Genomic DNA, 72089 nt, shown 5'->3' on the forward strand with positions numbered 1-72089 from the left:
TAAGTTTAAGGCACATAGCATAATGGTTTGATTTATATATATTGTGAAATAATTACCACAGTAGATTCAAATAACATTTATCTTCTCATATACATACAATAGAAATAAAAGAAAGAATAAAATAATAAAGAAAAACATTTCTTTCCATGATGAGAACATTTGGTACTCACTGTCTTCACAACTTTCCTATATATCATACAGTAGTATTCACGGTAGTCATCATGTTTTATAGTACATTCATGGTACTTATTTATCTTATAACTGAAAGTTTGTACTTTTGATCCTACAATTTCCCCTTTCCTTACTGCCTCCTAGGGTAACCATAAGCCCAATCCTCTTTTCTAAGTGTTGTTTTTTCTTCATCAAGATTCTATAGTTAAGTGAGATGATACGGTACCTGTCTTTCTCTCTCTGGCTTATTTCACTTAGCATAATACATTCAAGGTCCATTCATGTTGTCACAAATAATAGGATTTCATTTTTTAAAAAATGAATAACATTCCATTGTGTGCATGTGTTCCTTATCCATTACCATCATTAGTGGACACTTAGATTGTTTTCAGATCTGGATATTGTACATAATGCTGTCATGATACGTGGGTGCACATTAATGTTGATTAATGTTTCCTTTGGATAAATACTCAGAAGTGGAATTGCTGGATCATACGGTAGTTATATTTTCTATGTTTAAAAGGAGTGGTGAGAGTGGGTACCCTTGTCTTGTTCCTGATCTTAGAAGAAAAGTTTTCATTCTTTCACCACTGAGTATGATGTTGGCTATGTATTTGTCATTTAAGGCTTTATTATACTGTGATATGTTCCTTCTATAACTAATTTGTTAAAACTTTTAATCATGAATAAATGTTGAATTTTGTGAAATGCTTTCCCTCCATTTATTAAGATGATTATACAATTCCATTCTATTAGTGTGATAAATCACATTGATTTACATATGATGCACCATCCTTACATCCCAGGAATGAATTCTACTTGATCATGGTGAATGGTTCTTTTAATGAGATGCTGAAATTGCCTTGCTAGTATTTTATCAAGAATTTTTGCATGTATATTTATTGGGATATTGGCCTGTAGTTTTCTTTTCTAGTAGTTTACTTTTCTGGTTTTGTTATCAGGTAAATCTGGCCTCATAAAATGAGTTTGGTAGTGTTCTGTCCTCTTTGACTTTTTAGGAGAGTTTAGGAATGATTGGTATTAATTCTTATTTAAATGTTTGGTAAAATTTACCAGTGAAGCCATATGGTTTTGGGGTTTTCTTCATTGGGAGGTTTTTCATTACTGATTTGATATCCTTATAGTAACTGATCTGTTCAGAGTTTCTTTTTCTTTCTTAATTAGTCTTCTTAAATTGTATGTTTCTAATAATTTTTTCAAGGTTGTCCAATTTGTTGTATAGTTATTCATAGATTTCTATGATCCTTTTTATTTTATTTTATCCTATTTTATTTGTGTTATCTGTTGTAATGTCTCATTTTTCACTTATATTTTTGTTGATTTGGGTCTTCCCTGTTTTTTCCTTTCCTCTTTTTTAGTCTATCTAAAAGTTTGTCATTTTTTTTTACCTTTTAAAAGAACCAACTCTTATCTTGGTTAATTTTTTCTACTGGTTTTCTGTTCTCATCTAACTTAATTTTATTTAATTAATTATTTATTTTATTTTATTTATGGTCTAATCTTTATCATTTCTTTTCTTGTGCTAACTTTGGACTCAGTTAATTCTTCTTTTTCTAGTTCCTTAAGGTATAGAATTAGCTTGTTTATTTGGGATCTTTATTGCTTCTTAATGTAGGTGTTTACTGTTATGAACTTCCCTCTTAGAACTGCTTTTAATGCATCCCCTAATTTCTCATATGTTGTGTTTCCATTTTCATTTATCTAAAAAGTCTTTTTAATTTCCCCTTTAAATTTCTTCTTTGATCAATTTGTTGTTGAGAAGAGTGTTACTTAAGTTCTGTGTGAATTTCAAGTTTTCCTCATGTTATTTATTTCTGGTTTTATACTATTGTGTTCAGAGATGATACTTGGTATAATTTAATCTTGAATATTGTTTTTACCTGTTTTGTGGCATAACATATGGCCTATTCTACAAATGTTCCAAATGTGCTTGAAAATGTGTATTTTGCTGTTGTTGGATAGAATGTTCTGCATATGTTTGTTAGGTCCATTTGAGCCAGATAGTGTTATTCAAATCTGCTGCTTCCTGATTGATTTTCTGGATAACCTATTCGTTGTTGAGAGTTGTGTATTAAAGTCCCCAACTACTATTGTATTATTGTTTATTTCTCCATGTGTTTTTCCTTTATATAGTTGAGTGTTAAAAGCTTGGCAAACAAATGTTCACAATTGTTATATCTTCTTGATTTATTGACCCTTTTATCATATATAATGACCTGTGTCCCTTTACCATTTTATTTTAAAGTCTTTTTTTTCTGCCATGAGTATAGCTACACTTACTTTTTTGGGGGAGCGGTTTACCATTTACTTAAAATGTCCTTTTATATAGAGAATAAACTGAGAGTTGATGGAGGGAAGTAGGTAGGAAATGGGCTAAATGGGTGATGCATATTAAGGAGGGCACTTGTTATGATGAGAACTGGTGTTGTATGTAAGTGATGAATCACTGAATTCTACTCCTGAAACCAGTATTGCACTATGTTAATTAACTAGAATTTAAATAAAAATTTTAAAAAGTTCCTCAGAATTTGTTGGATCTTGTTTTGTATTTATTCGCTCAGCCATTCTATTTCTTTTGATTGAAGAATTTAATTCTTTTATGTTTAAAGTAACTACTGGTAGCTAAGGACTTACTATTTCCATTTTGTTAATTGTTTTCTGGTTATTTTGTAGGTCCATTTTCTTTATTATCCTACTGTCTTATTTCGGGTTTTCTTTTTTTCTTTTTTTAATGTTTATTTATTTTTAAGATGGATAGAGCGTGAGTAGGGGAAGGACAGAGAGAGAGGGAGACACAGAATCCAAAGCAGGCTCCAGGCTCTGAGCTATCAGCACAGAGGTTAACACAGGGCTCAAGCCCATGAACCATGGGATCATGACCTGAGCTGAAGTCGGGTGCTCAACCAACTGAGCCACTCAGGCACCCCAATTTTTTTGGGGGGGAAGTTTCAATGTCTTTTGGTGTCAGTATGTTTTAACTTTTTTATCATGTTGTTTTGTGTAATTACTGCAAGATTTTCCCTTGTGGTTACCATAAGCCTTACATTAAATATTTTAAACTTATATAATACCTTATTTTAAACTGATAAAAACAACTTTAATAGAATTCACATGCTTTATACTTTTATTTCCTTACCCCCTCACATTTAGGTAATTACTGTTACAATTTATATATTTTTTATCTTGTGTAACTAGTAACAGATTGTTGTATTTATGGTTATTTTTGCTAACATTATTTTTTTAACTTTTACAATAAATTTAAGTGAATTATACACTACTATTACCATATTGCAGAATCTAACTATTACTATATATTTACCATTACCACTGAGATTTATGTTACCTTTTTATGTTTTCATTATGTTAATTAGTGTCCTTTAATTTCCTCTCAAAGAATTTCTTTTAACTTTTCCTGTAAGAAATGTTTAGTGGCAATGAATTTCTTTAGCTTTTGTTTGTTCAGGAAAATTTATTTCTCCTTCATTTTCAAGGGATATGTTCACTGTGTATAGAATTCTTGGTTGAAAGTTCTTTTCTTCCAATATTTTGAGTATGTTTTCCCATTCGTTCTTTGTCTGAAAAGTTTCTGTTAAGAAATATGCTGATCATCTAATGGGGTTTCCTTTGTATATTATTTCTCTCTTTTAGTTCTTTTAAAATGCTTTGTCTTTGGGGCGCCTGGGTGGCGCAGTCGTTAAGCGTCCGACTTCAGCCAGGTCATGATCTCGCGGTCTGTGAGTTCGAGCCCCGCATCAGGCTCTGGGCTGATGGCTCGGAGCCTGGAGCCTGTTTCCGATTCTGTGTCTCCCTCTCTCTCTGTCCCTCCCCTGTTCATGCTCTGTCTCTCTCTGTCCCAAAAATAAATAAAAAACGTTGAAAAAAAATTAAAAAAAAATGCTTTGTCTTTGACTTTTGATAATTTAATTATATTGTGTTTTAGTGTAGCCCTATTCAGTTCAATTTATTTGAAGTCCTTTGTGTCTCCTGGATCTTCAAATTCATGTCTATGCCTGGGCTCAGGAAGTTTTCAGCTGTTATTGCTTCAAATGTACCTTTTGTTCCCTTCTCTTTCTTCTCCTTCTGGAATTTCCATATGAATATTTCTTTTTATTATGTCTCATACTTCCTGTAGGCTTTTGTTGTTCTTTTCATTCTTTTTTTCTTTTTATTTTTCTGACTGAGTGACTCCTTCAGGTCACTGATTCTTCTGCATGGTCAAATCTATTTTTTAAACTCTCTATTGAATTCTTTAGTTCAGTTATTACATGTTTCAACTCTGTTTCTGATTTTTTTCTATTTCCTTGTCAAATTTCTTTTCTTCTTCAAGCATTGTTTTCTTAATTTTGTTTAGTTGTCTTTCTTGATTCCTCATAGTTTCCTAATTTCCTTAAGAGAATTATTCTGAATTTTTTGTCTGACAGTTCACAGAGCTCCATTTTTTTTTAACATCAGTTAGTTGAACTTTAATTAGTTCATTTGGTAGTGTCATATGGACCTGGTTTTTGTGATTTTAATTCCTTATGCTGGCATCTGTGCATTTGAATAATAGGTCCTTTTCCAGGCTTTGCAGGTTTCTTTGGAAGAAACAGTTCTTGACCAGTCAGCTCAGTTTGGGTTTCTGGGTATGTTTGATGGCAATTTCCTTAGACAGGTGAGGCCTATTATTATGGTCTATTTTGAGGTAAGGCAACTGTTTGAGCTCTTAGGATGGTGATGGGGGTGTGCCACTGGCTGAGAACTGTTGGATCAGACTAACTGATGTGGGTGTGCCACTGGCTTTGTTCTCTACCCAAATGAGACTGTAGGATGGACTCAGTGGTTGCCTAAATTCTCTCTGGTTAGGCTTACTAGGTATTCTGGACTGGGCATTATTTTTAGTAATAGATGAGGCTATTAGTTAGCTTCCTTGCCCTGACCAGGTGGCAGGCCAAAACCCAGGGAGTGGGCAGCTCATTGTTTGGGGGCCCAAATAAAGTCTGAGTGTGCACTAAATTCTTTGGTCAAGTAGGCCACCAGTTTTGCACTGTAGATGGGTGAAGCCATGGGATATGATCTTTGTTCAATAGCTATTGTACCTAGGACTGTTAAATGGGCTACACAGCTTCCTGTGTGCTCTGGTTAGGTTCTCTGGTCAGACAGGCTGAAGACTGCATTCAACAATGAGTAGGAATTACAAAATAGATTCCCTGCCCAGACAATGGGATAAACAGTTCTAAAACTAGTAAAGCCCTTTGTTGTCCTAAACTAACCCACACTCCAAGCTGCCTGGCTAACCAGAGTCATTGGCTTTGCTCTGAAAACTATCTGCTATGTCTGTTTTTTGCTGTGCTCAAATACTGCTGGTCGACACAGCTTTCAGGTATTTTTACCAGCTCTTGTAGTCAGATGGGGCTAGAAGATACTCTCCACAGCAGGTAGAGCTATATCTCAGCTCCCTTGCCTGAGATAAAGAAGGAATGACCACTCAAGGCTACTTTCAATTTCCCAAATAGGCTTTCCAGTTTGGAGGGGTTGGGAACTGCTCTTAGCTTTGTAAATTAGCTTAGCTCTGTAAATTAATCTTCCTGCCTCTACATAGCATGGAAAGCCTCCACACATAGTAATGACTTTACTCTGGAGACAATCAGCTCTGCCTTCCAACCTCTTAGCTCAAACACCACTCATCTGCATTGCTTCCAGGAGTTATTGCCAACCCTTCTGGTCAGATGGGGTTGGAGGGCATAGTGGGTGGATCTGTGACTCAGCATATTGCCTGGGCATGGACAAGCTGGTGTCTAGGGTCAGCATAAATTCTTGAGGATTTAAATCATGCAGATATGTGCCCCACTGAGTTCACTGGTCAGAGTGTTCTCCTGACTTCCTTCTGTAGAATGAAAGACACAGGTTGGGATTTATTACTTTGGTACTGTGGGTATAAAGTCAGTCTTTCAGGATCTGTGTGCTGGTTGTCACAAGTCCATCCCCACTTTTCTGTCACAGAAATATTTCCAGTGTCTGGGTCCTATAGATTTCTCTGTAGTACCTGTGGTACAAGATCAGAGGAGGGGCTCCCATAAAGCCAACACATTGTTAGGGGAGGCTGGTTTCCCCCTTTGGGTTTTCTTTTCCCACTGGGGAAATCAGAAGCTCAGGAGAGTTATAACCATTGGTGCTGTGCTGGCCTGGGGATAGGCAATGTGGTCAACATTTATCTGCTTCTCTTTTGTTCTTTGTTCTCCCTGATCCTAGTTCTTCTTGTTAGGAGAAATAAAGTTAGGAATAACCTATGTTGTCATTTTGGTGACATTACTCTATTTTTTGCATTTCTATTGCCACATTACACCTTGGATTATTAGTGCTCTCTTTACTACTGGAAAGAGATTAATCGATCTCTTTAAATCTAATTAAATTAGAAAACCAACTCTAGGAGCCCTAGAACCAATCAAAACAATTTAGCCTTAAGATTCTGTTCTTCCAGAACCACTCGCTGTTCTAAAATTTGTAGTAGTCAAGATTGTCTAAATAAACATAACCAACAGGGGATATATGTGTATGTATGTATGTATGTATGTATGTATGTATGTATGTATGTATTTATGTATCTATCTATCTATCTATCTATCTATCTATCTATAATCTAGTTAATCTTTTTTTGTTCCTTTCTCCCTCTGTCTCTCTGTTTCTGTCTCTATTTTAAGGAATTGGCTCATGCAGTTGTGGGAAACGTGAAATCTAAAATCTACAGAGCAGGCCCATGGGCTTGAGAATTAGGTGAAGTTGATGTTTCAGTCTTTAATCTAAATTCCACAGGGCAGGAACCTGGAAAATCATGAAGGGCTTCTATGTTATGGTCTTGAGGGGAATTCAGGAAGCCTCAGTCTTTGCTCTTAAGGCCTTCAAGACCCACCCACATTATAAAGGATAATCTGCTTTTCTCAAAGTTTACCAATATTAATGCTAATTGCATCTAAAAAATACCATTTTAGCAAGATCTGGACTGATGTTTGACCTGATAATTGGGCACCAGAGACTAGTCAAGTTGATACATAAAATTAACCACCACAGAGAGGAAACTGTATGTTTGTTATCTTTCCACTTGAAAAGTGTCTGGAAGTAGTACATATGAAAGAAATATTTGTTGTTAATTAAGAAATAATCTGTTGCTTATTAATTTAATGATAACCTTTCAAGGTTAAGTCCCTTGTTGTTTTTGTTTTGAGTGACCATTTTACTAGAACATCGTAAAAGAGATCATGTGTGTTCTGTTGCAATACTCAGTTTCTATAATTATGAAACGAGAGCTTGAGCACATTTTATCTTTAGAAAAAAGTTTGTGACCCCTGGAAACTAGATTATGAAGAACTTCAATTCTTTGTGGGATATGATAAGACTTCTTTCTCCCCTTCATTCCTTATGTGCCAAAAACTTAAAAATCTTTATTAGAAAAGAGTGTGAAGGAAGATGAAATAGAAAACAAATTTAGAAGCTAATGACAAGTTGATCTCAAACCCCTCACCTGTCTAACTTCTTTTCTTAAGCTATCATATGTTCCCTGTGGGAGCATATGCATGCAGTGTATGTCTTTTTCTCTCCCTGTACTTTATTTGAAAACCTGTCCAGAAGGGATGTTGGAATAGCAATGAGGAAGGAGCTGCCAAATGTGGTGATTCATTTCTATATAGCCTGAGGCCATTTGTATCTCCAGGAGCCCACATCATTTATGGCTGTTTCTTCATTTCTGTGCAGCCTTGCCTCCAGGAAACAGATCCAGGAAAAATTTGGTGGAAACATATGGAAAGGTAAGAGTATAAGGAATGCAAGTCTCCTTTTCTTTTCCTTCTCATCCTCCTCGAGGAAAACACACACACACACACACACACACACACACACACACACACAAAACACTGTATCCTGGTAAAGCAAATCAGTTATTACAGGTTTTGTGAAAACTCTTGTAATCCTGAAAATTTTGTAGCCAAATCCCCCCCACCCAAATACCGAAAGATGTTGGCAAGACAGTTTGTGACTGTGTGAGTGGAAGATGGAGAGAACTATAAGCACATGGATCAAAGACTTCCTTGGCTGGCTTGAAAAGAGGGGAAATTCTCTTGTGTGTGTGTGTGTGTGTTTTGGGGAAGAATGAATTGGCTACAGTCAAGGAGTTGAAATGGTGGGATTTAAGAGCTTATTAGCAGACAGAGAAGGCATAATAGTATATAAAAGTTGTAGCCTCTGGAATCATGTTTTCCAGACAGAAATGACACCTAATTACACACACACACAAAAAAAAGTTTATTTACTTTTGAGAGAGAGAGAGAGAGAGAGAGAAGGGGAGAAGCAGAGAGAGATTGAAACACAGAATCCAAACCAGGCTCCAGGCCCTGAGCTGTCAGCAGAGAGCCCGATGCAGGCTTGAACCCATGAACTCTGAGATCATGACCTGAGCCAAGTTGGGCATTTAACTGACTGAGCCACCCAGGGATCCCAAAATTACACCTAATTTTGAACCAGAGTTCCCTCTTCCATCTAACTTCTTGATCATGAAGTGGACTATGGGAAACATCCATGAGCTATAAATCCATGTTCCTGGTTTCTAATTTGAGTTCTAACAGGAAATCACTGTGAAACATGGCAAGGTGGTAAGAATAGGGGGGATGGGTTTTGGTTCTCTCTGGTCCTGGAGAAACTAGAGACCCTCTACCCCTCAGATTTTTCAGTTTCAAAGTTAGTCGCTGAGACCACATGAGTTTCCAGACCCCATGGAATAGATCTCATCTGTGTCTATGATTCAACATTTAGAAGAGTCAGGTGTCAGGATGCTAGACACTATGTGTTGGCCCTTCAGGATCCATTATTCACCCTTTTCTAGTCTTCACTTGGTTGGACAGAACTTTGAATGATCCTAAATAATTCCAACCTCCTGTGTCATTGTGTAATTTTCTCCACTTGCTTCTAACCAAAAAAAGTATGGCAAAGGTTATGGATGCTTCTTTCAATGAGTGTGTTATGTTGTATAAGACTCCACCTTATCAGAATGGAGCTAGAAACTCCCCCTTGCTGGCCTTGGAAAAATACATTGCCATGTGGCAGGAGGGCCTGTGAAATCCATATAGGAGAGAACTCTATTAGCTAAGACTTGACATTGGCCAACACCCAGCAAAATCTCAGGGATTTAAATCTTACACGATAGGAAAGTAATTCAGCCAACAACCTGAAGGAAGTAAATATTTCACCAGTTGAACCTTTGATGACAGCCTAGCCTTCACTGACAACTTGATGGCAGTGTGATGAGACTATGAACCAGAGGACTCAGCTAACCTATGCTTAGGCCTGTGACCTACAGAAAGTGTGAGGTAACAAGTGTGTATTAAGTTGTTGATGTTGTGTTAATTTCTTATACAGCAAAACATTCCAATACAATCAGTTTATGCCTCACTTGGAATGGGCTCCCTTATCTCTGGCTTCCAATTGGGTTCATTCAGTCAACGGGAGACACCAGGATATCAGAGGATATCAGGTGAGTGAAGTTGAGGTATTCAGCATTCTGACTCTCCACTTCATACAGAGCAAGCAGCCCTCATCATATGGCCACCCTCTTGGATTCAAGAACTGTTTGCACTGTCAGGCTCACCTGACTGTTATTACTGCCCACAGAGTACCTTATTATTCTTTGTGCTTTCCTTATACCATGACCATACCTTTGTAAATAGTCCCTTTACTAACATTCCTCCAAATAATCCAATAGATGAATCATCTTTCTGATAGGACTGGACTGGTATAAGACGCCTTCAAGACCAATCACTGCATGAGATTCTTCTCTGGCCCTCAACAAATTCAATGAGGAAAAATGAAATTAAAATATCTATAAAAGATAGTCTTTGTGCTTATATACTGGTGGATAATAAACTACTTTTTATGGACAACTCTGAAAAATTTACTTGGGATTTGAAAAGTAGAGGTCTGTGTCTTCCTAAAATGGAGACCAAATTGGGCCACTCCTGCAAGAGAATCAAAGACATAGAGACTTTTAAATTAAAGTGTCATTTATACTTGTGTAGTGAAAACTGGATACATGGGAAGTTTAGACAGCTTTAAGAAAAAGGGAAGAAGCTGACACTCATGGATTCTGCTTGGTAATTTGTGAGAAATGAGCTCATTCTATGCCTGCCATTGTGATACGATGTCTCATATTGTATTATCTTGGTTACAGCTGTCACTTATTGAACATCAGTAGTGCATACATAGCGTGACACTACAGTACCTATTTAGTCCTCACACAGGTCTGTAGAGATGAGGTGGCTGAAGTTCAGAGAGGTGATATAATATGTTCAAATTCACAAAGTGAGTATTTGACAAAACCTCAATTTGAATTGCTTGTCTGACTTATACTTTGTGCTCAGTACCCTGAACCAATTCACATTATTACAGATTTCATCCAAAGTGAGGGCTTAAATTAGGTCTTGCCTCATGAAATGGAAGGATATTATTTATTCATAAAGGCAATGGTTTTAAGCCCTGCAGAAGCAATTTGAAACAAATAATGTTCCTTTGATATAGAAGTATAAATAGAACCTTTCTTTATGAACATGCACACCCATCATTCTTTCCTGTTGCCTGAAATAAGCTGAGATATGTATGTCCTTTAGGCCTGTCATGTACATTAACAAAAAACATGCATTGAGCCCATTTTGTGTCCTTTTATCATGATGCTTATTGACTCAAGGAAGAAATGTTGCCTATTAAGTTTTACATTAATTAGAAACCAATAACATACTAAGAAATGATTTAGTTTTGCCACTGCTTTCAATGGCAGAGGGTGTTTTACTGTTATTTTTGCAAAGTTATTTTATTTTTCCCCCAATTGGATATTTACAATAAAATAAAGCCTCTGAACTCTTTCATATTGAGGCTGAGAAAGACACAGCCCATATTAACATCTCATCATGAGTACTCTGAGATTTTAGGATATATGCCTAATTGTGGTGGTAAACAGATTATCCTACACTCATTCTAAATCCAAGCAAGATTGTAAATGGAATGATTATGTTATTTCTGTTATTCTTCTCCCCTTCCTTTTTATATCTCCAAAGAATGAGGTCCAATGGCATTGGTGTCATTTTTGACATGGGTGACTAATGTTTACTCAGTGATGGGTGTTTGTCCCAACATGTATCAAGTGGATCCTGGGAGAATCTGTGGAATAACTCTCTGGAAAAGGGCATACTGACTCCTGGCTCCCAGGGGAGTTTCATCAAGGAATTTAGGGACTATGCTGTCCTAGAGCACTGAGGACAAAAACATGTATAGGGTTCCCTATGAGATTTACAATATGACTTTCTGTAAAAGGTAGACTAGTTTAAATTAGTTTATCAAAGTACATCCATCAACCTCCAGGGAAGATGGCAGAGTTGGAGGAGCCTAGGCTCACTTTTTCCCATTGATATAACTAGAGAACACTCAGAAAATGACCTGAAGACTGCCAAGATAAACTCCACAACTAAATGTAGAGAAGAGGCGAATCAAAAAGGGTAGGAGAGACAGAGACACTGTTGGGACATAAATGGAGTGGCAGGACTGTCTTCAGGTGAGAGGAACACCATGAGCATGGAAAATGGGGTGAAACAGATCCCCACACCAAGGAGCCCACAGGGGACCACAAATCCCCATAACATTTGGCTTTGAAAACCAGAGGGGCTTGATTTCATAAGTTCTTATAACCAGCAGGATTTAAAACCTGGAATTTATAAACATTAATGGGCTCAGCTCTGGGAGAGCCAGTGGGTGAGAGGAAACAGTCCCTACTTATAAAGAGGCAGTGTAAAAAAACAGCCCATGGAGATACAGTACATAAGCAGCAGTTTGAAAGGGTGCCAGGGGCATACTGGGAGGGAAAGTTATTTATTCATCTCAAGCCTGTCCCAGAGGGGCAGAAATCACTGGGAAACTCTTTGAAGAACAAAGGAACTGGCAAGCACCATTTCCCTCCCCAACCTCAGAGCATATACACAGTATCTGAGGGACTGTCTACCTAACTTGCTAGCACAGCTTCTCTGTCCCCACATGCTGTGCTTCCTGATCTATCCTTCTCAGTGGCCTGCCTCAGTCCCTTGTGGCAGGACCTCTCCTATAGAGGACAAACAGTGCACAAACCTTACTACAATGCCACCTACCACCCAACCCTCTCTCATGTATAACAACCCCCTCTTACTGTGTTTTTGCAGAGCCTGACTGTTCCAGTCCTGGTGCTACAAGACCCCTTCTAAATAGACCTGGGATGTGCAAAGCTTGCTTGCACTGTCACCCCAAGCCCCTGTACTGTGCTTCCAAAGATCCACCCCACTGAGAAGTTCCCTCAGTCCTGGTGCTGCAGGACCTCTCCCTTAGCACCCAAAGAATTCTAGCACAGCTGCCCCTCTGCACCACCCCTGCACCAAGTGCTTTGGGAAATCCACCATCTCAAATACACCTTTGGTCAGAGCCCATATAGCACAGTGCTATAGGACTGGCAGTATGATAGCAGCTCCCACAGTGGCCAGCAGCACTCCACTATCATAGAGAGGGAAAGATAACCACACACACCAGTCAGACAGAGACCCCAGCAATGAGTTGGAAGCAGACAACTGGTCTGACTACAGGCCACACCCACCAATGGAAATTTCTCAGGGGACAACACAGGGAAGTTACCCTACAGTTTGTTGCTACTCTATCTATGGCAAATGCCTGGTCTGATTCAACTCAAGCCCAGGCATTCCCAGACTGTCCCACTGATACCACAGGGACCAAACATTGCCTACAATAGGCAAAGAGAGCCATTGCAGACAAATGGATTTTGAAGGAAAAAGCAGTTCAGCCACAAAAGCAGGGCACATGCATCACACATGGGAGACACCCCTGAAGCACCAGATCTGGTGAACAGGGACACTACACCATAGGGCATTACAGGACCTCTTCTTCATAAGGTCACTACTTTCCAGTGCATGAGACATCACTGTCTTTCTTAACACAGAGAAACAGACAAAGAGGTAGATAAAATAAGGACACAAGGAATATGTACCAAATAAAAGAACAATAAAAACCAAAGCAAGAGACCTAAATGATATGGATATAAGAAGTATACCTGATAGAGAATATAAAGTAATGATCATAAAGATACTGGACTTGTGAAAAGAGTAGAGAGCAACAGTAGGACCCTTAACAAAGAGATGGAAAACATAAAAAATCAGAGATTAAGAACACAATAAATTAGATTAAAAATATACTTGATTGAATAAATAACAAGGTGGAGCAGGTAGAGGAACAAATTAATGACCTGGAAGACAGAGTAATGGAAATAAATCAAGCTGATCAAATGAGAGAAAAAAGGGTGTACAAAATGAGAATAGACTAGGGAGTCAGTGATTCTGTCAAACATAATAACATTCACTTTATAAGGATCCCAAAAGAAGAGATTGAGAGAAAAGGGGACAATTTATTTGAATAAACAATGGCTGAAAACTTCCCTAAACTGGAGAAGGAAATAGATATCCAGATCCAGGTGGCACAGAGATCCCTCAACAAAATCAGTCTAAGACCACACCAAGATAAATAGTGGTTAAAGTGGCAAAAAATAGTGATAAATTTTTTTAAAGCAGCAAGACAAAAAAAGACAGTTACATATGAAAGAAACCATAAGGCTATCAGCAGATTTTTCAGCAGAAACATTGCAAGCCAGAAGAGAGAGTCATGGAGCTAGAGAGTGTACTGCTAAGTGAAATAAGCCAGTTAGATAATGTAAAATATCATATGATTTCACTCAGATGGGTAATTTAAGAAACAATACAAACAAATAAAGGGGAAAAAGAGAGTGAGGAGCAAACCAAGAAACATACTCTTATCTATACAGAACAAATTGATGGTTACCAGAAAGACAGTGAGTGGGGTGCTGGGTGAAATAGACGTTGGGATTAAGAAGTCACTTGTGATGACACAGAGTGATGTATGGAATTGTTGAATCACTACATAGTATACCTGGAACAAATATGACACTGTTGACTATACCAGAATTAAAATAAAAATTTATAGAAAAAGGAGTTTCAGAAAATAAATGGAAAAAAAGACACAAAAGAAAACGAAGAAACAAAAAAAATCAATCCATTGAATAGGAAATTCATAACATTTACTAACTCTACCAATGTTCTAAAAACTTTTTTCTTTTAACTACTTATGATTTTCTTTATCCAGCAGGACTGTCATTTAAAATAGGTGAGATAAAGAGTTTCCCAGATAAATAAAACTAAAGGAGTTCATGACCACTAAAACAGCCCTGTCAGAAATTTTAAGGGGGACTCTATGAACGGAGAAACAACAAAACAAAACCAAAAAAAAGACCAAAAGCAACAAAGACTAGAAAGGACCAGAGAACATCACCAGAAACATCAACACTGCAGGTGGCACAGTGGCACTAAATTAATATCTTTCAATAATCACTATAAATGTAAATGGGCTAAATGCTCCAATCAAAAGACTTGGGGATCAGAATGAATAAGAAAACAAGACCCATCTATATGCTGCCTACAAGAGACTCATTTTAGACCTAAAGACACTTGCAGATTAAAAGTAAGGGGATGAAGAACCATCCACCATGCTAATGGATGTCAAAGGAAAGCTGGAGTAGCCATACTTATACTAGACAAACTAGATTAAAATTACTGTAACAAGATATGAAAAGGTGTATTATATATTAATTAAGGAGTCTATGCACCAAGAAGATCTAATCAATTAATCAGAAACATAAAGAAACTCACAGATAATAATATCATAATAGTAGGAGACTTCAACACTACACTTACAGCAATGCATAGATCATGTAAGCAGAAAATCAACAAGGAAACAATGGCTTTGAATGACACACTGGACTGGATGGACTTAACAGATATATTCAGAACATTAATCTTCTTGAGTACACATGGAACTTTCTCCAGAATAGATCACATACTGGGTAACAAATCAGCTCTCAACGAGTACAAAAAGATTGAGATCATACCATGCATATTTTCAGACCACAACACTATGAAACTTCAAATAAGCCACAAAATTTTTTTTGGAAAGACCATGGACACTTGGAGATTAAAGAACTTCCTATTAAAGAGTGAATGGATTAACCAAGAAAATAAAAAGGTAATTAAAAAGTACATGGAAACCAATAAAAATGAAAACATGACAGCCTAAAACCTGAGGGATGAGCAAGGTGGTCATAAGAGGGAAGTATATAGCAATTCAGGCCTTCCTAAAGAAGGAAGAAAGGTATCAAATACATAAACTAACTTTACACCTAAAGGAGTTGGGAAAAGAACAGCAAATAAAGCCAAAAACCAGCAGAAGAAGGGAAATAACAAAGAGTAGAGGAGAAATCAATGATATTGAAAAAAAAAAAAAAACAACACCAGTAGAACAGATAAACAAAACCAGGGGCTGGTTCTTTGAAAGAATTAACAAAATTGATAAACCCCTAGCCAGATTTATCAAAAAGAAAAAGGAAAGGGCCCAAGTAAATAAAATCACAAATGAAAGAGGAGAGATCACAATCAACAATAAGAAAATATTATGAGCAATAGTATTACCAGTAAACAGACCCATTACCAGTAAAGAACTTGAATTAGTAATAAAAATATCTCCCAACAAACAAGAGTCCAGGGCCAGAAGGCTTTTTAGGGGAATTCTACCAAACATCTAAAAAAGAGTCAACACCTATTCTTTTGAAGCTGTTCCAAAAAATAGAAATGGAAGAAAAACTTCCAAATTAATTCTATGAGGCCAGCATTACCTTGATTCCCAAACCAGATGACCCCATTAAAAGGAGAACTACAGACCAGTTTCCCTGATGAACCTGGATACAAAAATTCTCCACAAGATACTAGCAAGTCGAATCCAATATTACATTAAAAGAATTATTCACCACAATCAAGTGGGATTTATTTCTGGGCTGCCAGGTTGGTTCAATATCTGCAAATCAATGAATGTGATACGTCACATTAATAAAAGAAAGGATGAGAATCATATGATCCTCTCAATAAATGCAGAAAAGTCATTTCACAAAATACAAAATCCTTTCTTAATAAAAACAACCAAGAAAGTAGGGATAGAAAAAACAACCCCAAGATCATAACGGCCATATACAAAAGACCCATAGCTAATATCATCTTCAGTGAGGAAAAACAAAACTTTCCCCCCAAGGTCAGGAACACAAGGCTGTCCATGCTCACCATTGTTGTTCAACATAGTGTTGGAAGTGTTCTATAGTGTTCCATAGTGTTGGAAGTCCTAGCCTCAGCAATCAAACAACAGAAAAATAAATGAAAGACCTTCAAATTGACAAGGAAGAAGTAAAACTTTCATTCTTTGCACACTATATGATATTCTATGTGGAAAATCCAAAAGACTACCAAAAATCAGCTTGGACTAATTCATGAATTCAGAAAAATTTGTTGGATATAAAATCAATGTACAGAAATCTGTGGCATTTCTATATACCAATAATGAAACAGCAGAAAGAGAAATCAAGGAATCGATCCCATTTACAAATGCACTGAAAACCATAAAATACCTACGAATAAACTTAAGCAAAGAGGTTAAAACATCTATACGCTGAAAACCATAGAAGGCTTATGAAAGAAATTAAAGAAGACACAAAGAAATGGAAAAACATCTCATGCTCATGGATTGGAAGAAAAAACATTGTTAAAATGTCAATACTAACCAAAACAATCTACTTATTCAATGCAATCCCTCTCAAAATAACACCAGCATTCTTCACAGAGCTAGAGCAAACAACTCTGAAATTTGTATTGAACCACAAAAGACCATGAATAGCCAAACTGATGTTAAAAAAGAAAACCAAAGGTGGAGGCATCACAATTCCAGGCTTCAAACTGTATTACAAAGCTGTAATCATCAAGACAGAACGGTACTGGCACAAAAACAGACACATAAGTCAATGGAACAAAATAGACAAACCAGAAATGGACCCACAAAGGTGTGGCCAACTAATCTTTGACAAAGCAGGAAAGAGCATCCAATGGAAAAAAAAAAACCTGTATCTTCATCAAATGGTGTTGGGAAAACTGGACAGCGACATACAGAAGAATGAACCTGGAACACTTTCTTACACCATACACAAAAAGAAACTAAAATGGATAAAAGACCTAAATGTAAGACAGAAAGCCATGAAAATCCTAGAGGAGACAACAGGCAACAACCTCTTTGACCTTGGCTGCAGCAACTTCTTACTAGACATGTCTCTGGAGACAAGGGAAACAAACGCAAAAATGAACTATTGGGACTTCATCAAAATGAAAAGCTTGTGCACAGCAAAAGAAACAATCACAAAACTAAAACACAACCAACAGAATCGGAGAAGACATTTGCAAATGACATATCAGATAAAATGTTAGTATCCAAAATCTATAAAGAACTTGTCAAACTCAATAGCCCCCAAACAAATAATCCAGTGAAGAAATGTGCAAAAGACATGAAGAGACAACTTTCCAAAGAATATATCCAGATGGCTAACAGACACATGAAAAAAAGTCCAACATCACTCATCATCAGGGAAATACAAATCAAAACAAGGATATACCACCTCACACCTGTCAGAATGGGTAAAATTAACAACTCAGTAAACAACAGATGGTGGTGAGGATTTGGAGAAAGGGGATCAGTTTTGCAGTGCTTCTGGGAATAAACTGGAATAAACTAGCCCCTCTGGAAAACAGTATGGAGGTTCCTCAAAAAATTAAAAATAGGACTACCCTAGTTATGACTCAAAGGGGCACATATATCCCAATATTTATAGAAGTGTTATCAACAATAGCCAAATTATGAAAAGAGCCCAAATTTCCATTGACTGACGAATGTATAAAGAAGATGTGATACACACACACACACACACACACACACACACACACACACACACTGCAATATTACTCAGTGATCAAAAATAATGAAATCTTGCCATTTGGAAAAACGTGGAAGGAACTAGAATGTATTATGCTAAGCAAAATAAGTCAGAGAAAGATAAATATCATATGATTTCACTCATATGTGGAATTTAAGAAACACAACAGATGAACATAGAGGAAGTGCAGAAAAATAAGTTAAAAACAGAGAGCGAGGTAAACCATAAGACACTCTTAAATACAGAGAACAAACTGAGGGTTTCTGGAGGATTGTTGGGTGGGGGAATGGGCTCAATGGGTGATGGGCATTCAGGAGGGTACTTGTTGGGATGAGCATGGGGTGTTATATGTAAGTGATGAATCTCTAAATTCTACTCCTGAAAAAAAATGATATCCCTCAAAACTGTAAAAAAAACTACTTTTGAATTTAACATGAACTCACATTGGATGAATTGGTAAAATCCAATAGGGTGTGGGTTCTAGGGCTCCCAAGTGTGTGCACATACACAGTTTTCCCTTGACTCCTATTTTCACATTTCTGTCCCATGCCCTGACCCTAAGTTTCTCTTGTCTGGCTCTCAGTTCCCTTTTTTTAATACTTAAATTTCTTCTCTTTCTGTCATTTATACACCCCTCTCCCTATATGATTTCCAGGATCTGTTTCCACTATTCACTGATTTGCCAGAGTGGATTGTAGACTGGTATAGGTATCTTCTTAATAGTACATGGGAATCATTTTCACGACCTACTTTGGAAAATAGATTTGATTTAGCCTCTGTGCTAATTTCCAGGCAAGAGTCTTAATATAATTACAAAGTTCTCCTTATTGCATTTAAAATTATATTTAGAAGGGGATGCTTGACCAACAGTCTTGTTAAAAATCATGAATGATAAGCAAATGGAAAGACTAGAGTTGTTCTATTACCAGATATAATGATTTATAACAATTACAAAAAAAGACTTTTATCTTCTTAAAACATTTATTAGGTAGGATGCTTTGAGTTCCAAGGAATAGAAATGTGATTCATAAGGGTGCCTGGGTGGCTCAGTTAGTTAAGTGTCTGACTCTTGATTTTGGCTTAGGTCATGATCTCACAGTTGTGAGCTCAAGCCCCCCATCAGGCTCTGCACTGGGTGTGGAGCTTGCTTAAGGTTCTCTACCTCTGCCCATCCCCCCATGCACACATTCTCTCTGAAATAAATGTGGTTCCTGTTGGATTGATTAATAGGGGTTTCATTAGTTCATAGACCTAGAAATATAGTAATAGGTTGGAGTTTATGTACAACTTGATCATGGTAACTTTTTTAGTTCTGCTTTTCCCAGTTGGGATTCTTCCTTTTGTGGTTTTAGATGGCTGAAGCAGTATCCAAGAGGCCCAAACTTTCTGATCTATCCAAAAAATTCTGTCCTGAGAGTAAGGGAATTCCTCTCCTGAAGCCGCTGAAAACCTTTCCTTCCTTTCACTGAATCAAATTTGCATATGCGTTTCCATCTCTGTATCTAAATGGCAAGGCAGATGGGTAGAGTTACCTGCTGTAGGCTGATCAGGCTGATCACTTCTGGAGTTGGCATTCATTTCTTCAGACTTAGTTATTGCTATGCAATGGGGGTTAGTAAAATAGATTTGGGTGAGTCATACACAATATCCCTACAAATATTCCCTAGCAATGCCCCATATCCTACACGATTAAGTACAAACACTTATTATGTCATTCATAGCCATTCATGACATGACCCCAGATTCACCCTTTAGCTTTACCTCCCTCATCTCAACTCTTTTATCTCTTCCACAGTTATTGCTTTCCATTTGCCTACTATATGCATCCCTTTCTATGTTTGATGCCTCATTATTATTATTTTTTTTAATACGGATGACTTTATCGTAATGGTCAAAGAGAATGATTAGGTGATCATAAACAAGAAGATTCATTGATTATACACATTTTCTTTTGTGATAATACACATGTAAAATACAAGGTTTTTCTTTTGTGGTTAAGTTCAGACTTAGATGTTATGTTTTCTTTTATTTTTGCTTTTAAATATTTTTAATTTTTGGAATATAGTTTCATAGAAAATCTGAAAACAGAGAACAAAAGGATTCTATATATCTCATATCCAATTACTCTTTTTGTCATTATTATTGTTATTATTATTATTTTACATTTGTGTGGTACATTTGTCACAATTAATGAATCAATATCAATATATAATTATTTACTAATATCCATACTTTATTTAGATCTTAGTTTTTGCCAAGTGTCTTTTTTTTATGTTTCAAAATCCCTTTCAGGATAACACATTATATTTAATTGTCTGCTAAGGCTCCTTTTTCACTGTGACAGGTTCTTAGACTTTTCATAGTGTTTGATGATCTTGACCGTTTTAGGAAGTACTGGTCAGGTATTTTCTATAATGTCCTTCAACTGGGATTTGTCTGATGTGTGTGTGTGTGTGTGTGATTAGACTAGTGTTATAATTTTGGGGGAGGAAAACCACAGAGGTAAGTGTTAGTGTCAGGCGTCGGGCGGGGTAAAGATAGGAGTTACAGTCAAAAAGAATTTTTGCAGTTTAACGCTTTATTGGGAACTAAGGTTCCGGGCGAGGTTCTGTGACTCAAGGAGTGAAAGGAGTCAGGGAAGTCACGCCGGGGTATGGTGGGGTAGGGTTTTTAAGCTGCAGCAGTTCCGGGTTTAGGTTCGGGTGGATCTTTCTCTCTTGCCAGGTTGTGCTGTTGCTCGGTAATTGGTTGACCTTCAGTTTGTTCTGGAGAGCTGCTCGGGGCTCTCCGTTGGGTTGTGCTGGCGCTTGGTGATTGGTTGCCCTTCAGTTTCTTCCGTTGCGCTGGCGAGAGGGCCATCCCCTTCCAGGGACATCCTAACAGTAGGGCCATTTCATCACATTGTATAAAAGACACATGCTATCATGTGACTTATTACTGTGGATGTTAACCTTGATCATTTTACTGAGGTAGTGTTTGTTAGATTTCTCCACTTCCCCCTATCCACACTATACCTTTTGGAAGAAATTTGTTCTATGCAGCCTACACTTAAAGGAGGTTATACTCAATATCCTAGGGGACAGAGTATCATCATAAATTGTTTGGAATTCTGTTGTATAAGAAATTTTTTTATTGCCTCTATTTTATTCTATTGGACTGAATTGTGCTCCCCTATTCATATTTTGAAGCCCTAATATCTAATGTGGTAGTATTTAGAGATGGGGTCTTTGGGAGGTAATTAGGTTTAGATGGGTCATGAGGGTGGGGCTGTCATAATAACATTAGTTTTCTTGTGAGTAAGAACAACCTGAGAGATTCCTCTCTGCCATGTAACAACATAGCAAGAAGGTGGCCATTTGAAAACCAGGGCAAGACTTTACCAGAACCTGACTCTACTGGCATGCTGACCCTGGACTTCCCAGCACCAGAACTGTAGGAAATAAGTTTCTGTCCTTCAAGCCACCCAGTTTACAGTATTTTGTTATGGCAGCTAAGTTGACTAAGACCTTTGTATAAGGAGGGGTTCATGGATAAGTATTTTGTACTTTGCATTATAATCTAGTAATATTTTATTTTATTCTTCACATTGTTCCTGCTTTAGTCATTAGACGCTTTCGTTTGGCTCCTTTGTCTTTTTCATGTGTCCCTATATTATTTCTATGTATGCTTCCTCACTTTTTGGCACTACAAGGTGCTTGAGGCTCATTTTGTATATTTCTACTCTAGTCCTATAGTCAGCCATTTTTATAAGGAAGTTGGTTTCTTTTATTGGAGATTTATATTAGAAACCAAGATTCAGACACTAGGTGTATTTGTTGCTATTGTTGAGATTTGTCATTTGTTTTAGGCTTTCTCAGCTGACCTCTGTATACCTACAAGAAGTGTGTATATGTATACTAACCCATGTATTTACACCCATGTATTTACACTTATCTATAAATATTTCTAAGTGTACCCATCTGTGTCTATATTAAATTAAACCCAATTTCATATCAATTTTCTTCTTGAATCCATTACCTGATACATTATTCTATTCCTCTCCATTGCTTATTTTTAAACTCCTACTCTAACAGTGAGAAGCCTGGCTCTTATGATCAGCCATTTATTTACTTAATTATTTAATTTTACTATACATACATAGCAGTTTCAGAATCATTAAGCTGTGTCTTCACTGGAAACAACTTTACATGCTAGACCGGGTGCTATGTTCAGTTTCTTTTGTCTTTAATCTTACAGATTCCATTAATTTCCAAAGTGACTCAAGTTAGCATTTTATATCATCCACCAGAGTGAGGATGTTTTAAATATATGTAATAAAGCTAGAATCCTTTGTTACAGTTGGCATTCTATCCTGGGGTTCCTAGAATTCCAAAAAGTTTTTTTTTTTAATTTGCATGCATTCAAGTTCATTCTTTCTCTTTTAAAGTTCCATGGATTTTGACAGCTGCAGCCATAAAAAAATTCTACTTTTCACTAAAATGTCATACAACATACTTTCAGTTTCTTGGAAATTCTCCTATGCTTTGCATATTTATCCCCATCTCCTGAATTCTGGCAATTGCTGATCTATTTGTTTTGTGTTTTGCAGAATGTCATATCATTAGAATCATACATCTTTTTCAGACTAGCTTCTTTCACTTAAAAATATATATTTAAGATTCATCCACATCTTTGCACAATTTAATAACTAATTCCTTTTTATTACTGAATAGCATTCCATTTTATAGACAGATTATAGTTTTCTTATTTAGTCACCTGTTGAAGGACACTTCTATTTCTCCTACTTTTTAGCAACAGGAAAGCTGCTATAAATAGTTGCATGCAAGATTTTTTGTGAGGGCCTACATTTTAAATCAGTTGGATGCATAACGGGTAGTGCTAGATAGTATAGTAACATTGTTCTTAGCTTTGCAAGAATCTATAAATCTATCCTTTGAAGTGGCTGTACAGTTTTTCATTCCCACCAGTAAGTGACAGTTCCTATTGTGCTACATTCTCACCAGCAATTGGTGTTGTCAGGTTTTAATAGTTTAGGTATTCTAATATGTGTGTAGTGGTATATACTTGGCAAATGATATTTCACATCTTTAGTATGATTATTTACCATGTTTAAAATCCTCTTGGTTGAGGTATATGTTTAAATCTGTTGTAAATTTTTAATCTTGTTGTTAATTTTGTCATTGTTGAGTTCTAAGATTTTTTTGGAGGTATAACTGGCATACAATATTTTATTAGTTTCAGATGTACAACATAATTATTCCGTATCTGTATATATTATGAAATATTCACCACAATGAGTCTAGTTAACATCTGTCATCATAGGTAGTTCCAGATATTTTTGTGTGATGAGAAATTTTTAAATGTCCTCTTTTAATAACTTTCAAATTTGCAATGCAGTATTATAACTATAATTACCATGCTGTGTATTACATCCCCATGACTTATTCATTTTATAACTGGAATTTTATATCTTTTGACCCTCTTCATTCATTTTGTCTACCCAAACTCCCCTACTATTGTTTTATTGCTGTTAATTTCCCCCTTTATCTCTTAATATTTGCTTTATATATTTCAGTGCTTTCATGTGGGTGCATAGATATTTGCAAATGTTATATCATCTTATTGGATTGACTACTTTATCATTATGTAATGAATTTTTTGTCTTTTATTACAGTTTTTATTTTAAAGTGTATTTTGACTGATAAGAGTATAGCTACCTCAGCTGTCTTTCAGTTTCCATTTGCATGGAACATCTTTCCCATTCCTTCACTCTCAGTCTGTGTGTCCTTAGGTCTGAAGTTAATCTCCTGGAGGAAGCTTATAGATAGGTGTTGTATTTTTTTATACATTCAGCCACTATCTATTTTGATTGGAGAATTTCATCCATTTATTTTTTATTATTTTTATGAATATATTTTATTGCCAAATTGGCTTACATATAACACCCAGTGCTCATCCCAACAATGCCATCCTCAATGCCCATCACCCATTTTCCCCTCTCCCCCACTCCACATCCACCCTCAGTTTGTTCTCTGTATTTAAAAGTCTCTTGTGTCTGTTACCATGTGAATGTCTTCCTTGGAAAAAGTGTCTACGTGTGTCTTGCCCATTTCTTCATGGGATTATTTGTTTTGAGGGTGTTGAGTTTGATAAGTTCTTTATATTTTTAGATCTTTCCATGCACTTTTAAACTTTCTCCTCCTCCTCCTCCCCCCCCTTCCTCTTCCTCTTCTTCTTCATCTCAGTGTTTTCTTTTGCTTTTTTTGAACAGTTAGAGAAAAAAAAATAGGTATTGACTCTTTAAATTTCTGGTAGAATTTCCCTGTTAATCCATCTGGTACTGGACTTTTAATTTTTGTTAGTTTTTTTTGATTATCAACTCAATTTTGTTACTTATAATCAGTCTGTTCAGATTTTCTATTTCTTCCGGGTTCAGCTTTGGAAGTTTGTATTTCTGGGAATTTATATATTTATTCTAGGTTGTCTAGTTTGTTGGCATATAATTTTAGTATCATTCTCTTATAATCCTTTGTATTTTGGTAGTGTGAGTTGTTCTCTTCTCTTATTCCCAGTTTATTTATTTGGGTCATTTTTCTTTTTTTCTTGATGAATCTAAGGGTTTGTCATTTTTTTTTAATCTTTTCAAAGAACTAGCTCTTATTTTCATTGATTTTTTTTCTTTTTGTCTGTATGTCATTTATTTCTGCTCTCATTTTTTTTTTATTATTTCATTTCTTCTACTCACTTTAGGCTTTGTTGTTCTTTTTACGTTATTTTAAGTGTAAGATTAGATTGTTTATTTGCAATTTTTCTTGTTTCTGGAGGTAGGCCTGTATCACTATATACTTCCCTCTTAGGACTGCTTTCACTGTGTCCCAAAGATTTTGGATTGTTGAGTTTGTATTTTCATTTGTTTACATGTATTTTTTATTCACTCTTTAATTGCTTCATTGGTCCATACATTGTTTAGTATCATATTGTTTAGTCTCCACATGTTTGCATTTTTTTTTTGGTCCTTTTTTCTTGGTACTTTGTTTTAGTTTTACACTGCTGTGATTGCAAAAGATGCATGGTATGATTTCCATCTTCTTAAATTTATCGAAACTTGATTTATCACCTATTATGTAATCTAATCTGGAAAATGTTCCATGTTCACTTGAAAATAATGTGTATTATGTTGTCTTGAAATGGAATGTTCTGTACATATCTATTATGTCCATCTAGTCCAATGTGTCACTCAAAGACACTATTTCCTTATTGATTATCTGTCAAATGACCTACTCATTGATGTAAGTGGAGTGTTAAAGTTACCTACTATTATTGTATTACCATCAATTTCTCTCTCTCTCTCTCTCTCTCTCTCTCACTCTCTCTCTCTTTTAAAATGCTTTTAATGTTTAGCTTTGAGAAATACAGAGAGAGAGACAGACAGACAGACAGACAGACAGACTGTAAGTTGGAGAGGGACAGAGAAAGAGGGAGACACAGAATCTGAAGCTGGCTCCAGTCTCCAAGCTGTCAGCACAGAGACCGATGTGAGGTTCAAACTCATGAACTGTGAGATCATGACCTGAGCCAATGTCGGACGCTCAACCAATTGAGCCACACAGGCATCCCTCAATTTCTCTCTTTATTTCCATTCATATTTCCTTTACGTATTCAGATGCTTCATGTGTAGATATTTATAATTGTTATATCCTCTTGTATCAATCTCTTTGTCACTATGTATTGCCCTTATTTGTCTTTTGCTACAATCTCTGTTTTAAGGTATTTTGTCTAAATATTGCTACTCTGGCTTTTTTCTTTTTTTTTCACTTCAATTTGCATGGTAAATATTTTTTTTCCATCCCTTTGCTTTCAGTCTATATGTGTCCTTAGGTCTGAGGTGAGTCTCTTGTAGGCTGCATATAGATGGGTCTTGTTTTTTCTTTTTATCCCAAGAAAGACCAATAGGTCTTGGTGTTTTTTGTTTTGTTTTGTTTTGTTTTTCCAAACATCATGTCTTTTTTTGTTTTGTTTTTGTTTTAATTCTTATTAGTTAACACTGTGTTATATTAGTTTCAGGTTAACATAGTGATTCAACAATTCCATACATCACCTATTGCTCATCATGGCAAGTGCACTCCTTAATCCCGATCATCTATTTCACCCATTCCCCCCACCACCAACCTCCCTTCTGATAACCATCAGTTTGTTCTCTATAGCTAAGAGTCTGTTTCTTGGTTTGCCTCTCTCTCTCACTCTTTTTTTTTCCTTTGCTTTCTTGTTTTGTTTTTGAAATTCCAGATATGCATGAAATCATATAGTATTTAAAATTTTTTTTAACTATTTATTTATTTTTGAGAGAGGGATAGAGTGTGAGTGGAGGAGGCACAGAGAGAGAGACACACACAGAATCTGAAGCAGGCTTCAGACTCTGAGCTATCAGGACAGATCCAAATGCAGGGCTTGAACCCACAAACCGTGAGATTATGACCCGAGCTAAACTCTGACACCTAACCAACTGAGCCACCCAGGCACCCTGAAATAATATGCTCTATTTATTTCTCTGACTAACTTATTTTGCTTAGCATTATACTGTCTATTTCCAAACATGTCATTGCAAATGAGATTTCATTTTTTTTCTTTTTTTCTATTTTTATGGCTGAAGAACATTCCACTATACATATCTGCTACATCTTCTTTATCCATTTATCAATTAATGGACACTTGGGCAAACACTATGCCCTTTGATTGATGCATTTAGGCCATTTACATTTTAAGTAATTATTGATAGGTGTGTACTTATTGCCATTTTTCAAAATTTGTTTTCTGGCTGTTTTTGTAGTTATTTATTCCTTTCTTCTTGCTCTCTTTCTTTGTGATTAATGAGTTTCTATAGTGTTATGTTTGGCTTTCTTTATTTTTTGTGTATCTGTCATAGGTTTTAAGATTGTCATTACTCTAGGTTTATATATAACTTCCTAAGTAAATAACAGTCTATATTAATTTGATGGTCATTTAAGTTTAAACACATTCTAAAAGAAATAAGAACAAACTTCTTTCATTTTTTTCTCTCCCTTCTCTTCCTTTTGTGCTCCTTTTTTCCAGGTATTATGTATATGTTATCATATTTTATTGTCGTATTAATAGGTATAATTTTGTGTGTTCTGTGGAGGGGGTGAGTTCAGGTTGGTACTTCATGGGAACTGGAACTCTCACCATATTTGCTTTTTAATCCATGATAATTTTAGTAGATTATTTATTGTCTTGTAGATAATTATCTTGTAGATCATTGTGTAACCTGAATAAAGATAATTTTATTTTTCCCATTGTTGTCTGCATATCTCCATTTCTTTTTGTTATTTTACTCCATGGGCTAGAACTTCAAGTAGGATGTTAAATAAGAACAGTAAGAGGGAACGTTCTTACTTTATTCCCAATCTTAATATTTTTTTTAATTGTGGTAAGAACACTTAACATTAGATCTACTCTGTATTTTTTTAAAGTTTTACTATTTTTATTTTTTAAATATAAAAAATTTTTAAATAAAAATATTTTAAATAAAAAATTTTATTAAAAATTGTTTGAATGTTTATTTTATTTTTGAGACAGAGAGAGAAAGAGAGAGAGAGAGAGAAGGGGGGGGAGGAGCAAAGATAGAGAGGGAGACACCACATCTGAAGTAGGCTCCCGGCTCTGGGCAGTCAGCACAGAGCCCAATGTGGGGTTTGAACTCATGACCTAAGCTGAAGTTGGATGCCTAAGTGACTGAGCCACCCCAGTGCCTGCCAACAGATTTTTAAGTGTATGATACAGTATTGCTAACTGTAGTCACAATATTATACAGCATATCTCTAGAACTTATTCATCTGGCATAATTGAATTTTTATACCCATCAATTTGCAACTCCCCATTTCCCCTTTCCACCAGTCCCTGGCAACCACTATTCTGCTCTCTGCTTTTATGAATTTGATTCATATGAATATGAATTTATTTTAGATACCTCATATAAATAAAATCATGCAATATTTGTTCTTCAGTAACTGGCTTATTTCACTTAACATAATGTTATCAAGCTTCATCCATGTTGTATATCGCAGGAGTCTCTTCTTTTAAAGGTTAAGTAACATTCCATCATCTGTATATAGACATATTTTCTTTATCCATTTGTGTGTTGATAGACATTTAGGATATTACCACATCTTGGTTTTTGTAAATAGTGCTTAAATGGACATAGGAGTGCTAATATCTCTTTGAGGTCATGATTTCAATTATTTTGTATAAATATCAAGAAGTGGGAACCTGGATCATATGGTAGTTGTTTATTTTGTGGGTTTTTTGGGTAGTTATATTTTTAATATATTTTTAATCTTGGGATTATTTTCATACTTTTTTCCACAGTTGACACACCATTTTGTACTATTGCTAATAGTACACTCAATTTCTCCACATCTTTGTCAAAACTGTTGGTTTGTTTTTATATAATAGCCATTCTAGCAAGTGTGACATGATATCTCATTGTGGTTTTGATTTGCATTTCTCTGATTATTAGTAACATTGAGAATTTTTTAATGTACTTGTTGGCCATTTGTATATATTCTTTGGGGAATGTCTATTCAAGCCTGTAGCTCATTTTTTTAATCAGGTCATTAGTTTTTATTGTTGTTTTGTTTGTTTGTTTGTTTTTTGCTATTGAGTTGTAGGAGTTTCGTATATTTTTTAGAAATTGACTCCTTATCAGATATATGGCTTACAAATATTTTCTCCTGGAGCACAGATTGATTTTTCACACTGCTGATTTTTTCCTTTACCATGCAGAGCTTTACCGTGCAAGCTTATTGGCTTGTCTGTTTTGTTTTAGTTGCTTGTGCTTTTGGTGTAATATCCATAAAATCATTGCTGAGACCAATGTCATGAAGCTTTTGCCCTGTTTTTTTCTAGTAGTTTTATAGTTTTAGGTCTTATGATGAAGTTTTTATTTGTGTTGATTTTTATGTGTGGTGTAGCAAAACTGTCCAATTTCATTCTTTTGTGTGTAGATATTCAGTTTTCCCAGCTCTATTTGTTGATGAGCCCATCCTTTCTCTATTGTATGTTCTTAGCAATCTTGTTGAAGATCAGCTGATTGTATATGTGTGGATTTTTTTCCCCTTTTTTGGGCTTTCTATTCTGCTCCATTGGCCTATATGTCTGTCCTTATGCCAATACCATACTGTTTTAATTACTGCAACTTTGTAATATGATTTGAAATCAGGAATTGTGATGCCTCCAGCTTTCTTAGTCTTTCTCAAAAATGTTTTGGAACTTCTTCTCAATATTAAAGGAAGCATGATTACAGGGCTGTGTGATTTCAAAGACTTTGATTTTAATCTTGGGCTCTAGATACATGAACAGACATTGGTGTGCACCTACGAAATGCTTGCACATATTGGATAAGAACCCTTGGCCAAGAGTATTGAATGTGAACAACATTAGGTGAGGGACACTAGTCAGATTCACTCATTCATAATGTTTACAGAGTGATAGCCATTATATCAGGTGCTGAGCAAGCAGCAGTGAATAAGATATGCCTTTGCTCTCAACAAGTTTACAGTCTAAGGGTACCTTTGGGGAATGGGCTGAAGGAAGAGTCTAGGCTGATTTTCCCAGGGTTTCAGCTTGGGTGGAAGCATCATTTACTAATACAGACAATCCTATAGCAATTTGAAAGGGGAAGACATGAGTCTGATTTTATATATGTGGAATGCGTGGCTCTTGTGGATACTGAGATACAAAAGCAAGGTTTTGATGGAGCAATGTGGGTATTCTTGGTATAAGAGAAGTCATTGAGTCTGTGAGAGTAGATTGCATTAATGCAGTGGTACATGGATGACACAAAGACTGAAGTAGGAGAATGCCTCCTAAGCAGTCCAAGACATTGTACTGATAGAGAAGCAGGCTTTGAAAAGAATCAAAGAAAAATAAAATGCCAAAGATGCAATGTGGGTGTTTAATGGACAGACCTGGCACATGTGCACGCCATAGGATTTTCTATTAAGATCATGTAATCTAAAAATAAAGACACTTTTATTTCTTCCATTCTAAATTTGATGAATTTTATCATTTTTCTTTCTTACTCAATTACTCTGGCTAGACATCCAGTGTAGTGTTGAGTAGAAATGATGAAAGGGGACACTATTACTTTCGTTCCATTCTTAGTTCTAGGTTTTTCTAGCCCTTTTTTAGAATGAAGAAGTTCCTTTCTACTCTTAGTTTGTTGAATTTTGTGTTGTTAAATCTCAAAAGGATGTTAGATTTTGTCAAATGTTTTCATGCATCTATTTAGATAAACATATGGATTATGTCCTCTATTCCATTAATACCATTTTTCCATTAATTAGTTTTCAGATGTTACATTAATTTGCATTTCTTGGATAAATTACACCTTTTAAATTATTGAAATATAGTTACATCTAATGTTACATTGGTTTCATGTGTACAATGTAGTGATTCAGCAAGTCTATACATTATGCTATCTGACACTATAGACTGACATTGACTATGTTACTTTTATCATTGTGATTTATTTATTTCATATCTGAAAGCCTATATCCCCCACTTCCTTTCAACCATTTTTGCCCTTCCCCTCCCCCATCCTTTGGCAACTATCAGCTTATCCTCTTTATTTATGGATCTGTTTTGGCTTTTTGTTTGCTTATACATTTGCTTTGCTTCTAAGATTCCACAATTAAGTGAAATAAGATAGTATTTTTCTTTTTCTATCTGACTTATTTCAGTTAGCATAATACCCTCTAGGTCCATCCATGGTGTCACAAATGGCAATATCTCATCCTTTTTTTATGGTTGGGTAATATTTTGTATCCATTCATCTATCAGAGGACACTTGTTTGCTTCCATATCTTGGCCATTGTAAATAATGCTGCAGTAAACATAGGGATGCATATATATTTTTGAATTAGTTTTTTTTTTGAGGGGATGGGGTCAATGCCCAGTATTGGAATAAGTAGATCATATGGTATTTCTATACTTATTTTTTTTAGGAACCCCCATACTGTTTTCCACAGTGGCTGTACCTATTTATATTCCCACCAACAGTGTATGAGGGTTTTCTTTTCACCACATGCTCACCAACACTTGTCTTTTTTATTCTAGCCATTTTGACATAGGTAAGATGATATTTCACTGTGGTTTTGATTTGAATTTCCTAATGATTAGTGATATTGAGCATCTCTTCATATGCTGACCATGTATATGTCTTCTTTGGAAAAGTGTTTATTCAGGTATTCTGCCATTTTAATCAGATTATTATTATTATTATTATTATTTTGTGGTGTGTGTGTGTGTGTGTGTGTGTGTGTGTGTGTGTGTGTGTTGAGTTGTATAAGTTCTTTATTTATTTTGGATATTAGCTCTTTGTGGGATATGTTATTTGTGATTATCTATTCCCATTTAGTATGTTGCCTTTTGTTTTGTTGATGGCTTCCTTCGCTGAAATTGAAGTTGGTTTTGATGTATAATCCTTTTTATATATTGCTGGATTTCTTCGGTTACTTATTTTCTTGAAGATATCTGCATTTATATTATACAAGACATTGGTGTATAGTCTTTTCTTGTGATGTCTTTGTGTTGTTTTCATATTGAAATAGTTCTGGTCTCATTTTCTCTCTACTTTTGTGCTATTATTGTTATACAAATTCATCATTATAGAGCCTAAATCAATACAACATTCTAATAATTGCTTTATGCTGTTGTCTTTTATAATAGATGGTAGAGTTACAAAAAATACGTTTATAATGTTTTGTATATTTACCCATGTAGCTGTCTTTACTGGTGCTCTTATTTCCTTTGTGAACATTTAGTTATTGCCTAATGTCTTTTCACTTCAACTTGAATGAATTTCTATGGTATTTGTTTGTAGGAAAAGTGGGCTAGTGACAAATTCCATTTTTTTTCTATCTGGGAGCATCTAAATTTCTTTTCCGTTTTTGAAACACAGGCTGTCTGGATAAACAGTTATTAGTTGACAGTTTGTCTTTTCAGCGGTTTGAATATATCTTTCCATTTACTTGTAGGCTTTATTTATTTTTTGATGATGAGACAGTTGTTAATCTTACTGAGGAAATCTTTCACATGATGAGTTTTTTTTTCCTCTTTCAAAATTTTCTTGACAGTTTTACTATGATGTGTTAAGGTATGGGTAGCCTTGAGTTTAATCTAATTGAAGTTCATCGAGGTTCTTGGACATGCAGATTAATGTTTGTCATTAAATTAGGAAGATTCCAGCAATTATTTCCTCAAATATTCTTTCTGCATCCCCCCTCCCTTTCTGTGATTCTCATTGTGTGTAAAATACTTGAAAGTATTCCAAAAGTCCCTGAGGTCTGTTCATCTCTCTTTACTCTTTTTTTCCTGCTCTTCAGATTGTTTAATTTCATGTGACTTATCTGCAAATTCACCAATTCTTTCTTTTGCAACTCAAATCTGCTGTTGAGCCCCTCTAGTAATTATTTCATTTCAGTCATGTACTCTTCACTCCAGAATTTCAATATGGTATATTAAAAATGATATCTATTTCTTCATAATTTGTGTATTTATTTGTGTCACATATTTTCCTTCTATTCTTTGCATATGGTTTTTTTGAAATTTTTGAGTATAATTGTAATAGCTGATTTAAAATATTTTTCTAGAAAGCTCAACATCTGCTTTCCCATGGAAAACTTCTATTGACTGCTTTTATTTTCCCTTTAATAGACCATATGTTCATGTATTTGTATGTCTCATATATTTTTGCTAAAATTTGAATCATTTAGATATTAGAATGTGGAGATTCTGGGAATCAGACTTACCTTCCCACAATTGTTTGTTGTTGATGTTATTTTCTTTGTTTTATTTCTGTCATGCTGTTTATTTGTTCAGTGACTTTCCTGGATTAATTCTATAGAGTCTGAACTCCTTGTAATGTTCAGCCAGTGAGGCCTCTGCTCAGTTAGCTTTGTTGTCAGAGAGAGATTTTTAAATTCCTTGAATGAAAAGTCTTCCACCCTCTGCTGAGGGTGTAAGTGTGTAACTGTTATAGCACACATGAAATCATAAGATAGTTCACAACTTTACTGTTGCCTTAGCAATAGGTGAAAGAATACAGCCTTTCTCAGGTCTTACTTGGGTATGTTCACAGCCTTACTGGATCCTCAGCAATATATCAGAGCTTCTCAAAGCATACCCCCTTTGCCTTCTGGTATTTTGTTTCTTGGGTCTTCTTTTTAATGTCTTGGTTAGGGTTTCATTTGCCCTAATTGGTATCAAGCCTCAAGCAGCTGTGACATTAAACAATTGTCATTAGTGTTTTGATGAACGGCTTCAAATGGAATTTTTCCGCAGAGTTGAGGAATAAGCCAAATAGTGACAATGCTCTGGGAATGGGACTTTTTTGAGACGCTCCAAATCCAATTTTACTGATTTCTAATAGTTCCAATAGTTTACAATTTCTAATAGTTCTAAGGCTGCCATTTTCATAGCTAATGTAGTTGTGAAGCTCCCCGTTTTCAGGCTACTGCTGAGCTCCAGAGAGGTGGGTTAGGGTGCAGCAAATTACAATCCATAAACTCCATTGTTTTTATTGAGTTTCAACAGTTTTCCTTGAATAAATTCTCAGATTGTTGCAATTGCTTTATTTCTGGAGTTTTGAAAAAATTTATTCAGACAAATTTTTAAAATTAATTATTTTTTTATTTTTATTTTCATTTTTTTTTTGAGAGAGAGAGCACTAGTAAGGGAGAGGCAGAGAGAGAGGGAGAGAGAGATGCTTAAGCAGGCTCCATGTCCAGCATAGAGCCTAATGCAGGGCTTAATCTCATGACTATGAGATCATGACCTGAGCCAAAATCAAATGTCAGCCGCTTGACTAACTGAGTCACACAGGCATCCCTATTCAGACAATTTTTTTTGATAGACCTTTTGTTACTTTTAAGAGAGGTTAGATTTACATAGACTTCCAGTCTATCACCCTAGAATTCTTGCCTTTTTGGCCTTGTTTTCTTTTCATAGCAATGATGTTAGGTACATCTGATCATCATGTTGTTGATGAACATGTTGTGCCACAGAGTGTGCTCAAGATCACACAGCTAATGAATGATCTATCTTTCCTCCTTTAAACAAATGATCTTCCTTTCACAGGCAAGGAGAATCCTGTCCTTTATCCAAGAGTCACAGACATCCATTCAGATCCCTAATTCATTTTGCCTGCTTTGGTGCTTTTGGTGACTGTTAATCATGGAGAATTCTAGAAACAGTGGAACTGGCTCTTGTATTAGTGGTATTCATGCTGTCTGTCTGGTTCTAGTATTTTGGATGACTTTTCATTTTTTCCCCAATTACTGAACATGATGAAGTCAGTAGTCTAGTACAACCATGCCTACAGCTAAAGTTACAGAAATATTACCCACAACTCATGTAGTAAACACATATTTCATTTCACTCCTGACCTTTACCTCCCAGGTAACAAGATTTTAGCGATGCCATGTTGCATATTCAGTGGACTTCTGAGCTGTTCTCAGAGCCTGCCTGTTTTGTACTAATAAAATTGGTGGAATGATTCAATGTATTTGTGGCATTCTCCAGTGAAGTTCCTTTGCATCCTGCACTTAAGGTGCTTTCCTAAACTCCAGTTGGTCTGCTTTTCTTTTTGAGTGGCAAGACAGACATCCGTGGGCTTTAGACTTGTGATTTTAACTCTTGGTGAGAAGTTCCCTGACAAAAAGTGATTGTGATTTTGTGGAGGTACGCTAAGTGTGAACAGGGTGTTGGGAAGTGATTTGTTTGGCATCCAGAGCCCAGGCTGACTTCTCTGTGTCCACAGCTCAGCTTGTCTTTGCTGTGTTCTCCTCATTGTCAGGTGTGTCTGAACTCTGCTGATATTTAGCTTTATAGCAGCAGTGAAATTGGTATCATCTTCAGCAATGTCTAAGGATGAGGGGACATGTGAGGGTTTTGGCACCTATTCCTCTCAGTTCTGTTCTCTTATGGTAATCTGATCACCGATAGTAGACTGAAATTCCCTTGCTCTATTTTTATTTTATTTTATTTTATTTTATTTTATTTTATTTTATCATTTCATTTTATTCTATTCCAGTTAGTTAACATACAGTGTTATATTAGTTTCAGGTGTACAATATAATGATTCAACAGTTTCATATATTACTCATTGCTTATTAAGATAACTGTACTCTTAATCCCCTTCACCAATTTCACTCATTCCCTTCACCTACCTCCCCTTTGGTAACCATTTGTTTGTTCTCTATATTTAAGAATCTGTTTTGGTTAAAAAAAAAAACACACAAGAAACAAGTGTTGGCAAGAAAAAGGAACCCTCATGCACTATTGGTGGGAATGCAAAGTAGTGTAGCCACTGTGGAAAACAGTATGAAGTTTCCTCAAAAAACGAAAAATGGAACTTATGATCCAGCAATCACACTACTAAGTACTAACCCAAAGAATACAAAAATACTAATTCAAAGGGATACATGCATCCTTATCTTTATAACAACATTATTTACAATAGCCAAGTTATGGAAACAGCCCAAGTGACCATCAATTGCTGAATGGATTAATATGTTGTGCTGTGTGTATACACACACACACACACACACACACACATATATATATATATATATATATATATATATATATATATATATATATAATGGGATATTATTCAGCCATAAAAAAATGAAATCTTGCCATTTGCAACAATGTGGATGAAGCTAGAAGGTATTATGCTAAGCAAAGTCAGTCAGAGAAAACAAATACCATATGATTTCACTACTATGTAGAATTTAAAAAACAAAACAAGTGAACAAAGGGAAAAATATGAACCTCCCTTGTTCTGCTATACCACAAACCATGTGGCCTTAGCTTGTTTTAGCATTTGACCTCACAGGATCAACATTTATTAAAAGCAGCCACATCTTTCATTTCATGCTGTGAATCTAAGTTCAGGCCTCAGAGCCCATATTTCAGGGCTCTGCCATTTGGAGCAGAGTGTTCCACTCAGTGAACAGCTATCCTGCCTGCTTTGAGCCACCTACAAACCTGGCAAATTGCTTCATGGAGCCACTGACACACATTTGAGCAGGTCAGTGCTAAATCCAGAACTGCATGTGACCCCAGAGATTGCCTTCCACATTAGCACTGATGCTATGGTTAGAGTCTTTAGGTTGGTTAAAAATTCAAATATTTGAGGAGACCTCCAATCAAGGATATCAGGCATTTTGGTAACGTGTGTTGTCCTTCTCCCTTCCTCCCTGCTTCCCTCCCTTTCACCTGCTCTCCATTCTTCTCTTTTTCTGTCTTTGAATTTTGACTAATCATTGATTCTGTACAGGTCACTCTGCTAAATAATCAGGACACCAAGAATAGCAGAAGGACTGACATTAAGGAGCTCTTAGTCTCAGGGGAGAGACAAGAGATAGCTGATGGCAATGCAGTAGCATGGGGACATGAGCATTGTGAAGGTGGCCTAGTGTGAGACAGAGCATGAAAGTGAGGGGGGGGGGTCACACTTCATAGTCAGGGCCAGAGGGTACAGAGCCCTGGGAAAGACCTCAAGACCAACCCTTGAGGTGGGTCTGTAAGAAGGAAGAGAGTGCATCATACAGGCAAAAGGATAAGTAAGAATTAAGGCAGAGAGAACAGTGAACTTACAAAGAAAAGCAAGAACATGTGTTTAGGGAGGTATTAAGGTGACAAGGTGACCCAGGATGGGCTTGGTGGGAAAAGTGGCCAAGATAAGGCCTAAGAGGTTGGGGTAACCACAGGCTGAAGAGGATGTATTTCACCTGACAGAAGTGCAGGGAAGAAGTGCACGGTGGAATGATCACCCTTTGGTAGTACACAGGGTTATGGGAAAAGTTACCCACATGGGTGCTAAAATCAAAGGAGCTATGCCAGCACAGCAGTGGTGGTGGATGCTGGGGACACTGATTAGCCAAGCAGGTGGAACAGGTCTCTTCAGTTTGGATCTGTTGCAACAACCCCTCATTGAACTGACAGCCAGTCTATTAACTTTGTGAGGGACAGGATGACCTCTGGTGAGCTTTGGTTTAGGGTGTGTGGGTGTGGAATAGAAAGGCAAACTTCTCAGGTAAGGAGGAATTCAATGTGTTTCCCTCTTTATTTATTTATTTATTTATTATTATTTTTTATTTATTTTTGGGACAGAGAGAGACAGAGCATGAACGGGGGAGGGGCAGAGAGAGAGGGAGACACAGAATCGGAAACAGGCTCCAGGCTCCGAGCCATCAGCCCAGAGCCTGACGCGGGGCTCGAACTCACGGACCGCGAGATCGTGACCTGGCTGAAGTCGGACGCTTAACCGACTGCGCCACCCAGGCGCCCCCAATGTGTTTCCCTCTTAACTGGAGTGGCTATTTTCCCCTTCTCTTCTGACCTGGGAGTGTAGCATTACCCCAGGCCTCTCTCTGCTCTTCTTTGGCCTCTCTCACATGCCACAGCCTCTATGAGGGCTCTTCTCCATGCAGAATTATCACTTTGTTTAGAAAACAGAACCAGGGTTTTGAGTACAAACACTACCAGTTCCTGCAGCTCAGTGAGTGCAAGGGAGAAGGGCCTCAACTTTTGTTTGAGTAAATGCCTGTACTAAATAGAATAGCCTAAACATGCTGAGGAATAAATTAAACCTGTCAATCTCTATGGCTTAACAAAACAATGGTTTATTTCTCATTCATTTAAATTCTGATGCTTGACCAGGCAATATTCCAGGCAAGCTGTCCTCCATGTAGTTGCTTAGAGATACATTCTGCTCCATCTCACGGCCCTGCGATATGGACACACCCCTTCATTGTGGCAGCAGTGGGAGAGAGTATGTGGATACCTGTGTTCTGTTACTGCCCAGAAGTGATGCATGAGTGCTGAAATTGGTTCTCTTCTTGTTCTACCAGACAGAAGCAGTCACACAGTCCCACCCTGCAGCACAGCTAGGAGGAGGTAACCTCCCCACGTGCCTAGAAAGGAGAGGTAATCAGACACAGGTTAGCATGGAAGCCTAATCACACCATCTGAAGTTGGCCATTGCCTGTTCCCCTTTGCATTCACGGACTCAGCTCATAGTATCCATGGGATTTGGCATTGCTTCTGGGTTAGTTTTCTCCTGGGCATATTTTAGGCTATGTAAGGTTTCTCCCCTCTTATTTCTTTATCAGTATAATCCTTTCTGCTTAGTATCTTCCAGGAATCTTAAACAAGTTGATTCGCTAATGATTCCCTTATTTTTTGAGCAGTGTCATTGATTCAAGTAAAGCCAGCTGAGGGCCTTTTCTCTATTTTCTCATTTATGTTCTCATTTTTCAAGTGATTTAGGTAGAAATGGAAAGGAGTTCGTTATGTTCTATAATTGTGTTTTTATTTTGAGGATTGTTTAGTGCCATTGTTCTACTAAATTCTGTAAACTCCTAAGTGCATGGATCAGGTCCCTTTGACTCAATATTTAAGCAGGGCCTGACACAGTGCCTGCCACACAGCAGGCATATGATGTTTATCAGCTGAATGACAACAACATGTGTCAGGAGCATTCTGGAAGGATTCCAGGTAGAGACTGAGGAGCTATACATGACAGATCTGTGTGCACTTGATTCCAGTGCTTCATTGCTGAAATTATGAACTCTTTCTGCTTAAATAGAGAGCTATGCGCATAAATACCTAGTCATGTGCACAAAAAGTTTGGGTGGTCAACCTAGAAAGGGTTGGAGTTGAGAAGGAGTGACTGCATAACATATTGGACAAAGCACAAGCTCCAGTCTTGCCTCACTGGTCACGTGGCCTCCAGGACCTCAACTGATTTCTTTGTCCTCCATTGTCCCATTTGGGTAATGGGGGCACTAATACCTTTATGTCTATATTCACATGGGTATTCTGATGATCAAAGACTGAGTGTATTGGGGCAAGTTCCTTCACAACCTAGGATCTCTGAAAACATCCAAGCATCACAGGCAATCTAGATCTCTGCAAACATTAAGCCCCCATACATGCTAGTTGGTTTTGGGGGAAATATTTTGTCATCAAGTCAACCTGCTGTCTATCTAAACTGCTGCCTGAATCAGAAAAGTAAAAGTGGTGTTTCTACAAAACTAGAATAAAGTAGAATTAACTGGATTAGTTGTCAGTTCAGTTTCATTTAGGCTCAGTTGAATGAAGCTTTTAATGAAATCAATTCTTATAGTCTTAACATCCCCTGCGGGCACTTAAGGAGTATTATTATTCCAAGCAGAACTATTTGGAATGAGGAATAGAACTGATGTCATTTTAGAGTTGTGGGGAATAACTAGCATTGGGAGACACTGAAAGAAAATCAAAGTAAACCCAGGCAGAGTAGTCTGGATGGGCTGGGAAGGGAGAGAAAATTTTGTGATTCTGAAAAGACTGGCAGCTCCAGGCCCAGGGAGTGGGTACAACAGTTAGGAAGGTCAGGACTGGTAGGCTCCAGATTATAATAACCTTCCTATTTAATGAAGTAAACTAGATCTCATGGGTTTTCTGAAAGGGGTTACTGAAAGGGCTTACTGTCCATTATGCCATTTAGCTGGGGCCTGAGCAGGGGGTCAGAGAGTGGGGGTGGTTTTGGGGTGGCCATCGGAGAATGAGTGCAGGTATCATTTTCCTTCATATTCACTGCAGGAGGTTCCCATCTCCTCTGCAGGCCCCATGTGCACATAGCCACCCTACTGAACCTCTGGAGGGTTCTCAAATGCACCTGCCACTTCACTGCCTGCTCAACAAGGAGCCCCCACTCTCACTGGGGATCTACTAAACACCTTCTTTTCTTTAATGCCCTGCTCAGCCATCCTGTTCCTTGCAAACATTCCCCCAAGCCCCTTAGGCAGAGGGCTACCATGACTTCTGTGTCATTCCTTAGGTGAGGAGACAGCATCTCAAAGAAATGAAGTGACTTTCTGATATCTCAAAGCTCATTCTCACTGAGCAGGCATTCATACTGCACAAACTGTAATGGAATCTAAAACCTGTAATCTTGGCTATAGACCTGGATAAGGGTTGCCTGCTTGCATTTTTGGGGGATCCCACTTTGGCTTTGTTCCACCTCTGGCCTTGTCATGGGCCTAAGCGACTATAGGCTGTTAAAATCAACACTAATGGCCCCAAATGGAGTTGTTTATGTTAAGCCCTGTGTCACTGATAGGAGAAGATAGGATTCAGTAGGCAGAGAGGGAAAGATTAGGGCCTGAGGTCCCTGGGTAGGGAAAAACACCTATTTTGGAACAATGCTGGGAATGTCTGACCACAGGAAGCCCCCTTAGGCATAAGGTTCCTCTTATGAATGTAATAGATCCCATCTACTCCCCCTCAAGTATCCCCTCTGGGATTTGACAAAAGACCTAAGTATGGCCCTAAACCACCCCTCAAACAATACAAGTGAGCCAATCAGGAATGGACAACCCAGCACTTACAACTATCAAGCCAATAAGAGTAGAACCTGAGAAAGAACAAGGGGAAAGGAGTGGGGGGAGGGCTGATCAGAACCTTTTAAAACAAGGACCCTTGCTTATAGTCTTTGGGAATGTACTTTTGAATATCCTCTCTCTATAAAGAGAGCATTTCTACTATTCTTCCTTTCTAACCTTATATTCCAATAAACTTTCACCTTCTGCTTATTTTGTGTCCACCTCTTCATTCTTTGAAGCAGGAAGACAATGAATCCTGGGTATTGTGGTAAATAATCCTGCACCAACAACCTGAAGATCATGACCTGAGCTGAAGCTGGACGCTTAACCAACTGAACCACCCAGGTGCCCAATCAGCAGCCTTTCTTTTAAATGGGCTGTTTATCAACATGAATTCCTTGTCTGATTGCATGTGTACTGCATCTCTGTCAGGCCTGTGAGGGCCATGGCAGCATCCCTGGAGCAAAGCTTCACTGCACTAAGGTCTCCAGCAGTGTTTTTGAGAAGCAGGTAAATGCATACATACCTCAAAATAGCAGCTAAGTGGCCTAGAGATTTCTTCCTCTTGTACTATTATGTCATCAAAAATATCTTTAACCTATTAGCTGTTAACACAATGATCCAGTGTTAACACAATATATGTGTGTATATATATATATATATATATATATATATATATACATATATACATAAGTATATATAATTTTATATATATATGTAATTTTTAAAAATTTTCTGTATGGCAAGGGAGAGGAATTAACATGAGCTTTCAAGAGGCATAGGCTTCAAGAATTCACTGATAATTGAAACATGAAAACTAATAGAAGGAAAAAGTTCGAGAGAACTCAAGGCAAGGTATACAAATGTTCTGACACCAGTTAATGATTCTGCACCCAATTCAAATGTGTATATTGGTGAGAGGTTTCCCACATGATTTGAGCGTCCTATAATTAACTCAATTCCAGCACTATCTACCTGGAGATAGCATCAGATCCCAGTGGTTTAGAGCTCAGTCCCATAAGACTCCCCTACCTCCCTCCCCAACCCCCACACTGTCAACCTAAATAAAGATGTAAGCCAAGGAAAGCTCAAATTGCCAGAAATTAAGTTTATTTGGGGACAGCAGAGGAATTAAAGTCTGAGAAACATACGCTATAGCCAGCTATAGGTGAGCCTGTTGAGGGTTTGGGACAGGCTGTACTTACTGGCAAGAAGCACAAACAAGGGAAAATCCAGCTAGAGTCCAAGCAGTAAATTCATTGGCTTGAGGACAGAGATTTTTGGTGGATGATCAGTGGTCAGGAGATAAGTCTCAGTCTTCTGTAATTGAGGCATTTATGGGAAATCAGTCTCTCAGTTTTTAAGTTTTGTTCTTCTGAGGGCACATATGTGCAATTTCCATTTCATATCCTCCAGTTCTATTCTAGATTGAAATCCTTTCAAAATACACGTATTTCAAATGCCAAGCGCAATACCTGTTATACTGATAAGCTAACTGTAACACGTTCCTACAGTCCCGTCTTTGGGTTTGGTTAATTTGCTAGAGTGGCTCACAGAACTCAGAGAAACATTTTATTTGGGTTACTGGTTTATTACAAAAGGATATAACTCAGGAACAGACAAATGAGAGACAGATGAGGCATGGGGAGAAAGTGAGTAGCTTTCATGCCAGGTTATCATTTTCCCCAATCTCTACATGTCCACCAATGTAAAGCTCCCCAAACCCTCTTCTTTTGGGTTTTCATGGAGGCTTTGCTACGTAAGCATAACTAATTAAATTATTGGCCATTGGTGATTCAACCTCCAGCTCTCTTCTCTCCCCAGTATCAGGAGGTAGGAATGAAAATTCCAATCCTCTATGTAAGTTTGGTTTCCCTGGAAACAAGCTCCCATCCCTTAGGGGTTTTCCAAAAGTCACCTCATTAACATAAGCCACCAGTTGTGGTGGAAAGGGACTTGTTATGAATAATAAGATACCAATTTCACCTTTATGACTCTGAAGCTTTTCAGGAACTAAGGACAGGAGACCAAATATTATAATAAAAGGTGGTCCCATTGCTCTTGTAACTGAGGAAATTCCAAGGGTTTTGGGAGCTGTGAGCAAAGAACTGTGGAGGAACACCAGATAAATATGGGAACTATATATTTCATCAACTGAATGACAAAATATATATTTCTTATAAATCACAATATTACAGTATGGCAGTAATTCAAAATGTGGATTCACTTGAATCCTGGTCTCACCTTTTATTTTTTTAAAGGTTTATTTATTTATTTTGAGAAAGAGAGTATGTAAGTAGGGAAGAGGGTTGAAGGGAGAGACACAGAATCGCAAGCAGGCTCTGTGATGTCAGCACAGGATTCCAACACAGGGCTCAATCTCAAGACCTGGGCCGAAATCAAGAATCAGATGCTTAGCCGACTGAGCTACCCAGAAGCCCCTGACCCCACCTTTTATTAATCATGTAACTTCAAGTGATATTCTTTAACCTTTCTGAGACTCTGCTTTTTCTCCTGCATTAGGGGGGGTAATGGCAGGGCATATTGTTGTTGAAATAAAATTCAGCAACTGATATAAAGTTCTCAGCACTGGGCGTTAAACAGAGTGTGTGTGGCCACATGTGATAAACACAAAATTATTGTGACAAATATTAGATGGGAAAAACTACCAAGAAGTGTGCAGAAGAAGAAAAACGTCCCTCTGAAACTGCTTAAAAGCATAAAATTGAGCAAAAATCAAAATGGCTGCAGAAATGCTTCAGGGAAGCTAGATTTTAAAGTAACATTTCTCCTCTCTTCCAGAAACCTCCCCTCCTCCCTTCTTGGCCTTCTGTTTCAGAAACCCATGTCAACCAAAAGATACAACAAATGAGGCCTGCAGCAAGTACACAATTCCTGTCAAAACGCGCTAGAACCTATATTTCCTTATAACCCTCCTCAGCCCCTTCCTCCTGTGGGTTTGCAGGTTTTGAAAGCCATAGCCTGCTACAGCCTCCTTTGTCCAGCAAAGCAATAAAGCAATTGTTCCTCTTTATCCCAAACTCTGTCTTCACGTTACATTTTGGCTTCAATGTACAAAGGTTGGTTTTCAACACCTCCACCCTTCTAGGTTTTTGGCTGAGACCCCACCATCCTGTATTAAAAGATTAACAGGGGAGGGGTGCCTGGGTGGCTCAGTCAGTTAAACCTCTGACTTCATTTCAGGTCATGATCTCACAGTTCATGGGTTCGAGCCCCACGTTGGGCTTTGTGCTGACAGCTCTGCTTTGGATTCTGTGTCTCCCTCTCTCTCTGCTCCTCTCCTGCTTGTGTTCTCTCTCTGTCTCCCAAAAATAAATAAATGTTAAAAATTATTTTAAAAAGTTAAAAAAAAAAGATTACCAGGAGAAAAACAAATAGAACTTTAACAACATATACATCCCCTGTATCCATGGGAGAGACCCAGGGTAACTGAGCAACTCCCCAAAATGGCCTAAGCTATCTCCTAAATACCACCTCAGTTAAAGGCAAAAGAAAGCAATTGGAGAGGTCGGAGCAAGGCCAGTTATGAGAGGTTACCAGGAAAATCACTAAAACAGGGGTATGGTTGTTACACAGATTCAAGTCCTTGCGTTCTCCATTGATCACAGTTTCCAGAGATTTAGTCATTTTTGTTCTCCTAGTAGAGTAGATAGTTAGGAACAGGATACCTGGAGGCCAACAAAAGGAAGCTATGGCCAACTATCAGGAAGGTCAGAGGCCTGTCCTGGCAGCTCTTCACAAGAAGCCAGATCAAACCAGACAGGCCCAAGATGGTGGGCACCATGACAGGAAACCCTTGACCAAATTAGGAAGAAAAAGCAGGAAACTCTGCTTCCTGCCCCAAGTAATAAATATTCCACTCCCTAGTTAACAACTGTCAATAGAAGGTAGAACCGCCCCCCCCCCCCCCCGCTCCCAGGTGTGCAGCACTCTCTTGAGTTTTCTCATCTCAGACTTTGGGAGTATATTCTTCACTGTAACAAACTTTCCCCCTTCTGTTACTCATCCACTGTGCTGCGTGTCTGTCATTCAATCCCTTCTCATAAGACCAAGAACCTTTGGCAACTCCTTTGGATCTTGCTGGGTCAAGGCCCCAGGACCCAGGGTCTCCCCAGTTCACCTGGCAACATTCTTGGTACAGAGAGGGAAATACCTTTACAAGTGAATACTTCCCTTAGAAAAGTAAGCTTCTCTTACAAAATGGTAACTTCTCTTTGGTTTTCAGAACTTGTCCTATGTCTACTGTTTATTGAAAAATAATGAGCTCAAGATAATTCTTATGACAAAAAGGCATATTTTGGGGTGGCACATTCTCCCCCTTCAAGTGCCACTCAAGTGTGTCTTTGAGTGCTTCATGTGCCATAGAATAGAATAGAATAGAACATTAGGCAGCAGAAATCTTCCCCATAACCACTGCATAACCACTTTAGTAGGTTCTGCCAGACTCATGAGCTGATCATTTAGAGTGGGTGGAGATCTGCTCTGCATTCTGGTTTATGAGGGAGAAATGGTGATAACACTTTCCTTAGCATAGGGACTGGAAGCAAAGGGGAAGTCTGGAAGTCAGGGCTCAAGGATGTGTGCACATAAATCTCCAAAGGCAGGAGGTTCTATGAGACAGTGGGTTAACTTTGGATGTGTAGCCTCATTCCTTCAAAGCTGCATCTCCCTGAGGTCATTCTTGCCTAAGTCAAGGGCCTTCTGGGAATTCAGGCTCTTTCATGTTTTCCATCCAAAGTCATTTTTCTTCCCATGGTTTTCAGCAAATATTTAAAAGTTCCATTCTTTCTTTATTATTTTTAAAAGATAGAAGAGAACAGAAAGCCCTGTCTTGTGGACTTCATAAACCTTATTTCATGTAAAAACAATATATGGAGCATTTACATGTAATAAGAACAGACTTCAGTGCTGGGATACCCAGCAAACCAGGCAGTTGTGCTTAGGAGCCTAAGAATGTAATATATGAAAGGACTTTTAAAGTGCATGAAATAGAATAGGGGTGCCTGGGTGGCTCTTTAGCTAAGTGTCTGGCTCTTGATTTTGGCTCAGGTTATGATCCCACAGTTTGTGTGATTGAGCCCTGCATCAGCTCTGCACTGACAGTGTGGAGCCTGCTTGGGATCCTCTCTCTCCCTCTCTCTATGCCCTTTCTCACTTCATGCTCCCTCTCTCTCAAAATAAATAAATAAACTTAAAAAAAAAGAAGAAATAGAACCATTATTCTCTTAGGGGCAGTGGTTTGTGGTATAAATAAACTCCCTAACATTTTAGAATTTGGGGCAAGAATACAAAGGGAGACCCATGAACTGTATGTCCAAGTATTTTCAAATCCTAAGTCAAGTTAATGAGTTGTTGCTAAGCAACATATGTTCTATTTTTCTCCCTTGATGAGTATACCTTCATAGCAACCTAGAAGATGAGATCCAAATTTAGAATTATTGGACTCCTTGACATGCTGATCCAGAACATGGCAGCAGGGGGAGAACCAACCTCAGCTCTTTGCCAGTCTGTCTTTGCTGGTCCCCTTTCTCTTCCAATACCAGCTCCACCCACACCAGGTGCAGGCACTTCAGTATATATGTCCAGACTTTATTCAAACTCTCTCTATCAACCACCTTTTTCCCACCTCTCAGGCATTGGGATGCACACTTAGGTGTTACAAGCCACTCTCAGGAGGGAAGGCTAAGGGAGGAGACTCACCCACTCTAAGAAGAGGGTCAAAAGTTGTTTGGGCACAGAAATCTTGACTCTATATCTAGAAGGAAGGATGCACAAGTATCAACTGGACATATTACCAAACTGATGCATATTAAACATTTTAAGAGTTTATTTAAGGAAAAATAAATTTGTATTAGGCAGCATCCAATCTATCAGATAGAAAGGAGCTCTTAGCAGCTGTACAAAGTGAAAGACTTTTATAGATAAGAAAGGAACAGGAAGAAGAAAGTTATACTGTTGGAAAAGTGGCCTGGTCATTGTAAAGTTAGTTTCCTTTAGGGGAGGGTAGAGGTCTATCAGACAGATTATCTAACTAGTGCTGATCAGGTAATTCCTGATTGACTAGTTTAAGATTCCATTTCTGGGAGAGCTGAAAGTGTAATTAAGTGAAGTCATGGATTGGTGATATTGAAGGATTTTTACCACAATACCCAAGATAGGTTTTCTCACTGCTTCAAAGAGTGAAGAGGTGGACACAAAATGAGCAGCAGGCAAAAGTTTATTAGAGTATAAGATTAGAAAGGAAGAATAGTAGGAAAGCTCTCTTTACAGAGAGGGGACATTGAAAGTGAATGCCTACTGACAATAGGCAAGGGTCTTTGCTTTATAAGGTTCTAGTCATCCCTTCTACTTCCATTCCCCCTTGTTCCTTCTCAGGTTTTATCTTTGTTGGCTGGATAACTCTATGTGGTGGGTTGTCCATTCCTGATTGGCTCATTTCCATTGTATGAGGGGTGGTCTATGGCCATACCAGTTCCCTGTGGGTTATAGGTTTTATGGTCTGCTTATTTTTAGTCAGGTCTTTTGTCAAATTCCTGAAAGAAATCTGAGGGGGAGTTGCCTGAGATTTGCTGTGGTCAGACACTCCCAGGATTATTCCAAAATATGTCTTTCCCCACCCAGGGACCTCAGGTCCTAATCCTTTTTCTGTATTATTTTTTTTCCTATCATATTATGAGTTTGAGCCCCAGATTGGGTTACTGCTGTCAGCACAGAGCCTGCTTAGGATCCTCTGTCCCCCTCTCTCTGCCTCTCCCCCAGCCTGCATGAGCACTCTCTGTCAAAAATAAATAAACATTAAAAAAGGAAAAAAAAAAAGAAGGCCTGCTGCTGCTGCTTCAGATGGATATGGGCTCAACAAGGCTCTGCCTCTTGAAGGTTATTTGATAATGACAGGATTTTAATCTTTTATTGATTTCATCCTCCCAAAACACCATATGGGGTGCCTGGGTGGCTCAGTCAGTTAAGCATCCCACTTCAGCTCAGATCATGATCTCGTGGTTCCTGAGCTCAAGCTCGGTATCGGGTTCTGTGCTGACAGCTCAGAGCCTGGAGCCTGCTTCCCTCTCTCTCTGTCCCACCCACACTTGCACTCTGTCTCTCAAAAATGAATAAATGATAAAAAAAAATACCACCATAAAACCTGCTGTTCAGGAAAAGCTAAGTTTATTAAACCTACCGAAATAAGGGAAAACACCAGTTTGCATAAGTCTCAGCAATGTCTCAGAAAGGGGAAGATTGGAGAGGGGTCCAAATTGGCCTTGAAAGGCAGGAAACTGACTGTGATCAGGCAGAGTTAACAACAACAGTAGCTTTGAATTGGTGGTAAGGGCCTGGATGACAGGACTGGCAAGCTTTCTAGTCAGCTCCCAGTTCTATCTCCTAGGAGTCAGCATTTCCTGGAACAAGTAGCTGAGTGACTTTTGTTTGTTTTCAGTATGGCTTCACAGAGGAACAAGGGAGATGCTCAGTATAATTTAAGAGAAAGTTCTTACCTTCTAAAATTTGCTTACTTAGCAAAGAGCCCTGCACATGGCAAGCTGGCTATCAGAGTGCCTGTCATAGGCCATTACAATGCAAAGCATCATGTGAAAGATATAGGTAGTGAAAGTGGGGCTTGGTGCACATTAGTGGTGGGGCAGGTGGTAGAGTTTAGGGGTGTGTTTTGAATGCACATCCTAGGTTGCAGGTATTGATTGTGACAGGCCATACTCCATAGTCTGAGAGATGTGAGCTGTAGAAAAGGTGCATATTATTAAAAAATGAATTACTGACCAAGATTTTGAAGGAATTTTCCAGGTATAAAAGAGGAAGAAAGACATACAAGACAGAAGGAATTGTTTGCTCAAAAGCACACAGTGAAAACTAGGCTATTATGTACTAGAAAGGATATTCTGACTAAGGTGTAGCAAAGGGCAGGGAAGGAATTTGGGCTTCTCAGCAAAGCTGTCAATCTTAACCTGAGGTCACTGGTATGGCCTAGGTTGTTGAGTCCAGAAAGGTTTTACTGACATTCAGAGGTATAACCCAGAGAGGTCAGAAGCACGTTTCTCCATTAGCACCCATGGTGATGACAGCCTTGCCTTCGAGGCCACTAGAATTCCCAGGACAGGACCCAGAAAGGGAAGGCTCAGGCCTGATGGCAGAGAGGCCCCATGCACATTCGAGGGCTTGAGGACATGCTTTTAATCACACAGGAAGGAGTAGAGATGTGGCAACAGCAAACTCTTCAGGTAGAAGCATCCTCTAAGACCATATGATTTTACAGTGGTCTGGTATTTTATCCACTGGCAGACCTCCCCCTGCATCATTTTTCTCCCTTAGACACATGGTCATAGAAAATAGGGAGGGGATTGGCATGAATCTTGGAACATCAGATTCTCCATCAAGTTCATGGTTATAAAGAATAAACTATTGTGGGGAATGGAGATGGGAAGTCAGGTGTTCTCAGTTTTTCCTGAAAGGAACAAGATCCTCATATGGCAACAGGGATTGAACCCTAGTGACCCTCTGGCTGAAACTATTCTGGGAACATGTGTACAGGGACATGACTTTGTTTTTAGAAAGTATTCTGGACTCCTAATTTGATTTAAAAAATTAGATATATGTATGTGTGTGGGGGGGTGGGTGTGTGTGTGTGTGTCTTAAGCATGCAGGCTCAAGCATGTTTTTATCATATAGATTACTTTAAAATACATCAATATTTTTAAGTAGAGATTGATTTTCTTTGGGAAAAAAGTTCCCTGAATTGCTCTTGTGGGATAATTCCCATAAGATGATTAAAAGCCCTGTTGTTTAGTAAAGCTCTGCAAGGAATACCCTTAAAAACCTGAGGTGGCCTCTTGCTTGTGTGAAAGGTTTTATGAAGCATCACATTAGATCTCTGCGAGATTGTAAAAGAAGGATTGTCTCCTTTTAAGTTGGAGTCCATCTTTGGTCTGAGACCTTTTTGTAATTTGAAACTTGTGTTTGTTCTCCGAAGACGCTGGGAATACTAAACCATTTTTCTACTTTCAAACCTAGCAAGGTCTAGCACATTTGAATTTAACGACTTGCTTGTTAGCTTATCTGTATCCTAGGTATTCTAACTTAGGCCATGATTTTTAAAAAAGCAAACAAACAAACAAACAAACAAACAAAAAACTAGGCAGAACTTTGAATTTTCTGTGTAGAAATCTCTGTAGTTACATGACTGAGATTACTGACTACATTTCCTATTTGTTTTTTTCATTTTCCGAATCAGCCATGTTGTCAAAATCTCAGCTACTATGACAGAAAAAAATAGGATTCAATAGGCAGAGAGAGACAGAATAGGACTTGAGGTCTCTGGGTGGGGAAAAACGCATATTTTTTTAAATCATGCTGTAAGTGTTGGACCACAGCAAACCCCCTTGGGCACAAGTTTCCTCTTAAGAATGTAACAGATACCACCTACTCCCCCTCAGGTTTCCCTCAGAAATTTGACAAAAGACCTAACTGAAAACAAGTAGTAGACCATAAACCGTACGACCCACAAAGAACACCATGGCCAGAGACCACCCCTCATACAACGGAAACAAGACAATCAGGAATGGACAACCCAGCTCCTAGAACTATAAAGCCAATGATGATAAAACCTGAGAAGGAACAAGGGGGAAGGGAAGGAAGGGTGACCAGAACCTCATAAAACAAGGACCCTTGCTTACTGTTGTGGGCATTCGCTTTTGAATGTCCCCTCTCTGTAAAGAGAGCTTTCCTACTATTCTTCCTTTCTGATCTTATACTTGAATAAACTTTTGCCTGATGCTCATTTTGTGTCCATATCTTCAGTCTTCAAAGTGGCAAGACAGCCAATTCCAGGTATTGAGGTAAAGAATCCTACAACACTACCACATAATAGATTCCCTTTCTTCCAGCTTCTGGTCTTACTTACTCAACATGCATTATGCCCTCAATGCTGGCCTGTTTCAGGCCCATCACGTTTACACTGACAGTCTCCTCAATCCCCATCCAGTCCTCAGACCAATGCCATACATTTTAGATTTTTTTTTAGTGCCTCATATTGAGTGACAAAATCTGTACTAGTTATCTGTTGCTTTGTAACAAATCACTTCTCCCAACTCAGTGGCTTTAAAAGGCAACTATTTATTGTGTTTATGAATTGATAATTTGGGAAACTTGCTGGAGAAAGCTCATCTTTGCTCCATGTGGTATCATCTGGGGTGGCCCAGTAAAACTGGTGGATTCTCCTCCAAGATAGTTCATTTGCATGGCTGGCAAGTAGGTACTGGCTGCCAGTTCCTGCCTACTGGGCCTCACCCTGGAGTAGCAAGAGCATCCTCACAATATTGTATCTGGGTTTCAAAAGTAAATGTCCTAAGCTATGGTAAGTAGAAACTGCCCCTTCCTTCCTTCCTTCCTTCCTTCCTTCCTTCCTTCCTTCCTTCCTTCCTTCCTTCCTTATTGTTGAGGATATTCTGGCTTCCTCAGTGGCTGTCTTGAAGTGATACAACCAGAAGCATGGAAGCTGGGAAGTGGGGTCGGGCAGAATGCAGATGCATTACTTGAAAATACAAGTTTCATCATGTGCCTTTCTGGAGGTTGATCACAAAGACCAAAGAACTGCTTGTTTGGAGCTGCAACCCACTTAGAATATACCCCTTATAGATAATCTTTCTTGTCTTATCTCCTCTCCTTCACTATTGCTTTGCTGAGGCTACCTCCCTGGGAATCTCCCTGAAAAACCCTTCTTGATTGTATTTATTACTTGTTCATTCAGCAAATTTTTCTTGAACAGTGTGTCCAGATATTGCTAGTGCAATTCCTTGTGGGCTGTACTAAGAGGTTTCACTGAAGAGAGTGTGTGTGTGTGTGTGTGTGTGTGTGTGTGTGTTTAAGTTTATTTATTTATTTTGGGAGAGAGAGAAAAAGTGTGAGCAGGGGAGGGGCATAGAGAAAGGGAGAGAGAGAATCTTAAGCAGACTCTGTTCTGTCAGTGCAGAGTCTGACGTGGGGCTCGAACTCAAGAACTGTGAGATCATGACCTGAACCGAGATTAAGACTTGGACCCTTAACTGACTGAGCCATCCAGGTGCCTGAAGAGTACGTATTCTTAGAAAACAATCAGGAAGTGATATGACCTAGTAATAAGAGTCTTAAAAAGAATTTTTCTTATGCTGCATGTCAAATGGACTGTTGCTGGGCAGGGATGGAGGCAGGAAGAACATTCAGGAGGCCACTGCTCTGATGCCACCCTTGGGTAGTGTTGGCCAGCATGGGTAGGAGTGAATAAACATTATATATTTGGCAGAGAAAAAAGACAATGTTTGGTAATGGATTGAATAAGGAGAGGAATGAGGAAAGGGAAAATTAACAGCGACTCCTAGGTTTGTGACATAAGGAAATGGTGGACTATTTACTGAAATGAGGAAGATGGCAGGAGGAGAGGGTCATGGAAGGATGACCAAGTTTGTGGTGTAAGTAGGAACTGTTCAAACCTTTCATGGACTTGAATGTACATCACTAAGTTACCTCCTACAAGTCCTATTTTCAGCTAAACAATTCTCTACTTCATAAGCTTATTGTCCTATGTCTGCATTAAATCACAGTTGATCATTGTGTAAAGGGTGTCATTTAAAAATAATCTTTTCTTCAATTTTGTGACTCTGACATTTCTTCCTTACTCATCAAGGAGTTCTGTTTTCAATAGTATCTCTTTGGCTCATTCAATTTTTATTTTACTGAGATAAAATTGATCTACAACACTGTATTAGTTTCAGGTGTACATGTTTCAATATTTATATATAATGTGAAGTGATCACCACAGTAAGTCTAGTTAACATTCATCCATATAGTTACAAATTATTTTCTTGTGATGAGAACTTTTGAGACTCTTTTAGCAACTTTCAACTATATAATACAGTATTATTAACTATAGTCAACATGCTGTACATTAAATCCCAAAATCTTATTTATTTTGCAACTGGAAGTTTGAACCTCTTTATCACATTACCACATTTTGCCCATCTACCCACCCTTGACTTCTGGAAATCACCATCTATCTCTGTATCTAGGAATTGTGTGTGTGTGTGTGTGTGTGTGTGTGTGTGTGTGTGTGTATGTGTTTAGATCTATGTGTAATTGAAGACATGTCGTATTTGTCTTTTTCTATCTGACTTATTTCACTTAGCATAATGCTCTGTAATGTCCATTCATATTATTGCAAATGGCAGATTTCCTCTTTTTATAGCTGAATAATAATATAACATATATATCATATTTTTAATCCATTCATCGATTGATGAACATTTATCTTGTCTTTATATCTTGGCTATCATACATAATGCTGTAATGACATGGGGATTCATGTTTCTTTGTGGTTAGTGTTTTTCTTTTCTTTGGATAAATACCCAGAAGTGGAATAACTGGATCATATAGTAATTCTATTATAATTTTTTGAAGAAACTACATTTTGCTCCGTACTGGCTGGCCCAATTCACAGTTGTATCAACAGAGCACAAGAGTTCCCTTTGTTGTACATACTCACCAACACTTGTTATTTTTTGTCTTTTTGATAATAACCATTCCAACAGCTGTGAAGTGATATTTTATGGTGGTCTTTATTTCCATTTACCTGATGATTAGTGATGTTGAGCATCTTTTCATGTACCTACTGGCCATTTGTATGTCTTCTTTGCAAAATGTCTATTCAGATCCTCTGCCCGTGTTTTAATCATATTTTTTCTATTGTGGTTTTTAAAATACATTTTGGATATTAACTCTTATTAGATGTATGATCTACAAACATTTTATCTCAGTCTGTAGATTGTATTTTCATTTTATTGATGATTTCCTTTGCTGGGAAGAAGCTTTTACTTTGAGGCAGTCTCACTTGTGTGTTTTTGTTTTTGTAGCTTTTGTTTTTAGTGCTAAATCCCTCACCCCCCTAACCCTCCCCCCAAAAAAACTCATTACCAACTGATATCAAGGAGTTACCTATGTTTTCTTCTAGGAATTTCATTGTTTCAGGTCTTATATTAAAGTCCTTATTCCCCTTTGAATTAATTTTTGTGTATGGTGTAAAGTAGTGGTCCAGTTCTATTTTTCAATCTTTATTTTACATGTGATTGCCCAGATGTCTAGTTTTTCCACCACCACTTATTGAAGAGACTATAATTTCCCCATTATACATTCTTGGCTCCTTTTAATTTACCATACATGCATGAGCTTGTTTCTGGGCCAGCTATTTATTCTGTTCAATTGATGTATGTGTGCATTTTTATGCCAATATCATACTGTCTTGATTATCATTGTTTTGTAATATAGTTTTAAATCAGGAAACATAATGTTTCCAGCTTTGTTCTTCTTTCTCGAAATTGCTTTTGCTAGTCAGGGTCTTTTGTGGTTCCAAATTTTAGGATTGTTATATTTTTGTAAAAAATGCCATTGGAATTTTGATGGAGATAGCATTGGGTAATGTGGACACTTTAACAGTCCGTGAGAATGGAATATCTTTCCAGTCAGAATGGCCAAAATGAACAAATCAGGAGACTACAGATGCTGGAGAGGATGCGGAGAAACGGGAACCCTCTTGCACTGTTGGTGGGAATGCAAACTGGTGCAGCCACTCTGGAAAACAGTGTGGAGGTTCCTCAAAAAATTAAAAATAGACCTACCCTATGACCCAGCAGTAGCACTGCTAGGAATTTACCCAAGGGATACAGGAGTACTAATGCATAGGGGCACTTGTACCCCAATGTTTATAGCAGCACTCTCAACAATAGCCAAATTATGGAAAGAGCCTAAATGTCCATCAAATGATGAATGGATAAAGAAATTGTGGTTTATATACACAATGGAATACTACGTGGCAATGAGAAAGAATGAAATATGGCCCTTTGTAGCAACATGGATGGAAATGGAGAGTGTTCTAAGTGAAATAAGCCATACAGAGAAAGACAGACACCATATGGTTTCACTCTTATGTGGATACTGAGAAACTTAACAGAAACCCATGGGGGAGGGGAAGGAAAAAAAAAAGAGGTTAGAGTGGAAAAGAGCCAAAGCATAAGAGACTCTTAAAAACTGAGAACAAACTGTGGGTTGATGGGGGGTGGGAGGGAGGGGAGGGTGGGTGATGGGTATTGAGGAGGGCATCTTTTGGGATGAGCACTGGGTGTTGTATGGAAACCAATTTGACAATAAATTTCATATATTGAAAAAAAAAGGAATATCTTTCCATTAATTTGTGTCTTATTAAATTTATTTTATGAATATATTATAATTTTAAGTATACAGATTTCACCTCCTTGGTTAAATTTATACCTAGGTATTTTATTCATTTTGATGCAACTTACTTTGTAAATAATTTGTTATTAGTACATAGAAATGTAACCAATTTCTGTATATTGATTTTGTATCCTGGACCTTTAGTAAATTTGTTTATTAGCTTTAACAGGTTTGTTGTGGCTGTTGTTTGGGTTTTTTTTTAAACTTTTTAAAAAAATGTTTATTTTTTGAGAGACAGACAGAGAGAGAGAGAGAGAGAGAGAGACAGAGTGAGAGCAGAAGAGGGGTAGAGAGAGAGAGAGGAAGATACATAATCCAAAGCATCTGAGCTGAAGCTGGACACTTAACCAACTGAGCCACCCAGGTGGTCCTTTTTTAACTTTTTTTTTAAGTTTGTTTATTTATTTTGAGAGAGAGAGAGAGAGGAAGTACAAGTGGGTGAGGGGCAGAGAGGGAGGTAAGAGTAAGAATCCCAAGCAGTCTCTGTGCTGCCAGTGTAAAGCCTGATGTGGGGCTTGAATTCATGCACCATGAGATCATGACCTGAGTCAAAGTCAGACGCTCAACCAACTGAACCACCCAGGCACCCTAGGTCTTTAGAGTTTTTGATATATAATGTGCCATCTGCAAATAGTGCAAGTTTTATTTCTTCCTTTCTGATTTAGATGAATTTTACTTCTTTCACTGTCTTATTGCCCTAGCTAGGACTTCCAATACTATTTTGAATAAATATGGCAACAGTAGGTATCCTTGTTTTGTTTCTGATTTTAGAGGAAAATCTTTCAGTTTTTCACCATTGAGTATGATTTTAGCTGTGAGTTTATCACATATGGACTTTATTATATATATTATATAGAGGAACAAAGTTCCCTCTATTTGTACTTTTGTTCAGAATTTTAATTACAAATGGGTATTGAATATTGTCAAATGCTTTTTCTGCATCTATTGAGATGATTATATAATATTTATCCTTCATTTTGTTAATGTACTATATCTCATTGATTTGTGGATGTTGAACCATCCATGCAGCCTTGGCATAAATCCCACTGTATCATACTGTATAATCCTTTTAATATAATGTTGAATTTGTTTTGCTAATACTTCTTTAAAATTTTTACATCTATGTTCATCAAGGATAGTGGACTGTAATATTCTTTTCTTATGATGTCCTTGTCTGGTTTAAAATTAAAGTAATGCTGGCCTTGTAAAATGAGTCTGGAAGTGTTTCCCACTCTTCTGTTTCTTGGAAGAGTTTGGGATATATTGGTTTTAATATCAAACATTCTTGGAATGCTTGGTAGAACTCACCAGTGAAGTCCATCTTGTCATGGACTTTTGTTTCTTGGGAGGTTTTTGATTACTGACTCAGTCTCCATACTAGTAGTTAGTCTATTCATATTTTTAATTTCTTCATGATTCAGTCTTGGTAGGTTGTATGTTTGTAGGAATTTATCCATTTCTAGGTTGTCCAATTTGTTGATGTATGATTATTTATAGTAGTCTCTTATGATCCTTTGTATTTCTGTGGTATCAGTTTTAACATCACCACTTTCATTCCGATTTTATTTATTTGAGTCCCCTCTCTTTTTTTCTTGGTAAGTCTAGCTAAAGGTTTGTCTAGGAAGCTGTCACATGAAATGAACAATAATAAGAAAGAACCAGATCTGGTTAAACTGTCTCCTCCTTGGAGAAAGCCTATGGGGCATCTGGAGGACTTGGGCTGGGCAAAGGGGATGAGATCATGAGACATTGATTGTGAGTCATAAAACAAAGAAATGACCTTGAGCCTAAGAGCTCAGTAACTGCTCAGTTACTGACAACCTACTGTGTCTCCAACTGTTCAGTCATGGTCGGAGTGAACATTCTAGGTCTCATGAACCTATGACCTGCCTTGTTCTACCTGAGAAGCAGCATTATATGAAAGGTCACCACAGGACTGGAAATTCCAGATTCTTTATCTCAGGCTAGAGATAAGTTGTTTTTAAATGCAAGACTTTGATTTGAAATAGCTTGGATTTTTTAGTTCCAAAATTCTAAGAATCAGAATATTAAGTATATTCCAACAGCATTCAGTAAATACTTTCTGAGACAGTTTTCTCACTTGAAAATGTTTCTAGCCTAAGGGATACTGCTAGAGAGAAAAGATAGAGAGTGGAGGGGGTTTCTGGAAAAGTCACCCTGTCCCCATAAAAGATTGAGACTCTGAGGCATACAGTTGAAATAACAGAACCCCAGCAATTATTGGGATCTGGAGTAGAGAAGACCACCCTGGTGGCTATATCTACAGAGAAGCCCCACAACCAGGGAAGTACCACCTGAATGTTAGAAAGAACTATCCACAAATAGCCTAAGGTACAAAGTCTTCATGTACCCCAGAGCCACCTGGGACACATAGGGGATTTTGGCAGTGATGCATATCCTTTTGGTAAGACTGATAATTTCCCTCATGTAAAAGTAATAGCTAGTTGGGATTGCTTTCTTTGCTTTTTGCAAACCTATAAGAAGGGGAAAGTATTTACTAACAAGGTGTGAAGGAAAGGAGAAAGACTGATTCTAAATGCAGAGACTTCTTTATTTAGCAGTGAGCTCAAAGGAGAAGTGAAGGCCCATTATTGAACAGAGATTATTTGAGGGGCTACAGAAAATATCTGTGATGAGTATATTCTTGGTTTCATGGCCAGCATTCAGTCTGATAAAGTTGTTAAGGCTGCAGTGTGTTTTAGCTTACTTTTCTCCTCAGATAGGCCCCACTGCCTCTGGAAGCATTAACTGTGATGGGTGGACCCCTTGGGACCCTCGTCCTTGCTGCTGTTCTCTGAGATTTCCTTCAACGGAGACACCAAGAAGCTCAGACAGAGAACCCTGGAGTATTGGTGTTTCCTCTTCTTTTTTCTTGGGTGACAGACAATGGTCCTGATTGAGGAGGATTCCTGAGGGTCAGAAGAGGAAGCTTCATCTCACTGGCCAGCAACCCCACATGCTGCTATCAAAGATTCTTCCAACTGCACAGGGCTCATGCCCCCTAGACACTGCTCCATAGACATGATAATCATCAGACTCACTCTCCAATTCCTATCTCCATGGCAGGAAATTTGCATCGCAGCACTTGGGGGTTTAGTTACTGTAATAGCTGTTAATGGAAATGGCACAGCTAAATTTTCAGGCACTACTTTGAAACCATTCCCCCGGTGTTATGATAACATTCTTTCCCATTACTTCTTAAAGAGCACAACAGAGTGTCAAAGGAGATGTAAAACTTCAGAGAGAGAGAGAGAGAGAGGTCTGTGCCTCTTCAAAACCAAAAAATGTGTTCACTTTGCATTGCTATCAACTGTTATATCTGATTTAATAAATCTAAACTTGTTATGAATAGGCACACAAGATTAAAAAAAATGCAGGCCAATATGCTAGATTATGCCGTTCATGACAGTAAACCTTCCCTTCTTATCCCCTGCCTTTACTTTCAAACTGAGAGGAGGGTGATGTCCTTCTTTTGGAAGGCAGCTCTCTGTGTTCATGCTGCTCCTTGGGGACAGTAATAGAAAGTTTGGTTGAAAAGCACCTTGAAGGCTCCTTCCCTCCTAATGAGTCATGGAAGGAAAGAGTTCCAAATGGGGTGGAGGATTACGTGCTAATCAAAGGGCAGAGTTTCAAAAATGGCACAGCTGTGAGTTTGGGCAAAGCCTTAAAAATGTCTTCTCTCCAAGCAAAGGCTAATGGCATCATTTCTTTGGCTGCAGAGTAGAAATTATTCCTCAAGAGGCTGACATGGTGAATGTCAGCCTCCTGATATATGGTCTTCTTTAGCAATAACTCTGGTAAACTGTCAAGCTCGAGGAGAGAAGGGACTTTTCATATGGCCAGACTGTAGCTTGATGGGGTCTCCTTTCCCTGGGAACTTCATATGGTTTCTTCCTGTAGCAATTTCTCTTGGAATGAGATGCTCTGTAGATTTCTCTGCTGTAGTTTCAGAAATGCCAAAAACAGCATATGCACTGAAGAACCCAATCTAGTGCAAAGCTATTTGCACCTTGTAGTGCTGTCTGACAACCCACAGGTCATGATCAATGAACTCTCAGCCCTCAGCATCAGGCTCAAGCTCCTGAGAGGTAGAGAACTTCCCCCATGCTGCCTTCACACAGTCAGTAGCCAGTCTCTGAGAGCCTGCTGTGGGAATGCAAAGGTGAGCAAATCAGTCTTCAGGACACTGAAAACTAAACCTCACAATCTGATGGACAGTGTGCTATAATAGAGGCACACATAAACAAGGAGAGAAGAAGGAGCAGACTGTGCTAGGAATGGCTGAAACAGAGTTAAAGCTTTTTCTTAGGTCTAGCAAATTCCACCAAAGGAATTTGAACTCGTAGTATTTCTCCTAAAATTCTGATGATAAAACATTTATGTCTAGAAATCCTTTCTTAGTGCCTTTGCAATATTAAGATTCAAGAAATGATTGAAGAGGAAATGTATTTTAGACAAGACAATATTATGGTATCTTATGTCTATCCTGGGGATTTTCACTGGGCTCAGAATCACTTCATTTGGAAAAGGCTCATTTGAGAGAAACACTGAGCATCCTATGCCCAGCTGCTTTCCTGAGAGCTGCATCTGTACTTCCACCTTTGGGGGAGCTAGCAAGGTTAAATAGTGAGGTCAGGACCGTATCCATCCTTCACTTCTCTTTAATGGGTGGGATCTTCTCCTGAGCTTCTACCCCTTCCGAATTGACCAGATCCAGGTCGTCCTCAGAAGCTATGGGACCAGTTGTTGCCAGCACATCATCAGGGAAACTCACTCCAGCACACCTGTGCCATAAGTAGGCGATGACTTAGCTATAATCAAAATTACCTGAGGAGCTCTGGGATGATATATTTAAAATGAAAAGCCATATATTTCAGTGGCACCGGACCAGATGAAGAAACTGTGACCAATCCACCTGCCTGTTTCGGGCATACAACACACAGTGTTGCCTCAGACAGTGCTGGTGTTCCTGACAGAATCACAAAGGGGGAAGAAGAGAGACCAAAATCGTGGGAAATGCTGTGTATTCCTGGTTTCTTATGTTTGCTGATATTTTTATGTGCCTCCATATTTAAATCTAAAATATTTTGTGGATGTGACAAAATTACACACAGATGTATTTGTTAAGTAGCTCTTTTACTTTAGGATAGTTTTAGATTTACAGAGAAGTTGCAAAAAAATTCTATATCCTGCACCCAGCTTCCCTCATTATTAACATCACATATTAGTGGTACCTTAGTCACAATTAGTGAACCAGTACTGATACGTTATTATCAACTAAAGTGCATATGTTATTCAGATTTCCCTACTTTAACCTAATGTCCTTTTTCTGTTTCAGAATCTCATTCAGGATGTAGCATTTTGTTGTCATATCTCCGTGCCTATTCTGTGAAAATTTCTCATCCTTTCCTAATCTTTGATGACTTTAACAGTTTTGGGGAGTACTGGTCAGATATTTTGTAGAATGACCTTCAAATGGGAAGGACCTGATTAAACTGAGTGATGCATTTTGGGAGTAAAATTACAGAGGCAAATTGCAATTCTCATCACATCATATCAAGAGTAAATACTGTACTATAGCAACATGACTTTAGTGATGAGGTAGTGTTTGACAGGATTCTCCAGTGTAAAGTTTTTTTTTTTTTTATTCCCCTCCCTTTGCATACTACCACTCTTCTAAAAGAAGTCAAGGAAGTCACTACAGCCTACACTTAAGGGGTTGGGATTAATATCCATATCTTTAAGCAGGAGTATCTACATAAATTATTTGGAAATATTTTGAATGAGAGATTTGTCAAAAATTTATTTATTTATTCAATCATTTCTTTATATCTACATGGATTCTTGGATATTTGTTTTATACTTTGGGTTAAAATCCAGTACTGTTTTATTTATATTCTTGCTTAAATTGTTCCAGCTTTGACCATTGGGAGCTTTCTCAGTTGGCTCATGGGTCCCTTGGACATATTCCCATCACTCCTTCTTCTTCTTCTTCTTCTTCTTCTTCTTCTTCTTCTTCTTCTTCTTTCTTCTTCTTTATTGAGAACTTCCTTACTTTCTGACACTTCAAGATGGCCTAGGCTCACTTCCGCAGTTTCAGAATCTATTTATGTTATTTCTCCAAAGATTCCTGGTAGAAACCAAGATCTAGTCATAAAGTTGCTACTGGTATGTATTTGTTCCTAGGCCTCAGTTGGCAGAGCAAGGATATACATGCCTGTCTGCTGGCCCACTTATATAAATAACTGAAAATACTTATACATGCATCCATTTATTTCTTCCCTAAGCTAAATGAGACATCAAATTCATGTTTCCATCACCATGTGGCTCATACTGGCTTTTCTTCTTGCTGTAACTTCCCACACTAATGGTAACAAACTGAGCTCCCACATCCATCATCCATTTGTGTGATAGTCTAATTCCAGTAGTTATGCATAGAAATTTCAGAACTACTAACCTATAAACCTGATAACCTATACCCTTATGTGAAAAATGTTATCAACAAGAGCACAGGGCTTATGCACAGTGTCTTTTGCATTTAACCTCACAATCTCTACTCATTTCCAAAGTTGCTTAGGTCAGGATATTTTTCTTTCACCCCCCTCTAGTGAGGTTATTTCATACACTTATAATAGCCTTTTATTTTTGTCATAGTTTATATTCCATACTTGGATACTCTGACCTCCTGAGTGAGTTTTGTAACATTTTTCATACATTAAGTTTCACTCTTGTTCTGCAAGTTCTAGTTCAAGAATTCCAAAATTCTAAGGTTTTTGACAAATACATAATGTTATGTTTTTAGCAATATGGCATCATACAGAATAATTTTACTGTCCTAAAAAAATCCCCTGTGCTTCACCTAGTCAACCCTCTCTTTTCCCCAAACCATGGGGAAAAGACTTATCTGTTTACTGCTTCTATAATTTTGCCTTTTCCAGAATGTCATATAAATAAAATCATAAACTAAGTAGCTTTTTCAGAGACTGGCTTGTTACATTTAACAACACACATTTAATGTATGTCCACATCTTTGTATGGCTTTGGATAGCTCATTCCTTTTCATTGCTGTCTAGTATTCATTTAGGGTTGGAACCATGTGTGTGGATTATCCACTCATCTGTTGAATAATGGTTCTTCCAGTTTTTGGAATTATTAATGATGCTGCTATAAACATTTATATACAGACTTTTGTGTGGACATGTTTTCAAGTAGTTTTAGTGAATACTTTGTACTGTGATTGCTGGGTTTTATGATAAGGCATTAGCTAGCTTTGTAAAAAAGTGCCAAACTGTCCTCCATTAAAGCTTGACAATGTTGCTCCCATCACAATGAATAAGTTTCTGTTGCTCTGCATCTTCACCAGCAATTGATGTTGCCAACTTAAAAAATAATAACGATTTTCAACCCAATGAATAATGTTAAGCATATTTTTTCTCAAGTGTACAATAAATGTTCTCCAGGATAAGCCATATGTTAGGTATTTATAAATTTGAACAGATTAAAATAATATAAATAATAAATATCACTATCAACATCTTAAAAAATTCCCCAACAAAATTTCCAATCAGATAAATGAAACTAGATAGCAATCACAGAAGGAATCTGGAAAATTCACAAATTTCTAGAAATTGAACAATTATTTTTAAAATAAAAATTGTAAAACAAAACAAATGAACAGACAGAGAAAAAAAAAAGACAAACCAAAAAATCCCAGACTCTTAAATACAGACAACAAACTGTTGGTTGCCAGAGGGGAGATGGGTAAGGGCGATGGGTGATATAGGTCGAGGGGATCAAGAATACATTCACCCTGATGAGCACTGAGAAAGGTATAAAATTGTTGAATCATTTATACTGTACATCTGAAACTAATACAACACTGTATGTTAATTATACCAGAAGAAAAAATTTAAAAAATAAAAATGTTGAATATAAAATGAGTCGTAAAATAAAAAAATAAAATAAAATTGCATATATTTAAAGTATACAACATAATGTTTGGATATACATACACATGGTAAAATGATTACTCCAGTCAAGCTAATTAATACGTCCATCACCTCACACAGTTGCCATTCTTCCTTTTTTTTTTTGTCATGAAAGCACTTGAAACTTGCAAAGAATTTGCAGAATACATTATAGTATTAGCTATAGTCATCATGCTGTACATTAACTAGACTTATTCATCATGTATAACTGCATTTTTGTGCCCTGTGACCACGATCTCCCCATTTCACTCACCTCTTCCGTTGGTAGCCACTGTTCTGTTCTCTACTTCTAAAACAACAAACTTTTTTTTTTAACATTTATTTATTTTTGAGACAGAGAGAGACAGAGCATGAACAGGGGAGGGTCAGAGAAAGAGGGAGACACAGAATCTGAAGCAGGCTCCAGGCTCTGAGCGGTGAGCACAGAGCCCGACGCTAGGCTCGAACCCACGGACCGTGAGATCATGACCTGAACCAAAGTCGGACACTTAACCGACTGAGCCACCCAGGCGCCCCGAAAAACAACAAACTTTTAAACAAATAGGTCAAAGATGAAATCACAAGGGAAATTAGAAAATATCTAGAGACAAATTAAAATGAAAACAATAGAAACTTAGCAGTGTTAAAAAACAAATTTACAGCTTTGAAGACATACATTTAAGAAAGAAGATCATAATCACCTTCATCTAGAGTATACTCATTGTGATGAGCACTGAGTAATGCAGAGAATTGTTGAATCACTATATTGTACGCCTGTAACCAATCAATATAACACTGTATATTAATTACACTTTAATAAAAGAACAAAAATTAAATAAATAAAATAAAGGAAGATTTTAAATCAATAATCTAACTTTGCTCCTTAGGGAACTAGAAAAAGAAAATGAGAACATAAAACTAACAGAAGGAAGGAAATAATAGAGATTAGATGAGAGAGAAATAAAATAGAAATAGTAAAACAATAGAAAAAAATCAATAAAATTAAAAATTGGTTGTTAGAGATTCACAAATTTGACAAACATTTAGTTATATTGACTAAGATAAAAAGACAACATTCAAGTTACTAAAATCAGAAATGAAAGTGGGGACATTGCTACCAATATTACAGAAACGAAAATGACTATAAGAGAGTACTATGTACAGTTGTACACCAAAAAGTTGGATAACTTATATTAAATGTACAAATTCACAGAAACACAACTTACCAATATTGAATCATGAAGTAGAATATATGACTAAAGCAATAAGGAGATTTATCCAGTAATAAAAACAAATGAACAAACAAAAACAACTTCCAACAACAACAAAAAGCCCTGAATAATATGGCTTTGCTGGTAAATTCTACCAAATTAAAATTGTAGGTAGATACTGCTTCACATCCATTAGAATGGCTTCAATTAATTAATTAGTTAATTAGAGGCTGTGGAGAAATTTGAACACTGGTGCATTTACTGTAAAATGGTGCAGCCACTGTGGAAAACAGTTTGACTCTTCCTCAGAAAGTTCAACATTGAATTACCATATGATCCAGCAGTTTCATTGCTAAGATAATTGGAAGCAAGGTTTCAACCAGATATTTATAAACCAATGTTCACAATAGCATTATTCACAAGGGCCAATAGCCAAGATGTGGAAACAACCCAAATATCCTTCAAGAGTAGAATGGATGTACCAAATGTAGTAAATACATACAATGGAGTATTATTCAACCTTAAAAAAGGAATTCAATTCTGATACATAATACAACATGGATAAACCCTGAAAACATTATGCTAAGTGAAATAAGCAAGATGCATAAGAACAACACATAGTGCATGATTCCACATATATGAGGCACCTAGAATAAGCAAATTCACACAGACAGGAAGTAAAATAGAGATTACTAGGGGTGGGAAGGAGGGGGAATAGGGAGTTATTATTTATGAGTACAGTTTCTAAAGAGGATGATGAAAAAGTTCTGGAAATGGATAGTGGTGATTGTTGCACAACATTGTGAATGTACTTAACCTCACTGAAGTATAGTTAAAATAGTAAGTTTTGTGTTATGTAATTGAACATAATAAGAAATTGAGGAAAACCCTCTAACCGCCCCTGCCTAGGTGATGCTAATGTACAGCAGGGTGATAACCTTGACTTTAAGCAGCACTTCACCAGTGAGTAATACACCTTGAAATGAGCTTCTTGACGTTTTACCCCCAGTGTGGGGGTATAGATGCAGGCTTTAAATAAGCCCATGCACCTTGTATCTTATACTTATGTACCTTGGGGACACTCCTTAACTTCCCTAAAACTCAATTCTCTTATCTGTGAAATCTGGACATTTCTGTCCAGGTTGTCTGTTTTTTGTTTTTGTTTTTGTTTTCTTTTTAATTCCACAGGATGCTTCACAGAGAGGGCTTAGAATAGTGTGTGGCACCTGATTCACACGGAGGTGAAAACTATGTTAATGATGACGGAGTTTTCCTAAATCAAAAGTTGGAGATGTGTGGGTAAAATGGGCTTAAACCTATGGTTCTCACATTTGAGCAGCATCAGTGTCACATGGAAGACTTGTTAAAAAAAAACATTCTAAGGTCTGGAGTGGGGCCAGGGAATTTGCAATTCTAACAAGTAATAATGTCAGGTGATACTAATGTGGTTGGCCCAGGAGCCACACTTTGACAACCATGAACTTAGAGCTATCACCAAGATCCCCACCCACTGGATGATCCAACGCTTCTGGAAGTCCTCTGCTCTGAGAATATAATTTCTAAAGAGGTTTCCTATCTAATTAGAGGCAATATTTCCTGATCTATCAGATACATATAATCTTAACATTTAGAATTCACCAAGCATCTCAAAAATGCATATGCATTTTAAACAAAGTAGTCACGATTTAAACTGTTTGAAACTAACTTTAAAAATTTACATTTTGGGGGCCTCTGAGTGGCTCAGTCAGTTAAGTGTCTGATTCTTGGTTTTGGCTCAGATCAGGATCTCACAGATTGTGAGTTCAAGCCCTGCATTGGGCTCTGTGCTGATGGTGCGGAGCCTCCTTGGAATTCTCTCTCTCTCTCTCTCTCTCTCTCTCTCTCTCTCTCCCCCACATCTCTCTCACAAAATTAATAAACAAACTTCAAAAACTTTGCATTTTGAAACTTGATAAATTCAGTAATGGGGTTTTGGACAACCTGGAGATTATTCAGGCATGTCCCAGGAGAACAAACCAGGGAGAAATCACATCCGAAAACTCTGGGTCTTGCTATTACTATTGACCCCTGCTACCTGTGATGGAGAATAGGCAACTTCATTAGACTTTCTGACAGATATCCTTCTCACAGCTTTGTGTCATACCAGCTTGGACTTTGAGAAATGCAATAAAACAAGCATGTGTGGATGCATTGGCTCCAGAAACCATTGGATAGGACTCAAACCCCTTCCTTATAAAAGACAGAAAAAAATGTACCTGGTTTGAAGCCTGAAATTCCTGCTTGTGGACTGTAGGTACATCAACAAGTCATTTGATCTTTCGTAGCATTTGCAGTCTCACATATAAAACGGGAAGAATAATCATCACCTACTTTGAAAGGTTAGTATTCTATTTGGACATGGTAGAAACCCAGGAAATGACTGTTGGTACTGTTATTAGTTGTTGTGGTTGTTTGATGACCCCAGGAGTAGAGATTTAGTCTAAACTTCTGTCCTTGCTGGTTATGAAACAAAAATCACACTGATTCCATTTTTCTCCTTTTCTCCTCTTCTCTTCATGCTCCTTTGTCTCTTCGTTTTCCTGTTCTTCTCTCATATTACTGGTGGACAAACATCTATAGAAAGTCTCCTAGCAGTTTTCTAGAGTGTGCTTGTATATTGGCCCTTCCTGCATCTCCCTTTCCTTACACCCCATTAGGAAAGGCAGCATTCCAAAGAGCTTTCTAATTCCACTTGAGCATCTCCACAATCAGTTCAGCCAAGACAAGTAGCATCCCATGCAGCCTCATTGGTATGCCATTCTACCAAGGAGTTCTGGGCACTGTATATGACACATGAATTATGTATGTGGGGGCTCAGTACAGCATTTAGCATGCCTGAAGCACCATTTGCATTTTGGAAGGGAAGGTCATTTTGATTCTGTGATGTATTACATATTCACACGCCTTGCAGGAGTCAGGGCCCTCATGCTGGTGTCTGAGGGTGTGGCTGCAGCCCTTCTATTCCAGGTCCTGCTGCCACTGCACTCAAATCCTTGGACTAGAGTGGGAGGCTGCTCTCCCATTTATCCCTCTCTCTGTGTCAGATGTTTAGAATTTTAATCCTTTCTTTTGCCCTGAAATATGCTGACTTCTCAAGTGGTGAGCATCATCTCCAAACATCACTTTGCACCACAAGGCTGTGGCTCTCTCCAGTCCACCAGCAATGCCACAGCTACTCGGAGATGGAATTCTCCTCTGTTCATAGGACCATGCTGCTCTGCACAGGTGGGGAATTCAGTAGGGAACAATATCTGTAGACATGAACCAGGTCACTCCTATATGACCAGTAAGCCCTGAGCACACCCACACACCCTACCTGTGCACACACTAGTTCCTTTGTCATCTCTTCCCTTCATTTTCTAAGAAAGCACAGGCATTCTTTTCAGAGTCCATTTCAGGAGAATCCTCTGTTAAGCTTTTCCTACTCCTCTGATCGGCCCTGTTCCTACAGCCACCACTTCACCCTCCAAAAGAGAAGCACACAAAATAAAAACGGTATCTCAGGTGCACATCCACCCTGACTAGTAAGAGCCAATTGCTGCACATATCACATTTTACTGTAATTGTTTTTCTCCCACTAAAGTACTAGTTTCTTGAGGCACAGAACTATGATCTCATTTTATCTTTTATCACTAAGCCTCTAGCATTGTGCCTGGTGCTAGGAAGCTGCACAGTAAGCCATCATCTTGATTTTGTGAAAATGTGATCTATTCAAGACACAATGCTTGCACACAGTGGTTCATGGCTAGAGGTCATAGAAAAAAGACTTAAAATTTGAATATCTTGGTTTTAGTGCTGACTTTAACGACCTTACCAGATGAATTAACTTCGACAACTGAGCTCAAGACCACCTGGCTTCCTTGGCCACAGAAAGGACCAGGTCAACATAGTTTAGGTCATGAGACTTGCTTAATCTACACAGTATATATGAAGGGTTTTGAGGTGTGTTGACAGTTGTATTACCTAGGAGAGTATATTTACTTTCCAAATTATTCTTATTTACTCTTTAGTTTTAATTACCATAATGATAGATAGTTCTCAAAAATTAGATAAGTACTTGAGAAATGTAATCAACAGCCTTCCTGTTTCCTGTGCTCATGAAACAGTACTGGACCAAGTAAACATACCTTTGGCTTTACTTTGGAAATCACTTGCTCCCAGAAGATAAGACTGAGGGTCATGTAAAACAGTTCCCTTGTCAAAACTAAGTGCTTGATACAGCAATACTCACTTCAAGACCCTTGCCTGTCGGCAACCACTGATCCTAATTCATTATGCAAAAATCTTTTTCAGTTGTTACAGGCTCCCTTCCTTGCAAGGGCTGATTTAAAGTGATCTGGCTCATACCCTAAAAACCTCTAATTGCTTTTCTCAGGGTCCCTTTTCTGAAATGCTATTAGAATTCTGTCAAGTTGTTGTTCTTCTTTACTGCGCTAATTTAGTAAACTGAGTTTTGCTTGATCAGAAGTTTTTCTAGTAGTCTTTTATGGGGCTTTCAGCCTATGGCCCAAATGGGTAACAATGTCATACTCATTTGGATATCACATGATCTGCTCAGCTTTCTAGAGAACAATGAAGATGAGAATGGCAAAAACAATAACAACAAAACCTCTAAGTAGAAAAAACATTATAAAATGCATGTATTACATTTCATGTATTTTGTTCACCATTTAAAGAATATCTTCATTCCTCCTCAAGACATTTGTTCTTGTTTGCAATGTAAGTCTGACAGCTTTGGTTGCCTGATACCCCAGCCTACATAAAATTAAAAACTGTTGAGCTTTTAAGGAAGTGTGGAAATAGTCTGTTCAAAATGAGAGAGCAAGGGGCTCCAGGCCTTGTGTATGGCCTTAATGACCACCTGCATATTTCTGGATGTGTCTGTGAGGGTGCCCCTGGAAGAGATTAGCATTTAAATCATCAGACTGAGGGGTGCCTGGGTGGTTCAGTCAGTTGAGCATCCAACTTTGACTCAGGTCATGATCTCACAGCTGGTGGGTTTGAGCCCCGCTTCAGGCTCTGTGCTGACAGCTCAGAGCCTAGATCCTGCTTTGGATTCTGTGTCTCCCTCTCTCTCTTTGCCCCTCCCTGCTTGTGCTCTTTGTCTCTCTCTCTCTCTCAAAAATAAACATAAAAAAATTTAAATCATCAGACTGAGTAAAGATGACTTCACCAATGTGGCTGAACATCATCCAATTTGTTGAGGACCCAGAATGGGAACAAAACACAAGGGAAGATCTAATTCCTGGTCTCTTTTATTGATGTCTGTCTTTCCCTGACCTTTAAGGTTGGAACTCCTGTTTCTTGGGCCTTCAGATTGGCAATTAATTACACTACCTGCAGCTAGAATTGCACTCTGTACTAAAGAATGAAGTCCTTGCACCTGTGGTCATCCCACCCCAGCATCCCTCCAGGTGCCTGTGATCCTGTTGGGCCACACCATGTGTACATCCTCAAGTGAGGAGATGGCCCCTTTCTATCAATGTCTATTTTCTCCTACCTTTTTCCAACCTCACCATCTATTGGATACATATTTGCTGTTGTGAGTGAAAGTTAAGCAAAAGGGTGTCTTCTCAGTTATGTTTTATGGTCCCTTTTGGTATGATGGACAGTGACCTCCCATGTCCTGGCCACATTTGTCAGATTTCTTTGTGGGCTCATCTGGGACACTAGAGGGTATGTATCTATCTCATGTGTCTTACACATGTTTATTCAGAGCCTGTTCATTGTGAGCCCAATGCCAGTGATGACTGCCTGTCATAGAAATGTCCATCTAGTGAGGGAGGGAGATAGAAATGAGAAAAGCAACAAAAAATGTGATGCAATGCATGAGGGAGGACAGAAAACAGTGCTCTGATTGAGAAATGAGAGGCTTTATTAGTCTAACTATGGTGTTCCCTTTAATGTTAAGGAGGGTGAGGAGACATGGCTTGACAGAAGCAAAGAGAGTAGATTCCCATGTAGGTTGGCTGAAGGGACTTGTGAGGACTTGGAGGCCTAATGCAGGTTGCAATGCAGTGCATAGCCTGAACTCCTCCATAATGTCAGCTACTTGGCTTTAATGCCTCATGTACTCAAGTCATTTGGAGGAAAGCAGCAAAGAGATTGCTGAATGACACTTCTGGACTGATGTGGTAGAAACTCACACATACCCAAGGATACCCAGGTGGCTTTGCAAACACCATACCCAGGGCCTGGCATTTGTCTTTTCACAGAGCTTGGAGTGGGAGCAGTGGCACATTAATGTTGCCCAGTACTCTGAAGACATCTGCACTTCCTCCATCCCACATGCTTGGTCTGAAGTCCAGGGCTGGGGGCACTGGCTGGTGCCAAGTCACTGAGGACCTTATTTTACTTTTTATGTACATGCCCTGTCTTTGTGTGTAGGTTGAACCCAGTGCAACACTTCTCCTCCCACCTGTTTTAAGGAATATCCCCAGTCAGAAGGACCTCACAGAAGTCCACACAGTCTGGCCTAGAGTCTTTCCCAGACTAAGAGGAGGCTCAGCCAGATTTTGTGTGGCCTGTGTCAAGTAAGTCTTGTAGCTGAAGTAAGTGGCCAGAAGGAGCAGCTGTTACAACAGTATCATAAAACCTTTGATGTCAGCCTGGCAATGGCACAGATACCAGCCTGTCTCTGGAAAGCTGCTTTCCTCACAAAGAGAATAGTCAGGCACTGTTGAAATGTCACACTAACCACTGCATTCATCCCAGGAGGTCACCAAAGGGAAAAGTAAATGTCTTTAGTGGATTAAATAAAAGTTTCCATGAGGAAAAAAGGCCTTGGCCTGCCAGCCTGAGCATGTTGGAAGAAGGTGGCCTCCCTGTAGCCCTGATGCTTCCAAACTCAACTTCAGCTCTGTGCTGCTGTGATGGGGCAGACCCACATCTCCCTGGTGGTCATGTGAATGGCCTTAGAAATTCAGTGAATGTGTAACCTTTTGAAAATGAAAGAATGCACAGCAAATTTCTGAATCATCCTGCACATTCTGAAAAGAAAAAAAATGGCATGTGCCCACCTTCTGTGATGGTTTCTTGGCTTCCCCCTCTTGAGAGAGGTGATATTAATATGCAAGGGAGGGTAAGGGAGTCCAAGGTGGTGGGTCTCTTGGGACTGTGTGAACCTATCAGTGGAAACTTCCATCTCAGCTTCAGAGATTATCCTGTACACTTGAGGCTGGCTGAGCCTGTGTGCAGACTGGGAGAGACCTACCCCATAATGTCAAAAGGGAGGGCAGGAGTTTGGAGGAGAGGAGAGAGTCTCACTAGGAAGGGGAAGGCTGGAGATCTGGCTGGTAGGCAGGTATGCACTGGGAGACTGTGGATATGGAAGAAGGTAGAAAAGGCAGAGATGGAAGAAACCTGGAGTATGGACAGAGGGAGCAGTAAGAAATGAAGAAAGTGAACTAGACAATACACATAGTCTGTACTTCAGGAGGGTAAGGGTGTGAGGGTGTCACAGCCACAGAGGGAAGATGCCAGATCCTCCAACCCAGTATGGCTTCCTGGTGCCCTGGCCCATAGAGTGGCCTGATGGAGCCCTTCTGCATGTGCTTGTTCTACCTGTCCATGAAAGGCTGAGCTCCAGTCTCTGGAAGCCATGAGGGACTTCCAAGATTTCAGGCCCTGCTTTCCTGGAACCTTGCTTTTTCAAGCCCTTCCCTCTTCCCGGCTCCATAGGCACATTTGGTCTGAACTTCTTCTTGTGTAACAATAACCTTCCTTGAGATGAGGCCTGCATTTGGGCTTTAAGGATGGTTTACACATCTTGTGTTGACTTTTCAACAAAGTCAATGCCCAGAGGGCTTCCAGTTTGGTACCATTCATAGAACCTTGAGAAGTCCTAAGTTCAGAGCATAATTATGGTCTGGAGATGCATAAAACGTGGGAAACTATCCAACACAGAAATGAATGTTCTCCTTTCTTTGCCCCTCAGGAGTGCATATTTTTCTTGGTCATAAGGGTAGACCATAAAAATGTCCAATGTGCTAAATGATTGAGGCATAAAACC

This window comes from Panthera tigris, chromosome C1 (genome assembly GCF_018350195.1).
Source record: "Panthera tigris isolate Pti1 chromosome C1, P.tigris_Pti1_mat1.1, whole genome shotgun sequence".
Taxonomy (NCBI): Eukaryota; Metazoa; Chordata; class Mammalia; order Carnivora; family Felidae; genus Panthera; species Panthera tigris.